The following is a 72,089-nucleotide window of genomic DNA, read 5'->3' as shown; positions in this document are numbered from 1 at the left end:
CAGGAAGCTTCCCCTTCATTCATATCCTGATTTTAGCCATTCTGACAGGTTTGAGGTAATATCTTATTGTAGTTTGGTTTTGTATTTCCCTAATCAATGATGTTCATATCAGGGTAATGCTGGCATCATAGAAAGATTGTGGAACTTTTCCCTTTTTTTATATTTTTTGAAACAGCTTCAGTAGAATAGGTATGATTTCTTCTTTAAATACTTGGTAGAATTCCCTTGGGAGGCCATCTGGCCATGGACTCTTGTTTTTGTGGAACTTTTTGATAGCTGTTTCAATTTCCTTGCTGGTTATTGCTCTGTTCAGATTGTCTATTTCTTCCTTTTTTAGTCTTGATAGCTTATAAATTTCCTGGAAGTCATCCATTTTTTTTTCCAGGCTGCTTAATTTTTTGGCATATAGTTGCTGGTAATAATTTCTAATAATTGTTTCTATTTACTTGGTATTTGTTGTTATCTTTCCCCCTTTAATTCATGATTTTATTAATTTGGGTCCTTTCTCTTTTCTTTTGGATAAGTCTGGCCAGAGGTTTATTGGTCTTAATTCTTTCAAAGAACCAGCTTCTAGTTTTTTTTTTATCTGTTCTGCTGTTTTTCTGGTTTCTATTTCATTTATCTCTGCTCTAGTCTTTATTATTTCTCTTCTCTTGCATGGTTTAGGTTTTATTTGCTGTTTTTGTTCCAGTTCCTTTAGGTGTAAGGTTAACTTGAGCATTTGCGATTTTTCTAATTTTTTGAGTGAGTCTTGGATGGCTATGTATTCCCTGCTTAGGGCCGACTTTGCAATATCCCATAGGTTTTGAACTGATGTGTTTTAATTCTCATTGGTATCCCTGAATTGCTTAAGTTCTTTCATTTCCTGGTTGACCCAATTATTTTTTAGTATGATGATCTTTGATGTCCATGTGTTTGAATTCCTTCTTCTTCTTTTTTTTTTTTTTTCCTTTGATTGAGCACCAGATTCAAAGCCTTATGGTCTGAAAATATTCAGGGAATAATCTCAGTCTTTTGGTATTGGTTAAGACCTAATTTGTGACTGAGTATTTGGTCTATTCTCGAGAAGAGTGTGCATTCAAAATAATGAGTATTCTGTTGTTTTAGGGTGGAATGTTCTGTATACTGCAAAGTCCATCTGGTCCAATTTCAAAGCTCTTCTTTTCGATCTTCTGTTTAGATTATCTGTCTATTGCTTAGAGGGGAGTTTTGAGGTCTCCTACTATTAAAGTATTATTATCAATATGATTTTTTATTTTTGTTAATAGTTGGCTTATGTAGTTGTTTGCCCCTATGTTGGGGGCATAGATATTTACAATTGTTAGATCTTCTTGTTAGATAGACCCTTTTAGCAAGATAGTGTCCCTCTGTATCTCTTACTATAGTCTTTAGTTGAAAATGTAATTTATCTAATATGAGAATTGCGACACCAGCTTACTTTTGAGGTCTGTTCACATGAAAAGTGGTTTTCCATCCCCTCTCTTTAAGTCAGGAAGTATCTTTAGGTTAAAAACAAGTCTCTTGTAGACAACATATGGATGGGTCAGGTCTTTTCATCCAAACTGCAACCCTGTGCCATTTCATGGGAGCAATTAGGGTATTCACATTGAGAGTGACTATTGACAGATAGGAATTTCATGCCATCATGTTGCCTGTGAAGTTCCTGTCTCTATAGATTGTCTCTGTAAATTTCTAGTCTATACTACTTGTGAGGTCTTTCTTCTTTTATAGAACCTCCCCCTTAATATTTCTCATAGGGCTGGCTTAGTGGTCACATATTCCTTCAGTTTCTGCCAGTCCTGGAAGCTCTGTATCTCTCATCCATTCTGAATGAGAGCCTTGCAGGATAAAGTATCCTTGGCTGTATGGTTTTCTCATTTTGTACCCTGAATATGTCTTGCCAACCCTTTCTGGGTTGTCAGGTCTCTGTAGACAGGTCTGGTGTTATTCTGATGTCCCTCCCTCCCTACATAAGAAATCTCATCCCCCTAGCTGCGCTCAGCATGGCTTCCCTGGTTCTAAGATTTGTGAGTTTTACTATTATTAATCAGGTTGTTGGTCTGTTCTCCTTGATCTCTGGAGAGTCCTCTCTGCCTCTCCCCTAGATTTTCCTTCCCCAGATTAGAGAAGTTCTCAGCTATGATTTGCTCAAATATATCTTCTAGTCCTCTCTCTCCACCCTCTCAGGAATCCCAATAATTCTGACATTATAACATTTCATGGAGTCATTAATCTCTCTCAATCTGATCTCGTGGGCTTTTAGGTATTTATTCCATGCCTCCTTGGCTTCCTTCCTTTATATTATCTTGTCTCATAGCCCACTTACTTGTTCTGCCTCATTTACCTGGTTGTCAGGGTATCCAGTTTAAGCTGCATCTCATCCATAGAATTTATTTATTTATTTATTTATTTATTTATTTATTTATTTGATAGAGAAAAATACAGCAATAGAAGGAACACAAGCAGGGGAAGTGAGAGAGGGAGAACCAGACCCCCCATGGAGCGAACCTGATGCAGGGCTTGATCCCAGGACCCTGTGAACATGACCTGAGCTGAAAGCAGACAGTTAATGACTGAGCCATGCTGGTGCCCAAACTTTTTAATTTCTGCCTGATTAGATCTGATTTCTGTCCTTAGAGATTCTATATTTTCACCAGTATTTTTCTTAAGTCTAAATATCGACTGCATAATTGCTACTCTGAAGTCTATTTCTGACATCTTATTGTTATCCATATCCATTAAGTCTGTGGCAGAGGCCATAGTCCGACTATTTTCTTTGTTCAGGGATCCACCTTTTAGTTTATCTATTGAATGATGGTTGAAGGAATGTATGGAGTCAAAAGTATTAACCATGACCCAAGCAAAATCCAATCTTTTCATGGGGACCCTTGTTGTCCTCTTTTTCTTTGAGTCTGTCTTCTGGGTGAGGGGCATGGCATGCTGTTACTCATACAGACCTGCTTGGGCAGAGTTGCTCTGCCCCCTGGGGGAGGGTGAGCTCAGTGGAAACTGTTTTTGTGAGCTTTTGTTCTCTGGCAGCTTTCAGAGTCACTTCTGTCTCTTCCAAGAATCAGAGCAGAAATGACTGCACCCAAACCTTGGTCCCAAAGCAGATAAATTGTAGTCTGCTCTTCACTGAGCTCTCCAGGACATGCAGTGTCCCTTTCTGTATGTGCTGCTGAAACTGCAACCTCCTGTGAGAGGTGTGTGCCCCACAGCAACTCTCCCAGAGATTCATCCCAGGGCCAGGTCTGTTCCTGCCATTTGTGCTTCTAAAACCATGAACAGCCCCCAGTTCACACATGCATCCACAGCTCCTGGATCCTTTCTGGGAGCTGCACTAAAGTCCTTTCTCTGCTGCTACCACTCTGCAAGTCTGTCCCCAGTCCCCAGCACAGGAGCTTTTGCACTGCTGTGTTATATCACCTTTCTGACACCAACTTATGGTGGTTCTCTCACCCTTCTGTTTATCTTCTGATATATGGCCACAAAGTCACAACTCCACCCTTCATACCTCGGTACTGCTGGAGATTTTTTTTTTTTTTTTTTTTTGCTTGTAGAAATCCAGTTATATATTCTTATACCTCTGGCTGATTTCATGGGTGTTCAGAATGGTTTGGTAGATATCCAGCTCAATTCAGGGGACCAGTTGGAATAGAGTCCCCTATTCCAATGCAATATTTCTTTTCCCTCCTCCTATTTCTCCTCTTTCATTGGTGAAATTGTTATTTTATTACACTCTTTTTTTTTTAAATGAGTCTAGCTATAGGTTTATCAATTTTGTTGATCTTTTCAAAGAACCTGCTCCTGGCTTCACTGATCTGTGTTTGATCTTCTTCAATATCAATTATTTGTGTTCTAATCTTTATTATTTCTTCTCTTCTACTGCTTTCAGATTTTGATGTTCTTTTTCTATCAGTTTTAGGTGCAATATTAACTTGTGTATTTGATATTTTTCTTGTTTCTTGAAGTTGTTCTGTATTGCTATGAACTTCACTCTTTATTTTTAAAGGTTTTGTTTATTTATTTGTCAGAGAGAGAAAGAGAGCATAAGCAGGGGTAGTGGCAGGCAGAGTGAGAAGCGGGATCTCCACTGAGCAAGGAGCATGGTGCGGGGCTTGATCCCAGGACCCTGGGATCATGACCTAAGCTGAAAGTAGATGCGTAACTGACTGAACCATCCATGGGTCCCTGAAGTTCTCTCTTATAACAACTTTTGATACATTACAAATATTTTAGACTATTGTGTTTTTATTTTCATAGTTTCATTTTTTTTCTTTGATGTCTTGTTTGGCCCATTCATTGTTATCATGTTATTTTACATCCATGTATTTGTGGTCTTTCCAAATTTTACCTTGTGTCTAATTTCTAGTTTCATAGTGTTGTGGTCAGAAAAGATACATGGCATGCCTTCAATCTTTTTTAATTTGTTGACTTACACTGTGGCCTAATATGTGATATATTCTGGATAATATCCCATGTGCACTTGAAAAGAAGGTGTATTCTACTCGTTTAAGATGGAATATTCTGGGGGTTCCTGTGTGGCTCAGTTGATTAAACATCTGCCTTCATCCCAGGTCATGATCCTCGGATCCTGGAACCAAGTCCCACATTGCGCTCAGTGGGGGCCTGCTTCTCCCTCTCCCTCTGCAGCTCACCCTGCTTGTGCTCTCTTGTTCTTTCACTCAGTCAAATAAATGAATAAAATCTTTTTTAAAAAAGATGAAGTGTTCTGAATATATCTGTCAATTTCATCTGGTTCAGTGTGTCATTTAAAGCCACTTTTTCCTTGTGATTTGCTGTTTGGATGATCTGGACATCAATGTAAGCAAGGTACTAAATTCCTATACTGTTATTGCATGATTCCTTAGTTTCTTTATGTTTTTTTAAAAACTGCTTTATGGTGGCGCCTGGGTGGCTCAGTGAGTTAAGCCTCTGCCTTCAGCTCAGGTCATGGTCTCAGGGTCCTGGGGTCAAGTCCCACATCAGGATCTCTGCTCAGCAGGAAGCCTGCTACCCCGTATCTCTCTGCCTGCCTCTCTGCCTACTTGTGATCTCTCTGTCTGTCTCTCTGTCAAATAAATAAATAAACTTAAAAAAAAAACTGCTTTATGTATTTGGGTACTCTCAGGTTGTATGCATAAATGTTTGCAATTGTAGTTTCTTATTGGATTTTCCCCTTTATTATTATGTAGTGTCCTTTGCTTATTTGTTACAGCCCTTGTTTTAAAACCTATTTTTTTCTGACTTGGGTAATTGCTGTTCCAGCTTCTTTTTTTAAAGATTTTATTTATTTATTAGATAGATCAAAAGTAGTCAGAGAGGCAGGCAGAGAGAGAGAGTAGGAAGCAGGCTCCCTGCTGAGCAGAGAGCCTGATGCGGTGCTCGATCCTAGGACCCTGGGATCATGACCTGAGTGAAAGGCAGAGGCTTTAACCCACTGCCACCCAGGTGCCCCTACTCCAGCTTCTTTTGACAGCCATTTTCATAATAAGTGTTTCTCCATCCCCTCATGTAGAATCTGCAGGTGACTTTAAGTCTGAAATGAGACTCTTATAGTCACCATATAGATAGATGTGGTTTCTTTTTTTCTTTTTTTTTTAAGATTTACTTATTGATTTGTGTGTGTGAGAGAGAGAGAGAGAGAGGATGGCAGAAGTGGAGGCAGAGAGAATCCCAAGCAGACTCTGGGCTGAGCACAGAGCCTAATGTGAGACTTAATCTCATGACCCTGTTAACATGACCTGAGCTGAATCCAAAAGTCAGATGCTTAATGAACTGCGCCACCCTTGTGGTCCAAGATGGGTCTTGTTTCTTTATCCACTCTATCTCCCTTGGAGCATCTAGTACATTTTCATTCAAAGTAATTATCAATAGATATTTATTGTCATTTTGTTACTTGTTTTGTGGTTGTTTCTGTAAATTTTTTTCTGATCCTGACTTCTTTCATTTCTTTCTTTTTTTTTTTTTTTTAGAGATGGGGTTAGTAACATACTTTGGTCCTTCTTTATTTTTTGCATAACTACTACTGCTTTCGTTTTTATTTCTGGTTGCCATTCAGTTCATATATAACATTTTCTGTATATAGCCATCTATATTAAGCTGAAGTTCACTTAATTTTGAAGTCATTCTTTACTCATCTCCCCTTCAGGTTTCAGATTTGGTACAATATTTTACATCCCTTTACTTTGTGACTCTCTTGACTGATTTGTAAAGAGATACTTACTTTTATTGTGTTTTTTTTTTTTATGCTCCCAATTTGGTTTTCCTTTCTTTTCAAAGTGTCCCTTTTAATATTTCTTTAGAGATGTTTTAGTTTTCATGTATTCCTTTATATTTTTTTTTTTCTTGTTTGAGAAACTCTTCACTACTCCTTCAATTCTGAAAGATAGCCTTGTTGGATAGAGTATTCTTAGGTGAGTATTTTTTCCCTTTTGGCACTTTAATAATATATCATGCCACTTTCTTCTAGCCTGCAAAATTTTTGTTGAAAAATCCAGTAATAGCCTTACGGGCTTTATTTTTGCATGTAACTGTCTCTTTATTTTGTCTCTTTCCATTTTTTTCGTCATTTTAATTACTCTGTATCTTGGTGCACCTCCTTGGGTTTAATTTTTTGTGTGATCCCTTTGTCTCCTGAAACTAGATTTTTGTTTTCCTACCCAGATTTCCTTCCCTTATTCTTTCTTTCAAAACATTTTTTGCCTGTCTTTCTTTTCCCATTCTGGGATCCCTATAATGTAAATATTATTACACTTTATGGGGTCATGGAAGACTCTAAATCTCATCTCATTATGAAACATTTGTCTCTCATCTGTTCAGCTTATTTATTTTCCATTACTATATCCTTCAGATTACTGTTATGTTCCTCTGCTTCCTGTTTATTCCATCTATTGTATTTTTACTTTCATTTGTTGAGGACTTCATTTCTTTTTATCTCTTTGTTCAGGGTCACACTATTGTCTTCCACTATTTTCTCAAGTCCAGTGAATATCTTTATGATCATTATTTTAAATTTTCTATCATGCATAGTATCTATTTCTGTTTCACATTCATTGTATGCTGTGATTTTGTTGTGTTCCTTCATTTGGAACAAATTCCTCTGTCTTCTCTTTTTGTCAACCTCTCTATGTCTGCTTTTGTGTGTTAGGGAAGTTAGGTATGTTTTCTGCTTGTGAAGCTTGTGGCTTTACGAACCTGAGATCCTGCATTGTCCTGCTGTGAAGTTTCTGCTGTGTACCAGAACGTGCTACTTCAGGAGAGTCTCCTTTTTGTGTTCTTTGTGTGTTTTGTGCATCCTTCTGTTGTATTTGAGTTGCTTTTCCTTTTAGTCCAGATGTCTGCACTTACTCTTTGCCTGTTGTGAGCTCCACTTGCTCTTAGTGGTGTTAGTTAAACCCAGGCAGAACAGCTCAGGGGTGGAGGTGGGGGTAGGGGAGGAGGTGGCATAGGAGGGCATAGGGGTGGGACTGAAGTGTTAGCAAAATTTTCACTGCATCATCAGTTCGAGGCTGGATTACTGGAAGCATGGTGGTACCCAGATTTTCAATGTGCATTATTGGAAGCAGCCAGCATCAGTCACATGAGTAAGTTGGCAACAAGGGCTGCACAGCTACTAGAAATGGTGTGTGCCTTCTGTGCATGCAGATGCTAAGCACTGAACATGACCCATGAGGGTGTGTAGCCTCTGTATGTTGTAGCTGGGTATGGAGTGTGGATGGGTGGGGCTCATCAATGTTAAAAAAAAAATATTTGCAACAAGCCTAAGACCTAGCACAGTAGGCTTGGAGTGGGAGAGTTAGGAAAACTCCTGGGGGAAGTGCACTGCTAGCAGGTTAGGTAGCAATTATCTGTGCAACACAGATTCTGGCAGGTGGCCCTGTATTTATGCTGGGGTATGTGAGAGGGAGTGGAATCATCCAGCTCCTTAGTTTCCAGTTTCTCAAAATGCTCTGAAACCAGTAAAACAGATCTTTCTCCTATTTTGAAGGCTGTATCTTCTATGTTGCCTCTCCTTAGGCTGCTGTCTCTTTATGGAGACCAAGAGAGCAGCCACCCTTCAGGCTGGCCCAGTGCCAAGTCTGGTGACTTTAAACTCCAGGGTCTATATCCTGCTGGTTATACAAACTCACAGAATTCAGCTCCTCTAGTCTTCAGGCACAGTCATTATGGGGATTCATTTTCCTTGTGTGGGCTTTGGTGCTTTCCTCTCATCATGACTGTAGCTCTCTTGCTCCAATGGGCATCTCTAGACCACCATTTCTACCCTTCCTAACCTCTCCCACACAGCTTCTGTATATTTAGTAAAGTTTGCTCTGCTAGTCTTCAGATCACTCTCTGGTTTATGATGCAGAAGTGAGTGGCATCTAGTTGTAAACATCAGATGGGGTGAGCTTAGTACACTCCTACTTTGCCTTTTTGAAGTTCCTCCTGTCCTTCTCTTGCTGACTTTAAAATTTTCTCTTTATCACTACTTTTTGTCATTTTAATTATTTTGTGTCTTGGTTTGGACCTCTTTGGACTAATTTTGTTGGGGGCTCTCTGTGCTTTCTGGACCTGGATGTCTGTTTCCTTACCCAGATTGTGGAATTTTTCAGCTACTATTTCTTTAAGTATTTTTCTGCCCTTTTTCTCTCACTTCTGGCATTCCTAGAGTGCTGTTAGTACACTTAGTGATATTGTTGATTTCCCTTAACCTATTCTCATCTGTTGTTATTTTTTTGCCTTTTTGCTGTTCAACTTGGTTGCTTTCCATTATTCTGTCTTCCACTTTGCTGATTTCTTCTTTTGCTTCCTGTAATTTGTTGGTAATTCTTTTAGTGTTTGTTGTTGTGGTTTAATTTATTTGTTCTTCAACTCTGATTGGTTATTTTTTACACTTTCTATCTTTTGGTTGAAGGTATTACTAAGATCCTTCACTTTTTTTGAGTTTGGTGAGTGTATTTATGGCCATTACTTTGAATTTTTTATCAGGCTTAGTAGTTATCTCCATTTCATTTAGCTTTTTTTTTCTGTGATTTTTTTCCTGTTATTTCCATTGTAACATATTCATGTCTCCTCATTTTGTCTAACTCTGTGTTTGTTTCTATGTATTAAGAAAGTCATCTATGTCTCCTGATCTTGAAAGTAGTGGCCTTATGAAGAAGAGGTCATGTGGCGCTCTATAATGCAATTTCTCTTGCTCACCATAAGCAGGTGATTTAAGAGTGTCTCCTCTGTGAGTTATATACACCCTACTGTTTTGGTTGTGCTGCATTTACCTTCAGTGAAGTTGACAGCCATGACCCATTTAGCCTCTTATGGGTGCTCTGAACAGGGTTTAGTACCTGTGCTGTTAAGTGATATATCTGGAGCTGCTACAAGTTTGCAGTTTGTTGATTTTAGCAGTCAAACAAGACAACTGCCCTTAGTTAATTTTCCAGGGCTATACTAGCCCTGAAATGGAGGGTGCTGTCTTTGTCTCCTGAAAGGCCCTTGTTGATAGGTTGGGCTGGTAATCAGACCAGATGCTTAATCCCTGCCAGTCTCTTAGAGCTACAGTCACCCAAAACTTCAGGATTCTCTCCCAGTGATGCTCTGTAAGAGGTTTTTATTGTGGGTGGAGCCACCAGTCAGACCAGATGGCTATCCCTCATCAGTTTGTTGGTGCTGTAGTAGCAATGACCTTCAGGGTGCTCTCCCTGCCTTGTCCCCTGAAAGGCTTCACTAGTGAATGGGGCCCATAGTCAGTCCTGATAGCTGCCTGACTCTCTATCTTCTAGGGCTATAGACACACTGAATTGTAGGGTTCTCTCCCCTTCCTTGTCCACCTAAGAGGTTTTCATTGGTGGTTGGTGCTGTCAATTAGACCAAAAACTGCCCTTTGTATGTCTTCTGGGGCTGCAATTGCATTGATAAGGAGGGCAATCTCTTTGCACTGTCAGCTGTAAGTTTCAGCTGCTGGGACTGTAGGCACACTAATGAGTGTGGTTATCTTCCTGTCTACTCAGTATAGAAGTCACTTTGGAGTGGCACCAGTCGTTGCTAGAACTGGTTCCATCATGCATCAAGACAGGAGCCACTTTGGAGGGACACCTGCTGAGTGGAGAAGGCCAGATGGAACATATCACCTAGACAATGTGGGGGAGAGATGTGTGGTGTTAACAAGATAGTTGGGGAGCATTATTGCTGGCTACCACAAGATTCCTGCTATCTAGCCCACGTGTTTTCTTTTTTGTGGGGCAGAAATGGCACCTAAAATTTATTTTGCTCCTGGAGAAGTCTCATAAAGAGCCCTGTCTCTGCAGTGCAGTTTTGAGACTTCACATACACCCCAGACACTTTTCAAACTCCTACTTTTATGCTATATCTTGGCCAGGTTATTTGTTATGTTGTCATTTTAAGGATGGCCTCTCAGCTTCCTATTGCCCTCTGGCTCTCCCAGAGCTAAACCCACTGAATTTTAAAGGATCTGCAGTAGAGCCATACTGATTGTAAAAACCCTCCAGTGTTAAACCCCACTGGCTCTCAAAGCCAAGTATTATGGTGATTTGTCTCCCTAGTGCCTAGTCCCCCATGCCTGACCTGCCTAGTGTGGAATGAATCCTTTCATTTCTCCAGCTTTTGGTGTCCCTCCTATTTGTGCATGATCTCTCCAGATTTTTATTTCCAACCATATATCTACCCCTCCTACCCTTTCCAAGGTTTCCTCTTCTCTGTGATTAACTATAAATTCTATTCTATCACTCTTTGGGTCATTTTCCAATTTAGTTGCCCTGAAATGGCTGTTATCTCAATGTGTCCAAGACAGAGCGTGAGCTTAGGATCCTCCTACTCCACCATCTCTCCAGAATTCTCAAAGTTTTATAATTTTAGATTGTATGCTTAGATCTATGATACATTTTGAATTATTTTTAATATTTTGTACAAGGTTGGATCAATTATTTGGCCATAGGATAACCAACTATTTCTGCATGGAGTTTTAAAGACTCTATCAAGTTTCCCTTGCAACTTTGTTAAAAAAAACAAATCATTGACATGGATGGAACTAGAAGGTACTATGCTGAGCAAAATAATTCAATCAAGAAAGACTAGTATCATATGATTTTATTCGTATGTGGAATATAAGAAACAGCACATAGGGCAACGAAGGGAGATGAATGGGAACTTATCAGAGAGGGAGAAAAAAAAAACATTGAGAGACTCTTAACTATAGGAAACAAACCGAGGGTTGCTGGAGGGGCCAGGGTGGGTGGATGGAATAATGGGTCATGGGCATTAAGGAAGGCACATGATGTGAGGAGCAATGGGTGTTATACATAACTGATAAATTATTGAACACTACATTGAAACTAAGTATGTACTATATGTTGGTTAATTGAATTTAATTTAAAAAATCAAATTATTCTATATGTATGAGTCTATTTCTGATCACTCTATTCTGTTCCAGTTCTTATCTTAATGTGACTATGCCACTGTTTGGTTATTATACCTTTACAATAGGTCTTTAAAATATGTACCAAAAGAATTCCAACTTTGTCATTTTTCAAAATATTTTAGATCTTTTAGGTCTTTTGTATTTCCATATGATGTTTAAAATCAGCTTGTCTGATGAATTCTTAAACTCTACATCTTAAACTAATGATGTACTATATGTTGGCTATTTGAACTTAAATAAATAAATATGTAAATAAAATCAGATTGTCAATTACACACACAACATACTTGCAGGGATTCTCTGACATTGAGTTGAATCAGTAGGTTACTTTGGTCATAAATTACATCCTAATATTATTGAGCCTTCTGATCAATGAACGATCTTCTTTTGTTCTGATTTTCTTTAATTTCTCTCAGCAGTGTTTTGTAGTTTTCAGTATACAGGTTTTAAACATCTTCTGTCAAATTTATTCCTAACTGTGTCATGCTCTTTATGTTATTTTAAAGGATGTTACTTATTTATTTGACAGAGAGATAGTGCCAGAGAGCTCAATTGGGGGAAATGACAAAGGGAGAGGGAGAAGCAAGCTTCCCATTCAGCAAGGAGCCTTATACAAGTCTTGATTCCAGGACCCTGGGATCATGGCTTCAGCCAAAGGCAGATGCTTAACCAACTAAGCCACCTAAGTGCCCCTATTTGACAAAGTATGGCATCTTTCTTGATAAAGCCCTCCACCTTGTAGGGATAGAGGTAACATACCTCAACATCATAGGCCATATATGGAAAACACATAGATAATAATATCATTAATGGGGAAAAACTGAGAGTTTTCCCCCTATGGCCAGGAAAACAACAGGGATGTCCATTCTCACCACTGTTGTTCAACATAGTAGTGGAAGTACCTGAAACTAGGAAGCTTCAGGAGCCAGACATAGAAAATCTATAAAAGATCCCATATTGGTAAGGAAGAAGTCATTCACTCTTCACAGATGACATGATGCTCTATGCAGAACACCAGAAAGACTCCACCACAAAATTGCCAAAACTGATACAGCAATTCAGCAAGTCACAAGTTTTAAAATCAATGCATAGAAATCTTGCATATTTATACACAAATGATGACATTGAAAGAGAAATCCAGGAGTCAATCTCATTTATAATTACAGGAAAAACCAAAGGATACCTAGGAATAAGCCTAACCAAAGAGGCAAAAGATCTATACTCTGAAAACTATAGAACTATAGAACACATATGAAAGAAATTGAGAAATGCACAAAGAAATGGAAAAATTGGTCCACTTTTTCCATCAGAACATTAGAACAACAAATATTGTTAAAATGTCTACATCACCTGGGGCGCCTGGGTGGCTCAGTGGTTTAAGCCTCTGCCTTCGGCTCAGGTCATGATCTCAGGGTTCTGGGATCGAGCCCCGCATCAGGCTCTCTGCTCAGTGAGGAGCCTGTTTCTCCCTCTCTCTCTGCCTGCCTCTCTGCCTACTTGTGACCTCTCTCTCTGTCAAATAAATAAATAAAATATTTTTAAAAAATGTCTACATCACCAAAGCAATCTGCACATTCAGTGCAATCCCTACCAAAATAACACAAGGATTTTTCACAGAGCTGGAACAAACAATTCTAAAATTGGGGTGTTCTTGAGCAAGTAGAGTTTCCAAGCTTTGGAGTAGGGAAACCAGTTATGGTCAGTGAGCATAAGAGGAGACTATCACCTTGTTTCACCATAAACCATTAATCATGGCATGATCCAGCAGCAGCTGTCTATGTGGTGACTCTCTGCCTTCCCCTGGGTGGGTGGGAGGGAAGCATAGGTACATGCATGACCTTGTGACCACATTCCATTTGGAGTCCTGCAAAGGACAGAAATGCCATGACCTTCTGACATCCCCCAGGGAAGATAAGTGTAGACAGGCACCACAGAAGTCTGCATAGTCTGGCAAACACAAAAGGGAAGACCGCTTATCCCTGAGATTTACTGAAGAAAGGGAACTGTGATCTTTCATCTCTGGGACTGGAGATTGGGGCATGGCCACTTTTATTTTCATCCTTTGAAGCAGTACAGAAAGACTTCAGGGAAAAAAAGCCATATAGAGTAACTAGAAGTACCTTACACTGAGTCTGGTCCCTAGACTGGGGTCGTGCAAACCTGCCCAGGCAAAGACACCTGATAATCAGCAAACCAAGCCCCTTCCCCAGAAGACTAGCCGGAACAACAGGTAAACACCAAATTTGAGAAAATAAGACTAAAAAACTCCAGCACTACAGGATAATTGTATATAGAACTTGAGGGTTTTTTTCCTCATGATTAATTTACCTTTCACCTTAAATTTTTCCTTATTTCTCCTTAAATTTCCTTTTGAATGAGTTTCTTATCTTGTCAACTCTTTGTGTTGTCTTTTTTTAACTTTCATTTTTTTCTTTTTTTAGAAGATTTTATTTATTTATTTAAGTGAGAGAGAGAGAATGAGATCACAAATTGGCAGAGAGGGAAGCAGAGAGAGAGGGGGAAGCAGGCTCCCTGTTGAGCACAGAGCCCAATGTGGGGTTCAATCCCAGAACCCTGAGCTCATGACCTGAGCAAAGGCAGAAGCTTAACGTACAGAGCCACCCAGGCATCCCTTAACTTTCATTTTTTACATTTACATTTTATAGATATATTCTTTATTTTTGGCTTCCTTTCACAGTTTTCAAATGTATTTTTGTATATATGTAAGTTTTGTTTTCTTTACAGTTTAGGATTTAGAATCTTCTAACAAACACCAAAATACACATGGGACCAAGTGGATCACCCTGTTTTGTCCACCTGGGAGATTATATTCTCTTCCTGCATTTTTAATATATTTTCTTTTAATTTTCTTTTTTGCTTTCTGAAATTCTCAGATTTGTCTAATGTGTATTTCACCTGGCTCATGGGTGATATTTTTAATTTTGCTCTCTCATTCATCCATTCTTCTCTGAGCAAGATGATAGAAGGAGGAATTCATGACAAAAGAAAGAACCAGAAATAATAGTCTCTGACACAGATCTAAACAATATGGATATAAGTAAAATATCAGGGATGGAATTCAGGATAACAATTATAAAGTTACTAGCTGGGATTGAAAACATAAAAATCACTAGAGAATCCCTTCATGCAGAAATGAAATCTAATCAGGCCAAAATTAAAAAAAAAATGTTTTCATTGAGATGTTGTCTAAATTGGATGCTCTAACAGGTAAGGTAAATGAGGCAAGAGAGTAAGTGATATAGAAGACAAGTTGATGGAAAGAAAGGAAGGTGAGGAAAAGAGAGAAAAACAACTAAGAGACCATGGAGAGTGGCTTCAAGAAATCAGTGATGCCATAAAATGAACCAATAAGTATTGGGGTTCTTGAGGGTGAAGAGAGACTGCCAGAAGGTATATTTGAGCAAATCATGCTGAGAACTTCCTTAATCTGGGGAAGGAAACAAGCATTCATGTCTAAGAGGCAGAGAGAACCCTTCCCAAAGTCAATAAAATCAGACCAACACCCTGACATATAACAGCAATGTTTCCAAATGTTAGAAAAAAAGAAAGAATCCTGAGAGCAACTAGAGACAGTGGCTTCCTTACCTACAGAGAGGGGAACATTAAATTAACATCAAACCTATCCATAGAAACCTGGCAGTTCAGAAGGAGCTGGCATGATATTTTCAGGGTACTAAATGAGAAAAACATGCAGCAAGAATACTTTATCCAGCAAGCTTGTCATTCAGAATGGAAAGAGAGATAAGGAGCTTCCAGGACAGATAGAGCCTGAAAGAATTTGTAACAAAATCAGTCCTGCAAGAAATATTAAAGGGGATCCAGTAAGTGAAGAGAGCCCAAGAGTAACATAGTACAGAAAGAAACAGAGACAGTCTACAGAAACAGAGACAGTACAGGTAATAAAATAACACTAAATTCTTATCATTCAATAATTACTCTGAATGAAAATGGGCTAAATTCAAAAGACACAAGGTATCAGACTGCATAACAAGGTAAGACCCATCCATATGCTGTCTATAAGAGACACATTTTAGACCTAATGGCACCTCCAGATTGAAAGTGAGAGGGTGGAGAATAATTTATCATGCTGATGGGCCTCAAAAGAAAGCTGGATAGCAATCCTCATATCAGACCAATTAGATTTTAAAACAATGACTGTAGTAATGGATGAAAAGGGACAATATATCATTATTAAAGAGTCTATCCAACAAAAAGACTTAACAATTAAAAATATTTATGCTCCTAACTTGGAAGCAGCCAATGATATAAACTAATTAATAGCCAATTTTTTTAAAGCTCATTGACAGTAATATAATAGTAGTAGGGGACTTCAACACTCCATTCACAGCAATGGACAGATCATCTAAACAGAAGATCAACAAGAAAACAAGGGCTCTGAAGGACATGCTGGACCAGATGGACTTCACAGATATAAACAGAGCATTCCATTCTAAAGCAACAGAATGCATATTTTTCTCGAGTGCACATGGAATTTCTCCAGAATAGAATACATACTGAGTCACTCTGATCTCAGCTGATGCCAAAAGATAGGGATTATTCCCTGCATATGTTCAGACCACAATGCTTTGAAATTTGAACTCAATCACAAGAGGAAATTTGGAAGGAACCCAAACACTTAGAGGCTAGAGAGCTCCTACTACTGAATGAATGGGCCAACCAGGAAATTAAAGAATTTAAATAATTCATGGAAAAAATGAAAATGAAAACACAACTCTTCAAAAACCTTGGGATACAGTAAAGGCAGTCCCAAGAGGAAAGTACATAACAATAGAAGCCTTTCTCAAAACATTAGAAAAGTCTCAAATACACAAATTGATCTTACACCTAAAGGAGCTGGAGAAATAACAACAAATAAAGCCTAAACCAAGCAGGAAAAGAGAAAGAAGAAAGATTGGAGTAGAAAACAATGAAACAGAAACCAGAAGAACAGTAGAACAGATCGATGAAACTGGAAGCCGATTCCTTGAAATAATTAATTAGATCAATAAATCCCTAGCCAGAATTATCAAAAAGAAAAAAGAAAGGACCCAAATTAATAAAATCATGAATAAAAGGGGAGAGATCATGACCAACACCAAGGAAATACAATTTTAAGAACATATTATGAGTCACTATATGCCAACAAATTAGACAATCTGGAAGAAATGCATGCATTCCTGGAAACTTATAAACTACCAAAACTGAACCAGGAAGAAATAAAAAAACCTGAATAGGCCCATACTCAGCAAGGAAATCAAAGCAGTAATCAAGAGTGCAAGGGCTACATGGCTTCCCAACAAATAAGAGTCCAAGGGCCAGATGGTTTCTCAGGGCAATTCTGCCAAACATTTAAGGAAGAACTAATACCTATTCTGAAACTATTTCAAAAAATAGAAAGGGAAGGAAAACATACAGACTTGTTCTATGAGACCAGCATTATATTGATTCCAATCCCAGACAAATACCCTATCAAAAAGGAAATTTACAGACCAATAACCCTCATGAAGATAGATGCCAAAATTCTCACTAAGATACTAGCCTGGTGATGAATATTATGGACGGCACATACTGCATGGAACACTGGGTGTGTGGTACATAAACATTGAATTCTGGAACACTGAAAAGAAATTTAAAAATAAATAAAAATTTTTAAAAAAGATACTAGCCAATAGGATCCAACAGTACATTAAAAGGATTATTCATCACATCCAAGCGGGATTTAATCCTGGGCTGAAAGGCTGGTTCTACATTTGCAAATCAATAAATGTGATACATCCGTTTAGTAAAAGGAAGGACAAGAACCATATGATCTTCTCGACTGATGCAGAAAACAAAAAACAAAAAAACAAAAACAAAAACAAAAACAAATTTGACAATATACAGCATCTTTTCTTGATTGGAACTCTCCACAGTGTAGGGATGGTGGTAACACCTCAGTATCATAAAAGCCATCTATGAAAAGTCCACACTGAATACCATTCTCAATGGGGAAAAACTGAGAACTTTTTCATTAATGTCAGGGACAGGGATGCCCACTCTCACCACCGTTTCTCAGCATAGTACTAGAAATCCTAGCTTCAGCAATCAGACAACAAAAAGAAATGAAGGACATTCATGTTGGCAGGGAGGAGGTCTTCACAGATGACCTGATGCTTTATGTGGAAAACCCAAAGGCCTCCACCCCAAAATTGCTAGACTTCATACAGTAATTCAGCAACATGGCTAGATGTCAAATTGGAGGTCAGTTCCATTCCTATACATTGACAATGGGTCAGAAGGGGGAGGAATTAAGGAATTGATCTCATTTAGAATTATAACAGAAACCATATGATACCCAGGAATAAACCTGAGTAAAGAGGTACAGGATCTTTACTCTGAAAACTACAGAACACTTATGAAATATTGAGGTGGACACAGAGAAATTGATGAATATTCCATGCTCATGGATTGGAAGAATAAATATTGTTTGAATGTCTACACTGCCAAGAGCAATCTGCACATTCAATGCAGTCCCTATTAAAATACCACTGACATTTTTCACAGTGCTGTAGTAAATAATCCTGGGATTTGTGTGGAGCCATAGGAGATCCTTAATAGCCAAAGGGATTTTGAGGAGGAAGGGCAAGGCTGGTGCCATCGTTGTGCTCACTTTGGGCTGTATTGTAGCACTGTGGTCATCAGAACAGTGTGGGACTGATACAAAGGCATACAATGTACATTTGGGTTGCTTCCATAATTTAGGTAGTGTAAATAATATTGCAATAAACATAGTATTACATATATTTTTGAATTAGTATTTTCATTTCTTTCAAAAAATACCCATTAGTGGAATTACTGTATCACATTGTATTTCTATTTTTAATTTTTTGAGGAACTACCACAATGTTTTGTACAGTAGCTACACCAATTTATATTCCTACCAACAGTGCACAAGTATTCCCTTTTCTCCACATCCTGGCCAACACTTCTTATTTCTTTTATTCTGAGAATAGCCATTCTGACAAGTGTGTGGTGATATCTTTTTGTGGCTTTGATTTGTGGTTGTTGAAATATCTTTAAAGTCCTGGTACAAACCCACTTGGTCATAATGTATGATTATTTTAATGTGTTGGTGACATCAGCTTGGTAATATTTTGTTTGAAAATGTACATCTATGTTCATAAGGGATATCTCATTTTTATGTGCTTGCTTTCCTTGTTTGGTTTTGTTATTAGTGTAATTCTGGCTTCATAGAATAAGTTTGGAAATGTTTATTGCTTCTTTATTTTTGGAAGAGTTTGAGAAGAATTAGTATTAATTCATCTTTAAATGTGTGGCAGACTTCACCAGTGAAGCCATATTGTCCTGGACTTTCATTTGTTGGGAATGTTTTAATTATTGATTCTATCTCTTTACTAGTACTAGTTGATTTCTTTGTACAGTGTAAGGATCCAGTTTCACTCTTTTGCACATGGATATCCAATCTTCCCAAAACCATTGTTGGAGAGACTTTCCTATCCCCATTTTTATTCTTGACACTTTTGTAGGAGATCAGTTGACCATATCCTTGGATATATTTCTGTGTTCACTATTGTGTTCCATCAGTCTGTATATTTGTCTTTGTCAGTTATTATTCAGTTCTATTTAAAGTGGTTTTGTAATATATTTTGAAATCAAAATGTGTTGTGCCTCCAGCTTTGTTCTTTTGTTCAAAATTGTACTTGTGGTAGGATTTGAATTTTACAGCTTAATGTTTTTAAGTGTACACTTCAGTGGCATTAAGTATGTTTACAGTGTAATGCAACCATTGTCACTGTTTCCAAAAGTTGTTCAGCTTGTCCCAAAAAAAAGCTTGTAACCATTAAGCAAGAGCTCTCCAATCCAGCCTCATCTCCTTGTAACTGCTAAGCTATTTTCTGTCTCTGTGAATTTCCCCATTATAGATATTTCACCTTTATTTACAAAGTAAAATGTTGTTCATCTGTGAAAAGTGTTGTTAGAAACTTGAGAGAACTGGCTACTGAGATAACAGTTAAATCAAGGAATAGAAAATTGCCTACAATAGCTAGAATAGTGATAAAAATTAGTTCAGTGACTCAGATATTATTCAAAATATTTTTCAGGGAACTGTAAAAATCTAGAGTTGAAATATTCTAATCTAAATGCTTAAGTTACTTCTCAACTTTTTTCCAGCTGTTTCCATTAAGTAATTAAACATCTAGTGCTGTCAGATACTCTTTTTAATGATAACCTGGACATCTGGACTATCAGGTAAAATCTCCCAAATTTATAGTCTTCAGGCTGCTGCTGGCCATCATGTCAAGTTACAAATTTTGTTATAAACATTTTTATATTATAGCTGAAATATCCCACCATATGTTAAGTGGTACACATCTTTTATGAAACAGAGATAGAAGAGTTGTGACTTTTTTCTACCAATGCTAAGGAACCAGGATAGAAAGTGAATACCCAAAGATGAGGAATGGTAAGGTAGAAAGAGTAGGTCAAGGAGCCACTGGATTCCAGGGCAGAAAATTATTTCTTTGTTGTCTTTTTAATAGAACTTTGCATTTGATATACAATAAATATGTATTTGATGAAAGGGGTAAAATATAGTCATATTAAACCATTCGATTTAACAGTACATTTGTTAATGTCATTAAAGTGTGTTTCATTTCTTAAACATTTGGAAGAGGCAATTTTTAGCTTTCCTGAAGTCTCCAAAGCTAACAAAATTGATGATAACTCATACAGTTCTATTTTTGAGCAAGCTTTAAGGCTTTTCTCTTTTAAATGACAGAATAATCAAACATAAAATTTAAAACATTAACTGCAAATATCTCTTTTGTGATACTAGAAATTAGGGTATTCTAGTTTTTGAAACAGTGGGTATTTACTTTAACTAATTTATATAAAATTATATCAATCTCTTCTGAAAACATATTCCTTGGAAAACATCTATGCTCTTATTTCAGAAAAGAAGCGTAGACCTACAACATGGAACATTTTGCTCCTTTATTTTGTCTAAAGCAACAAATATGTTCTTATTCAGTATGGGTTTGAGCATAATTCAATTCTTACAGCTTTTGCTTTATTTCTTCTATTGTCCTTCCTTATGATCTGAGTTCTGATGGTTCCATCTTGTGGTAAAAATTAGAATAGGTTCTGTGAAGCATTTTTACTTTGTCTGTAAAAAGTCTGAAATTAAACTTAATGTAAAAAAATCAATATTAAAAAATTCTTATTTCAAAAGTGTTTGAATATGTTTTCCTTGCCCTAAAAAAAGAATGACAGACAAGTAAAAAATTCTCAGGGGCAAATATTTCAATATAGTTTGATACTAAAGGAGAGATTTGCATAAGTGTAAGTAATGTCACAAAGGTGTCTGATTTTTTTCACCTTTTAGGAATGTCAGATAGAAAATGGTCTTTTTTGGTTCAGGGGTTGGGTTAGAAATCTAAATCATGGTACATGGGAAAATAAACCAAATGTCATTTCTTTTGGAGGCAGAATAACAAGTCCTCAAAATTGAGGTCAGAGACAGGAGACTGAAACACGCATTAGGAGTCAAAACTGATCACTAAACAGAGATCAGATAGCCAAAGATGGTGTTCAAAAAGAACAATAGATAGAGACGGGGGGGGGGGAGAAAGTGACTTAGAAATTTTCTAAAGATAATAGGAAGCTGGTTGAATGGGAATGTAAAGGTAGAGCAGAAAATTTAGACTTCCAATTGACATGGCATTCTAAGTTTATTCTTTGAAGTACCACTTTATACCAAATATATAATAATGTTAGGTGAAATATAAATAGTGAAAATTGTTGATATATTCAGGCCAAAAAGAGAAAGCATTCTGTTAATCCTAAATTAAAAAAAAAAGAAGAAGAAAAAAGAATAAAGCTAGAACAAAAACAAAAACAAAAACATGAACTGCTGCTCTCTGAGCCCAAAATGAAGCAATGGATTTAGGAATGCATCTCCCAAAGATTCCTGTTAGTTTAAAGTATTTCAAAAACTAAGGGCTGGGTTTACTATTAAAACCAAGATCGGGGATCACATCCTTTCACTCATGGGGAAAAAAAATGTAAATCTGATAACTATCTCTGCTTAAAGCAGCTTATGTGAAGCAACATACTTCAGGAGGCTCAAGAACACAGACGACAAAATCATGAGTAGAAACCAAGTCAAGTTCCTGTAGGTTGAGTGACAGAATCTGAAATGTAACCAATATGCCATGAAAGAGCAATTCTAAACCATCAATATATTTTACATAATAGAAACTATCAGTATCCCACACCAACTTGATTTCCAAATGCCAAAAAAAAAAAAAAACCCTACAAAGCAAAAAGCTATTTTCTTCCTTGCAGCTTTTTTCTAGCATTTAAAACCTTGTCACTCACATAACAAACCAGAAGTAGTATGGCATCAGTGTCCCCCAGAGTAGCCTCAACCACTGTCTCATAAAAAAATACTTCAGCTCCCTCATTCATTCAAGAGGATAAATCTGAGGTGGCTATTTTACAAGAAATTCTATAATTACCCAGAAGAATAAAACTCCATTTGCTCACAGTGGCAATTTTCTTAATAACAAAATTTTGGGGCTACCTTCCATTTTCTACCCCACTTCTTTATTATTTTTAATAATTTTTACAAATTAGTAAAATCCAACTTGGATCAACTCCAAATACCCTAGCTAAACTGACATCATTCTTGTAAGTTCTAATTCTGGGGTAGTCTGAATTAAAACTTACTGATTTGGGACTGAAGATACAAGGGAACTGGCAGAAGTAAAATCAAAACCACTAGAAAGAAAGAGGCTGAGAGAAAATGAGGGAGAGAAAATGTCTCAAATTTTAAAAGCAAATAATAATAATAAACACCCAGTAGTGCAATTGCTGGGTCATAGGGTACTTCTATTTTCAACATTTTGAGGAACCTCCATGCTGTTTTCCAGAGTGGTTGCACCAGCTTGCATTCCCACCAACAGTGGAGGAGGGGATCTCTGCATCCTCGCCAGCATCTGTCATTTCCTGACTTGTTAATTTTAGCCATTCTGACTGGTGTGAGGTGATATCTCATTGTGGTTTTGATTTGTATTTCCCTGATGCCAAGTGATGTGGAGCACTTTTTCATGTGTCTGTTGGCCATCTGGATGTCTTCTTTGCAGAAATGGCTGTTCATGTCCTCTGCCCATTTCTTGATTGGATTGTTTGTTCTTTGGGTGTTGAGTTTGCTAAGTTCCTTATAGATTTTGGATACTAGCCCTTTAACTGATATGTCGTTTGCAAATATCTTCTCCCATTCTGTCGGTTGTCTTTTGGTTTTGTTAACTGTTTCCTTTGCTGTGCAAAAGCTTTTGATCTTGAGGAAATCCCAATAGTTGATTTTTGCCCTTGCTTCCCTTGCCTTTGCTTATGTTCCTAGGAAGATGTTGCTGCAGCTGAGGTTGAAGAGGTTTACCCTAAAGTTACAAACGTAGTGATCCGAAGGGTCACATGTACCTGAATGTTTATAGCAGCAATGTCTACAATAGCCAAACTATGGAAAGAACCTAGATGTCCATCAACAGATGAATGGATAAAGAAGATGTGGTATATATACACGATGGAATACTATGCAGCCATCAAAAGAAATGAAATCTTGCCATTTGCGATGATGTGGATGGAACTAGAGGGTATCATGCTTAGGGAAATAAGTCAATCGGAGAAAGACAACTATCATATGATCTCTCTGATATGAGGACATGGAGATGCAACATGGGGGGTTAGGGGGAATAGGAGAAGAATAAATGAAACAAGATGGGATTGGGAGGGAGATAAACCATCAAAAGAAATGAAATCTTGCCATTTGCAATGACGTGGATGGAACCATAAATGACTCTTAATCTCACAAAACAAACTGGGGGATGCTGGGGGGAGGTGGGGTTGGGAGGGGGGAGGGGGTTATGGACATTGGGGAGGGTATGTGCTTTGGTGAGTGCTGTGAAGTGTGTAAACCTGGCGATTCACAGACCTGTACCCCTGGGGATAAAAATACATTATATGTTTATAAAAAAAAAAAAAAAAAGAAAGGATGAATACCCAACTTTTGTAGCAACATGTATGGGACTGGAAGTGATTATGCTGAGTGAAATAAGTCAAGCAGAGAGAGTCAAGTATCATATGGTTTCACTTATTTGTGGAGCATAACGAATGACATGGAGGACATTGGGAGATGGAGAGGAGAAGGAAGTTGATGGAAATTGGAAGGGGAGGAGAACCATAAGGGACTATGGACTCTGAAAAACAACCTGAGGGTTTTGAAGGGGTGGGGGTGGGAGGTTGGGGGAACCAGGTGGTGGGTAATAGGGAGGGCACATATTGCATGGAGCACTGGGTGTTGTGCAAAAACAATGAATACTGTTACACTGAAAAAAATAAATTAAAAAAAATGAATACTGTTACACTGAAAAAAATAAATAAAAATAAAAACAAAACAAAACAAAAAATAATAATAATAAACAACTTTTTACCAGATCTTGAGGAAAGAATGGAAAAAAATAGAAGATAGCATTGAGGATCTCACCCATAATGCAGAGAAAAAGTTATAAAAGTTAATGAAAAGGTATTTTCATAGAAGATGATGTACTAAATGGTGCCAATATACAATTAATAGTTGTTCCAGAAGAATAAAATAAGGGAGTGATGAAAAAATGGTATTTGAAGAAGTTATTTTCTGAAAATTGAAGAGACATGGATTCTCAGAATTAAAGTAGACTCTGTGTACAAAGCAAAGATAAATCTACACCTACATGTATTAGATACACAATAGTTGAGGAAACAATCTTAAAAGCTAACACAGAAGACAAAGTAAAACTTATGGCAAAAGAACAGTAGTACTAAGAGTGCATGAAAATTAAAGAAAACATCTAAAAAAGATAATTTTATAGAACTGATGATAGAGACTAAAATATGAGAAGATAAAACTAGTAGAATGAAAATTTGAAATTGACACCTCTATGAACACAGTGGAATATTTTTAAATATCTCTACTAAAAACCAATAAGTGAAGCAGACCAAAAATTAATTAGGATGTAAAAGGTTTGAGTGTGTAAAATTAACAAGTTAGATTCAATGAAAGGATCAGGTTGGAAAAGCCTCAGACTCCAGAATATTTCAAGAAGTTTTCAGCAAAACCAAGGTGAAGACTTTGATTTAAAATTTTTTGTTAGATGAATCCTGCATTAATTAAGTATGAATTGCCATTAGTACTTCACATTTGCCCATCACTGACTTGAAGTAGACACAAGGAAGTATGTCCTAAACATTCTCAAAAATGGCATAAATATTACACATATCTTCCAAAAAGATTGTATGTGCTCTACTTGTTAGGTGAAGATATTTTCATACACAGAAAAACTGAGCAAATTTATCACCAGGGAACAACAACAACAACACCAAAAAAAAACTTTAAGGGAACTAAATAGTACATGGCCATCTTATTTGTGTGGAAGTAAATGTGACTCAAAGAGAGAAGATACATGTATTTCTAAGCAACAGCTAATAGCCCACCCATATAATTAGGAGCCCGAAAGGAAAAGGACTTGGAAGGGGCACCTGGATGGCTCAGTCAGTTAAGCTTCTGTCCTTGGCTCAGGTCATGATCTCAGGTCCTGGGATTAGGATCCACGCCTTCTTCTCCCTCAACCTTCCCCCTACTTGTGCTCTCTCTCAAATAAATAAATAAATAAATTTTTGAAGAAAAGGACTGAAAGATGAAAGACAAGAAAGTCTGTGGTAGAGGTGTGTAGGTGGATGTGTGGGAGCAGGCACTAAGTAGAAAGATTCTTGCACCATATGTTAATGCCAAGCAGAAAGCATCACATGGAAGAGGCACTGAACAAATAGGTAGACAAAATGACTTGGTAGAAAATTGACTCTATTTGGCCTCTTCTAACCTGTAAGGATCAGCAACTTATCCTCCAACGAGAAATGCTTATTCCTTTGTCTCCCCACAAGACCTCAGCCAGCCACACTCTTTGGGGTCTAAAAGAATACTTGATATGAGATGTGGGAGTGGTTCCATGACCACAAGATCCACTGGTTATATCAAATACTACACAATCTAGAATCATCCACTACTGAAGAATGTTGAATGATTTTTTTTTCCCATCTGTTATACCAGGTAACTTTATGGAATTTTTTTTCTTTAATATTTTATTTTATTTTTTTGAGAGAGAGGGAGAGAGCAGGGAGGGAGGGGCAAAGTGGGAGAGAGAAGCAGGTTCCCCACAGAGCAGGGAGTCAGATCTGGGGCTTGATTCCAGGACCCTGAGATCATGACCTGAGCCAAAGGCAGATATATAACTGACTGAGCCACCCAGTTACCCCCATTTTTTTTTCAATTTTAATTCCAGTAGAGTTAACATACAATGTTATATTAATTTCAGGTGTATACTATAGTGATTCAACTATTCCATACATCAAACAGTACTCATCAAACAAAGTGCACTCCTTAATCCCCATCATTTATTTCACCCATCCTCCCCACCCACCTCCCCTCTGGTAGTCATCAGTTTGTTTTCTACAGTCAAGAGTCTGTTTCTTGTTTTCCATCTGCTTTTTTTCCCTTTGTTCATTTGTTTTGTCTCTCAATTCCACATATGAGTGAAATCATGATATTCATTTTTCTGACTTATTTCACTTAACATAATACTGTCTATCTCCATCCATGTCATTGCAAATAACAAGATTCCATTATTTTTAATGGCTGAGTGTTATATATATATATGTATATCTATACGTATATATATTATATATAATATACTATGTGTATAGTACACTATAATAGTATACTAGTGGAATATTAATAGTATACTATTGATATTCATATATATATGAATATAAATGTTCATCTTCTTTACTTCTTTACCTATTCATCAGTCCATGGACACTTGTGCTATTTCCATAATTTGGTTATTTGTAGATAAAGCTGCTATAAACATTGAGGTGCATTTATCTCTTTGAAAGAGTATTTTCATATACTTTGTGCAAATACCCAGTAGTGTCATTGCTGAATCATAGGGTATTTGTATGTTTAACTCCTTGATTCTTCAAAAAGTTGTATGTTTAATTTTTTGATTCCTCCATACAGTTTTCCACAGTGGCTGCACCAGCTTGCATTCACAAAAGTACAAGGAGGTTCCTTTTTCTGCACATCCTTGACAATATTTGTTTCTTGTGTTTTTTATTTTAGCAATCTTGACAGGTGTGAAGTGATATTTCATTGTAGTTTTCGTTTGCATTTCTCTTATTCTGAGTGATGTTGAGCATCTTTTCATGTGTCTGTTGGTCACCTGTATGTCTTCCTTGGAGAAATGTCTGTTCATGTCTTTTGCTCATTTTTTAATTACATTATTTGATTTTGAGGTGTTAAACTGTGTAAGTTCTTTATATATTTTGGATACTAACCCTTTATCAGATATTCCATTTGCAAATATCTTCTCCCATTCAGTAGGTTGTCTTTTAGTGTTTCTGATTGCTTCCTTTGATGTACAGAAGCTTTTTTTATTTTGTTGTAGTCCCAATAGATTATTCTTGCTTTTATTTACCTTGCCTCAGGAGACAGATCTAGAAAAATGTTGCTATGGCAGATGTCAGACACATTATTGTTTGTTCTCTTCTAGGATTTTTATCGTTTCAGGTCTCAAATTTAGGCCTATAATCCATTTTGAATTTATTTTTATGTATAGTGTAAGAAAGTAGTGAGGTTTTACTGTTTGCATGTAGCTGGCCAGTTTTCCCAACACCATTTTTTGAAGAGACTTTTTCTCATTGTATATTCTTTCCTGCTTTATTGAAGATTACTTGACCATATTAATTATGGGTTTGTTGCTGAGTTTTGGAAGTGACTAATTTAATGTACAGGTGAAGTGAATATGTGAAAGCAACACTACACAAGAATAGGATTCCATACTTTAGGGCAAAGTATATGCATTACTTTGGATACCACTGTGTTGTACAATGACCCCATTAAGAATGAAACATGGTTATGGGAACTAAGGGGTAGCAATACAAGTAGACCCATTTACAACCATTCCAGGTGACCTACTAGAGGACTTTGTGTTTCTCTTTCCACAAATCTGGGATCTTCAGAATTAGATGCCTATATCCATAACGGATTTTGCCTGGGATTACAGAAATTGTCCCACTGAACTAGAAGTAACAAGTGCAACCTTATGTCCAGGTACCAGCATGCAAAGAGTCAATACTGTTACAAGGGTTATTGACCCTGATCAGCAGAAAATTGGGCTCCTTTCATACAGTGGTAGCAGAGGAAAAAAATGTGTGTAACTTAGGTGATATATTTGATCACCTTTTGGTACTTCATGATTATCCCATCACCTAAAGTAACTCCACATTGTAAAATGGAATTAAGGGTGTAGTGGCCCTAGGAGTGAAATTTTGGATCACATGGCTAAGCAAGACCTATCAAGACCTCCTGAGTTTACGTCTCAGATGGGAAATGAGCACCATTTCTGGCATGATACCAAATATAGTGATGAGATCAGTAGTTTGCCGCACTAATTTCCCTCTTCTATGCTTTTTCACAGAAATTAAGGTGTATAGGAACCAAAAAGAAGATGATTCATGAATGTAGGTGTAGAAACATAAATGTGCAGAACAGAAGTAGAACATAATGCCATGTGCCACTCAAATCTTTCAGAAGAACCAGAAGATCATAGCTTCCACTGCTGATCTCATTGATGAGGGAGCAGGAGGCTGACTGAGGACAAAGCAAAAGCTGGCACCTTGCACACCCCTCCACCTGTCCCCCTCAGTAATATGTGTGACATTCCTCACGCACCCCTGACTGCCCTAAAAGAAAAAAAATAATTAGCTTGCAGAGATCACAATCCTGCAAGACAGGAGTCTCCCTTGGTTTACCAATGTCCTAGAGATTTACAACAAAGAAGCTATCTTAACAATAGCACAATTTCCAGAGGCAAATAACTCAGTTCCTCAAGCCCTAAATAAAGTTAAATTTCTTCTAAACCCAAATCTCACTAACAAAAATGCTTGATAGTAGAACTATGACATCCCACCAGGAATCTCCCAACTATCTTGATGTTAATGACTTGCCAAAAGACAACATTGATCAAGCCACAAGACCTCTGGTACCTTGCAGGCCCTCTTTAGCATATGAAAGCTCCATTGAAACCTCCCTTCCTCACCTTCCCCCAACCGCAGGGTACATAACCTGCCATCCCTCACAACCCAGGGCAGCAGCTCTTTCTTCCCATGGGTCCTGTCCCCTTGCTTTAATAAACCACCATTTTGCACCAAAGATGTCTCAAGAATTCTTTCTTGGTCATCGGCTCCGGACCTCACCCCACCGAACCTCACCTATGTTCTAGAACTTCATCACCATGAATTCTAAGATCATACTTACCAGAACTTCTCCCAGTCAATGAAGAAGTACAATGGGGGTATAAGTGTTGACCCATTGCTTCCCTGAGAGACTCCATATAGGTCTGCTAAAATTTTATCAGAACTTCAATGTGATCTGAGTATTTTTTTAAAGATTTTATTATTTATTTGACAGACAGAGATCACAAGTAGACAGAGAGGCAGGCAGAGAGAGAGGAAGGGAAGCAGGCTCCCTGTTGAGCAGAGAGCCCAATGCAGGGCTCCATTCCAGGACCCTGAGATCATGACCTGAGCCGAAGGCAGAGGCTTTAACCCACTGAGCCACCCAGGCGCCCCTGATCTGAGTATTTTTGCTCAAGCTTTTCTCCTCTCTTTTCTTTCACAGGTGTCAAACTTTAATCACAACCTGAAATCCCTCTCTGCTTACTCATATTCTTTCCCCATTATTCATAGAGGTTTCACAAATAAATTTCTTGCACATCTAATACTATCTTGATATTGAAAGACCCGCAGATCCCCTTACCCAAGAATTCAACACTGCCACAGGATGCAAACAGCAAGAGGTTCTTTATTGCAGTGCGGGCGCCTGCGGGTGGTCAGCAGCTCCTGCTAGCTGAGCACCCCAGGCTGGAGTGGTGCAGGGTTTTTATAGACAGGTACAAACAAGTTTTGGATGAGACGGAGCTGATTGGCTGACAATTTGAACATTTGAAAAAGGCATACTTGGTGTTTACGGATTGGCTTTGGGAGACCCGCGCGCGCAAAGAAAAAGGCGGGAAAGGGAAACAAAGAGGGGAAGTTAGGCCTTGTGATTCAGCAGAAAAGTATCCTGTCTACGTGACTATGCAGCCCCCTGCCTACATGACTAACGTGACTATGCGGCCCCCTGCCTATGTGGTCAGGTATTAGGCCGTATCTTACAAGAAAGCTGTTTGCAGGGAGTGCCCTATCTTGCTAAGAAACAGCTATTATGAAGTTACCAACTAACATTGTATTGAGGGAGCCAAGCAGTTACAGAAAAGCAAAAGAGCAGTTACATTGAATTCAACCCTGGGGGAAGCAGTTACATTGAATTCAACCCTGGGGGAAGGGTCTTTGCAGGCAGGGGTACTCTTTACACAACAAAGGAGCAGTTAATTAGTTGGCGATGGGGGGTCTTTCATTTCCCCCCTCTTTCTTGATCATGGATAGAATCTTATATCCATTCGTCCTGTTCTTGCATGTCCTGCCCTTGCATTGAGCTAGTCCGGGACCCTGTTTGTTTAAGGAGTTGGTATTGCTGTGTCAGTACCATGGTCTGAATTACCGACAAGCGGTCTTTCATGAACTGGACGAGTTTACTTAGGATGCAAGGGCCAAATGATAAAATCAATAATAGAATAATAAGGGGTCCCATGAGGGTGGACAATAAAGTTGTGAACCAAGGTGATCGATTGAACCAGCCTTCAAACCAGCCTTGCTGGGATTCAAAATCCCTTCTCCTTTGGGCTAATCTCTCTCGAAGTTTATTCATTGTCTCCCTAACCACCCCAGTTTGGTCAGCATAAAAACAGCATTCCTCCTTTAAGGCTGCGCACAGTCCTCCTTCTTTTAGGAACAGTAGATCTAACCCCCTTCTATTTTGTAGCACGACCTCTTGTTGTACCAGCTGCAAGGCTTGCAGATGGGCCTGTATAGAGGGGGAGGGGGAATGAGCAGAGATATCTGGTGCAAAGAATGTGACAGCAGGGGGCGGAGCGCCATAGAGAATTTCAAAGGGAGTTAGGTCATGCGGGCCTGGGGTGTTCCTGGCCTGATAGAGTGCTAGAGGTAGGAGCAATATCCAGTCTTTAGAGCCAGTTTCAAGCAGTAATTTAATTAAAGTCTCCTTAATGGTTCTATTCATTCTTTCTACCTGTCCTGAACTCTGGGGTCTATAAGCACAATGTAGTCTCCAATCAATCCCCAGAAGCTTGGCCACCGACTGACTTACCTGGGAGACAAAGGCAGGCCCGTTGTCAGACCCCAGTACCTCGGGCATTCCATACCTTGGGAAAATTTCTTCCAATAATTTCTTGGCCACTATGTTGGCAGTTTCCTTTTTGGTAGGAAAGGCTTCTACCCATCCTGAAAAGGTATCTAAAAAAATTAAAAGATATTTATATCCATACATGCCAGGTTTAATCTCGGTAAAGTCAACCTCCCAATGTGTGCCAGGTCGATGACCACGTACCCGGACCCCTGGTCTAATAACAGTCTTTCCAGGATTAACTTGAGCACAGGCTTTGCAATTAGCGGCCGCTTGATGAAGAAGGAAGTTTCTTTTGGGGATAAAGTCTTTTAGATCTGCCCTATCCATTAGGGTCTTCATTTTACTTGCACTTAAATGAGTCAACTGGTGAAGATGATTTATTAATTCTTTTGCCATTTTTATGGGCATTATGGCTTTTCCCTGGTATTCCCATCGGTTCAGGGCTGAGTTGTAATCGGCCCCTAACTTCTGTATGAAGTCCAAGTTGGCCTCCTCATAATTCCAAATGGGTGTCCCATCTATCCCTTCCGTCCCGGTGAGTATGGTGACAGTTAATAGCTGGGGCCCCAAAGCTGCCTGTTTGGCCGTTGCGTCAGCCAGGCAATTTCCTCTCGCCTCGGGGGTATCCCCTTTTTGGTGGCAGTGTATTATGCTCAGCTTCTTGGGGAGAAATAAGGCCTTTAATAGGGCCAATATTTCAGTCTTATTTTTAATCTCTTTGCCGTCTGAGGTTAGCAGTCCCCTCCGCCGATAGATCTCTCCGTGAACATGGGCAGTGGCAAAAGCATATCTGCTGTCTGTATAGACATTAAGATTTTTATCTTCTGCCAGTTGGAGGGCCTGGGTTAGGGCAATTAATTCTGCCCGCTGCGCCGAGGTGCCTTCTGGCAGCACGCTTGCCCATATAATTTGAGAGTCGGTCGTGATGGCCGCTCCTGCCCATCGTTTTCCATCCTGCAGGTAGCTACTGCCATCAGTATACCAGGTCAGATCTGCATCCTTCATGAGCTGATCAGTTAGGTCGGGCCGTGTCCCATGCATTTCAGCAAGGATTTGGTGACAGTCATGCAATGGTGCCTTTCCAAGAGTAGGCAATAAGGTTGCGGGGTTAAGAGTCACTACAGGTCCGAACTGGATCCTGTCTGTGTCCAGGAGGAGGGACTGATAATGAGTCAGGCGGGCGTTAGACAGCCAGCGGTCCGGTGGTTGGCGGATTAAAGATTCCACTGTATGTGGAGCCAGGATGGTTAGGGGCTGTCCTAAAGTCAGTTTAGTTGCGTCTTTGATGAGGACCGCGATTGCTGCTATCATTTTTAGACATGGTGGCCAGCCCGCCGCCACGGGGTCCAACTTTTTGGAGAGGTAGGCAATAGGGCGCCTCCAAGGCCCGAGTCTTTGAGTTAGGACCCCCTTAGCAAATCCTTGTTTCTCATCAATAAAGAGGTCGAAGGGTTTTGTTATGTCTGGCAGGCCTAGTGCTGGAGATTTAAGGAGTGCTCGTTTGATATGGTCAAACGCCTGCTGCTGTTGTTCAGTCCAGACAAAGGGAGTACCTTGTTTAGTTAAGGGGTACAGAGGAGCCACTATTTCTGCAAACCCCGGGATCCATAGTCTACAAAAACCCGCCATTCCTAGAAATTCCTGCAGTTGCCTGTGGTTTTGAGGTGCGGGAATGCCAGATATAGTCTCTTTCCTTGCAGCCGTCAGCCATCGTTGGCCATTATATAACTCGTAGCCCAAGTAGGTGACTTTAGTCTGGCAAATTTGGGCTTTCTTTGCGGATGCCCTATATCCCAATTGGCCTAGGGCCTGTAGGAGATCCCCAGTACCTGTTTGGCAGTCCTCTTTATTGGTAGCTGCTAATAGGATGTCATCGACATATTGGAGCAGGATCAGAGAGGGATGTCTTACCCAGAAGTCGGCTAGGTCCTGGTGAAGAGCTTCGTCGAACAGCGTTGGGCTATTCTTAAACCCCTGTGGTAGCCGTGTCCAGGTTAACTGACCTGATATTCCCAAATCCGGATCCCTCCATTCAAAGGCGAAGAGGGGCTGACTCTGAGGACTCAGTCTCAAACAGAAGAAAGCATCTTTGAGATCTAGGACTGTATACCAGGAGTGGGTTGGAGGCAGGGTGCTAAGTAAGTTGTAAGGGTTGGGCACCGTAGGGTGGATGTCCTCTACCCTCTTATTGATCTCTCTGAGGTCCTGAACCGGTCGGTAATCATTGGTACCAGGTTTCTTGACAGGTAACAGAGGAGTGTTCCAGGGAGACCGGCATGGGGTCAAAATGCCCTGGTCTAGTAACCGCCGTATGTGTGGTTTGATGCCCTGGTAGGCCTCATTGGACATGGGGTACTGCTTAACATTGACAGGAACGGTGGTTGCCTTTAAATGTATGTGAATAGGGGGCTGCTGAATAGCTAATCCCATTCCTCCTGTTTCCGCCCAGGCATTCGGGTAAGACGTAAGCCAGGATTCTATGTCTCTCTGAGGTTGAGGGTGCTCCTCATGTAGTCTATATTCTTCCTCTAACTGTAGGGTGAGGATGTGTAGAGGAGTCCCATTGGGGCCGGTCACAGTGGCCCCTTGTGGCTCAAAATGGATTTGGGCCTTGAGCTTGGTTAATAAATCTCTCCCCAGGAGTGGGTAGGGGCAGTTAGGCACATGAAGGAATGAATGAGAAACTTTACCTGAAGCCAGATGTACTTTTCTTTCCGTAGTCCATCTATATTGCTTTCCTCCTGTTGCTCCTTGAACCCATGCCATTCGGTCACTTAATGGTCCAGGGCTCTTGGTTAGAACAGAGTGTTGAGCCCCTGTATCTACTAGGAAGGTGACTGGTTGCCCCCCAACGGTTAGGGTTACCCAGGGTTCAGGGGGGGACTCCTGACCCTGATGCCCCTAGTCTTCGTCTAAAGCCATAAGTCTTGTAACTTGCTTAGCATTTCCTCTAAGGCGTTGGGGATTCTTCGGGCAGTTCTTGGCCCAATGTCCTCTTTCTTTGCAATAGGCACATTGGTCTCGGTCTATCTGAGGCCTCCTTAAGTCTCCCTCCCTGTCTGGCTTCCCTACCTCTAAGCCCTGGCTGCCTTGCACTACGGCGGCCAAGATTTTACTAAGTTCCTTGTTTCGTTTACGTTCTCGCTTCTCTTCCCTTTCTTCAGCTTCCTTCTTTAGTTTTTCCTCTCTGTTCATTACTATCTGGGTCAAAAGGCGTATACCTGCGATAAGCTTCCTTAAGCCTTTCTAGAAAAGCGGTTGGAGATTCCTCTGCTCCCTGAGTTACCTGTCTTACCTGAGCCAAATTAGTGGGGCAGCGCCCCGCATTATGGAGACCTGCTATGAGTAACTGGCGGTAAAGGTGTAGGTGGGCCCTACCTCCAGACGTATTGAAATCCCAGTTGGGGCGGGTCAAAGGGAAGGTAGCATCTATCACATTAGGGAGTTGTGTGGGCCTTCCGTCGTCTCCTAAGATGTTCTTTCTGGCTTCCAGGAAAACCTTTTGTCTCTCCTCGGTGGTGAGGAGAGCCTGCAAGAGCTGTTGGCAGTCATCCCAAGTAGACTGATGCGTGACTAGAATGGATTCAATTAAGGCAGTTAGGGCTGTGGGGTCCTGCGAAAAGGAAGGGTTATGGGACTTCCAATTGTATAAGTCGGAGGCTGAGAAGGGCCAATATTGGAGGTTCCCTGGCTCTCTTCCTTGGCGCAAGGGAAAGAGCTTGGAAGTCCCCTCCTGTGTTAGTTCCCGGCGACCTCTAAGTCTTCCCGCGATTGGGGATGGCAAGGGGTCGTCTCCTTCAGGGGGATGATCTGGCTCCCCTGTAGAATTTAGTGCCTGTACAGGAGGAGGTGGATGATAAGGGGGAAGTTCTTCGGTTAGGAGATCTATTAAGGGGGAGTCTTCAGGAGGAAGGACCTTCTGTGGTTTTGGACGCCTCGGAGAGGAGGGATCATTATTAGAGGAAGAAGAAGGTTTGGGAGGGTCTGTAGGGATTATAGGATAAAGATTAGAAGAGGAAGAAGGTTTGGGAGGGTCGGTAGGGACTGGGATAGGGTGTGGAGCAGGGGGAGAGGAGGGTGCTGCGGGAGGAGTAGTGTCTAGAAGGGGTTTAGGCTTTGGGTGGGTGAAGGGAGAGACCCAAGGAGGAGGATCATCAACCAGGCTTTCCCAGACTACGATATAAGGTACTTGGTCCGGATGGCCTTGGGGTCCCTGGTCGAAGACTCGCTCCTTGACCTGTAAAATAACATTAATATTAAAGGTTCCGTCTTTGGGCCACCCAACATTGAGGGTGGGCCATTCTGAAGTACAAAGGGTCTGCCATTTTCTTCTTTTGATTTCCACTGACAGATTGTTGGCTCGAATTTGGACATCTCTCCAGTGTCCTAAGGTGAGACTTAAGGGGGTAGTAATTGTTTGCCCCATTTTAGAGTCAAAGAAAACACCAAGGACAATAAGCAAGACACACAAAACAATTAACAAGAGGGACGCTGCGCGATTCCGGTACAAAACCGAAAGTACAAATTCAACCGACCCAAGGGAGCCTCGAGGTCTCACTGTGGTGGACAAAACCCGCCCAGGGGAACCAAGAGGCTCCCCTGTGGCGGACAAACAAATGTATCCCTCGGATACTTGTGGGGCCCCGAAAAAGCGGGCCCCTTTAATCCCTGGGGCGTCCCCCAGGGTGGCAGGGGAGAAGTCCGAGTTCGTCAACTCCTTCTCAAGCTGCCCAAAATACAAAGCAACAACGCGCTGTTGTACAATCCTATACAGGCGTATAGGCAGGACGGAGGACAAACGAGAACACGAGACGGGAGACAAGAACACAGTTATTAAATTTTAAATGCTGGCCAGCTTACCTCCCGGTGGGAGTCGGTTGGATCCCTGGGCAGGAGTCCCCTGATCTCGGTGGAACCTCCAAATTAAAGACCCGCGGATCCCCTTACCCAAGAATTCAACACTGCCACAGGATGCAAACAGCAAGAGGTTCTTTATTGCAGCGCGGGCGCCTGCGGGTGGTCAGCAGCTCCTGCTAGCTGAGCACCCCAGGCTGGAGTGGTGCAGGGTTTTTATAGACAGGTACAAACAAGTTTTGGATGAGACGGAGCTGATTGGCTGACAATTTGAACATTTGAAAAAGGCATACTTGGTGTTTACGGATTGGCTTTGGGAGACCCGCGCGCGCAAAGAAAAAGGCGGGAAAGGGAAACAAAGAGGGGAAGTTAGGCCTTGTGATTCAGCAGAAAAGTATCCTGTCTACGTGACTATGCAGCCCCCTGCCTACGTGACTAACGTGACTATGCGGCCCCCTGCCTATGTGGTCAGGTATTAGGCCATATCTTACAAGAAAGCTGTTTGCAGGGAGTGCCCTATCTTGCTAAGAAACAGCTATTATGAAGTTACCAACTAACATTGTATTGAGGGAGCCAAGCGGTTACAGAAAAGCAAAAGAGCAGTTAGTTAGTTACATCCTAAAAGCCAGGCAGTTACAGAAAGGCAAAAGAGCAGTTACATTGAATTCAACCCTGGGGGAAGCAGTTACATTGAATTCAACCCTGGGGGAAGGGTCTTTGCAGGCAGGGGTACTCTTTACACAACAAAGGAGCAGTTAATTAGTTGGCGACGGGGGGTCTTTCAATATCTGTTCCACAGAAAGTGGGAAAAGACATACAGACCATGACAATTACTCTTCTATCTATGGGGAGTAATTGTTTACCAGACTAACCCTGATACTAAGAAATTTAAAAAAGACTAGTACTTAAAAAGTTAATAGTAAGAAATTAAAGAACTATCAAGAACATGATCCATATTCACACAGATTCATATCTCAAAGCATTTTTTTTCGATTCATAATGACTAAGAGGTTGAGGAGCTGAACAGTGATTTCAGATATCTAAAGAACTGGTGAAGTAAAAGTTATAGTTTGGGATCAAGCAAGGTGGAAAACAACATCCAAAGTTTGATTTGGGTCCTCTGTGTGAATAGACACAAGACTAAGAACAAAATCAGAAAGGAGCAAAACTTTATAAAGACTAAAAGTCATATTTCATTCAGTACAGTTACTTATTGGATTAAGATGGGAGATATCCACTTTAACATCTATCAGGATCAAAAAACTAATTTTCTTTATAAGAATATATAATAATCAAAAGCTTCAAGTTATCTTTATAAATTTCCATATACAATGCACAGGATTCAAATAAAGTTCTAATATATAATGGGTTTTTAAATGGCCAAAATGCAAGAGTAAAATATTCAAAAGGAACCAACCTGCATGGCTTACAGATATAAGAATTATCAGAAAGAAACTTAAAAAATAACTATAAAATATTGTATTAGAAAGTGGTCAAAGTATAGAATTGCAGCAGACAAACAGAATCAATAAAAAAGAAACAAATGCAAATTATAGAATTGAAGAAATAATATTAAGAATTTACTGAATTGTTAACAGTAGTGAATAAAAATTATAATTATTTAAATGGAGATTAAGTCACAGAAAATATCCAGACTGAGGCATGGGAGGAAAAAATGGTGGAAAATGCAAACAGAGAGGCTAAGAGATCTATCATGAGAAGTTACATATTTTATTGATGCCCCAAAGAGAAAGGTGGAAGTAGGACAGAAGCAATATTTTAAGAGATAATTTAAAAGAGAACAGTGAATGATTTCCCTAAACTAAGGAGAAATGCCATGTTATAGATTCAAAGAGTACTAAAAATTCAAGCAGAATTCATACAAATAAAATAATATCTAGGCATGTCCATAGCAAAAAGCTGAAAATAAAATTCAAAGAGAAAAAATTATATTGCCAGAGAGAAAAACACATTGCCTTTGAAGGAAATCAAAAGAGGCCAAAAGATAATAACATAAAATTTCAAAACACTAAAAAGACATAATTTTCAAACAAAAATTCAATAGTCATTGAATTATTCCTTTTAAGTGGAGAAAAACTGAAGATATTTAAGGTAAAGAAAAACAGAATTCATCACCAGTCAACACAAAACTCTAATTAATGTCAATAATTAATTTATTTGGGCAGAAGGAAAATGATCCCAGATGTAAAGGGAAAAAAAAAGGAAGAGAAAGGAAAGAACAACAACAAAAGTATGGGGTTATCAGTGAGTAAATTAAAATGAGTACTGTCCTCACAAGTAATTATAATGATGTCTTTTGAAGTTTAAAATACTGGAAAAATTAAAAAAATAAAATACTGGAAGAATTAAAAAACAGAATGGAGTGGAACAAAAAACTGGAGGGAATAATGGTAACTTTCCAAAGATCTTGGATTATATGTATATTGAAAATATATTAATTTATAAAATATTTTAATAATTTGAGAACTCACATTGTCATCTCTAGGATAAAACAAATTAAAACAGATGTTTTGAATCAAGACAGCAATATAGGAAATTCCTGAATTCACTTATTTGTCACTCCAAACCTATAGCTACATATGAAACAATTTCCTCTGGAAAAAAAAAAATTAGCTGAGTAACTCTTACACAATAGAACAAACAAGAGAAACCCCACATTGAAGTGAGTAGGAAAATCTGAGACACAACCTCACTATAAACACCATTCCCAGAGCAGTGACCCACAATCAGGAGGAAACTCAAAACCCCAGTCTCCCCGAGGAGGAAAAAAAAAAAAAATTGAATGCCACATTACACACCACAACTTTTAAGACTTTCACCATAGAGATGAGTCCCTAAAACATCTATCTTTGAATCCAGTGGGATTGCAACCATATGCCCCCCCTCAAGACTACAGAAAACTTAGAAAGAGTTCTTAAAGGGTGTGTGGAGCCTCACCTGTCCCACCATTCAGTGCAGGGGCACATGACAGAAAAGTGCCCAGACCTTAAGTGGAAGAAGCTTATTTGCTTATCTTAAAGTATAGGCCTGAGGGATGGGCATCTTATTTAATACACATATAGTGGTCTACTAAAATACTATAAGGCGGAGGCCAGCTGGTGACATCTTTGTGTTCCATTTTGCCTCACTCCAGATCACCAATAACTCTCAGAAAGGAGCTTGTACCCTCATCTTACTCTCCAATTTATTCAGTTGTTACTCAGGGGACGTATCTAGATTGCCTAGCTCTGATGGACAGTGGGGTTTAGATAAGAGAATCGCAGAAGACTGTAACAAATGGAGAAAGAGTGCTTAACTGGGTAGGACCCCTTGAGCATAGCAAAGAGACAAGAGGCAAGAGACTGAGGCATCCAGTCTTTCTATGAAAAAGGCCTAATGCTCATCTTCATGGCTGTGGCTATAAAGGCAGACCTTTTAATTAAGCACACATCTCAGGGTTGACTGAGATCCTCTCTAGAGACTTTGGAGGGTAGATATTATCTTTATGGTCTCCCCATGCAACACTACAGGATATAGTATATTCTGAAGAGGAGTGTATACACACATCTAGTGCCCTAGTTTTTATGTCTGGTCCCACAGTTACTGTGGCTTCTGCCCAGGGTTTTCCCCTTGATTGCCTAGATGTGGTGATGGGTGGAGCTTGTGTCCCTGGCCCTATGGCTGTGTTACAATTGGAGAGACAGTACTTGGCCAGTTACTACCCCCAGGGCAAAGGACAGACAGCAGACAAAAATATACGCACAATTTTTCTATAAAGGAGGCTTATTTGTTTGTCCTAGAACTTCATTGTTAGTGGCAGGGTTACAGTTTGACAAACACCTAGGGTCCTGCTTAGATGCTGTCAGGGAATGGATTATAGTGAATGTAAGCTTTGTGTGCTTCCTCTCTCTTGCTTGTTGAAATGAAAATGTGTTCTTTCAGAAAGGAATTTGTACCCTTTTATGGCACTCTGATTTTTGTGATTGCTGCCCAAAGATATCTCTAAGTTGCCTGGCTCTGGCAGCCAGCAGAGCTTATGTTTGCAGGTCCCACTTAAATGTATATATTTGCATACTTTAAAAGCTGCTACCTGGAAGTTCCAGTCCAAGAGGCAATTTAGAAAATATTGAACTCATAACATTTTCCATGAACATATCAAATTACATTTTTGGAGTTATTCCTCTTGAAGAAGAACTGAAAGCCAACTGAACAACTTGTGTACAACAAAATTAGAATGACAAAATGCAACAAGAGAGACAGAGACAAGGGAACAAAAGGAAATACCAGTCCTGACACTGCAAACTGCCATGGGGAGGGATAGTACTGAGGGATCAAAAAGAGATTCCTCTGCCCTTGGACACACACACATGCACACACACAAACTATGGTTTAAAAGAACAACTAGCTCATAAGAGAGCCATTCTAGAAATCCATAAAAGGGTGAAAGAGTTGCTGGAACTCTCTGGGTGAGAGAGGTTGACTGACATAATCTATGCTCCCCATCCACCTTGAAAGTGCAAACCAGTACACAGTCTAGGCAACCTAACTGGCCTGCCACCTGAGTGAACCCTGGGACTATAGCCCACACCAGCCCCAACCATTCCACCAAGGTAGCCACAGAGTGGTAGATACCAGAACACCTCTGGTTAGTACTCATTAAACCTCTAGTCTTTACATCAAGATGACATAGGTGTCATACACCATGGAACACTCCAGTCCCACACCACTTTGGCTTTAGACAGCTGACTAGAGCACCCACCACACAGAGCACATCAGAAACATCCAGCTGATGTCTGTTTCAGATTCAGGTGCCCTGCAGTGCTCTCTGAATAGAGTATTCCCAGGAGTCCTTGGCCTATGTCTGCAGTGGTTTCAGTCACCCCAATAAGACATTGCCTATATGAAGCACAGTGGAACACTCTTGCCTGGATTGGCCTTAGCTCTAGTCATCCAGCCAGTTCTCCCTGTTCTGAGCTCCCTGGTACACCCCAGCTTGCACCCACTTCAGCTCCAGCCATCTCATCAGGAAGCCATCAGTATGAAGAGCCCTGAGAAAATGGATTGCAACCATTTCAGCTTGGGTTGTCTTGCCAGAGCACCTTTTGTGTGGATATGTCAGGGACCATAATAGCCTTATCTGTACTGCCCGTGTGCCCTCCCCCAGCATGGAGAACCCCAGGACCTCCCAAACTACACCAACCTTAGCTCCAGCTGCCCCTCCAAGGCACCATCTAAGCAGAGTCCTGGAACACCGATTTACACCCACATTAGCTTTCTTACCCTGCCAAGGAAACTTCAGTGTGTAGAACCTGGGTACCACTAAGTTGCACACACATTAATTTCAACTATATTGTCAGGGTACCCTCTGCATGGGGAGTCCAGAAACATCCTGGCCTACACATTGCTTCAGCTCCAGCCACCCGCCCCATAACACCCCATGCACAGAGGACACCAGGACACCCTGGCTTACACCCACTTCAGCTTTAGCAATTCTACTAGAGTTCCCAAATGCATAAAAGACTGGAACAGCCCAGCCTTCACCCACTTGAACTTTTGCAGGGAGAAAACACACCCACTAAAAGAAGACCCAAGAACCTCTGAAACCACATCCTGTCTCACCTTCAGCCACTCTTCCAAGACACTCTCTGGATTCAGATGTCTAAGACACCTCAAATAATACCTATTTCAGTTTCAACTATCTGTCAATGTGTCCTCTGAATGTAGAGCCTCAGGATACCTCAGCCTATACCCAACATTAAGTGAACATTCACATTACAGAGGTCTAGAAGAAAAAGAAAGAATGGAGCAGAAAACTCATTTGAGAAAGAAAGAATGAAAGAAAGAAGAAAACCTCTTTAGCCTCGGAAAGCAAATAGACATCCAGGTCCAAGAAGCAGAGTTCCAAATAGGATGGACCTAAGGAGATCCACACCATGACACATATAAATGAAATGTCGAAAGATTAAGAACAAATAGAGATATTTAAAAGCAGTAAGACAAAAGCAAAAAGTTATGTATAAGGGAAATTCTATAAGACTGTGACCTGATTTTTCAGCAGAAACTTTGCAAGGTAAAGAAGAGTGGCATGAGGAATTCAAAGCAAAGAAAGAGAAAGAAAGAAAGAGAGAGAGAGAGAGAGAAAGAAAGAAAGAAAGAAAGAAAAAGAAAAAAAGGAAAAAAAAGAGAGAAGGGAAGAAAACCCTACAAACAAGAATTATCTACCAGTTAAGATTATTACTGAGATCTGAAGGAGAGATAAAGAGCTTCTGAGACAAATAAATGTTAGAGTTTATCACCACAAAATTGACTGTACAAAAAAGTTAAAGGGACCATAGTGTTGTAAGTTCATTTCTGGGTTTTCTATTCTGTTCCATCGATCTATGTGTCTATTTTTGTGCCAGTACCATACAGTCTTGATTACTATAGCTTTGTGATATAACTTGAAGTTTGAAAATGTGATGCCTCCAGCTTTGCTTTCTTGTTCTAAGATGGCTTTGGCTATTCAGGTTATTTTGTGGTTCCATATAAATTTTAGGATTGTTAGTCCTACCTCTGTGAAAAATGCTGTTGGGGAGGTGCCTGGGTGACTCAGTCTTTCAGTGGCTGCCTTTAGCTCAGGTCATGATCCCAGGGTCCTGGAATCAAGCCCTGCATTGGGCTCCCTGCTCAGCGGGAAGCCTGCATCTCCCTCTCCCACTCCCCCTGCCTGGGTTCCTCTCTTGCTGTATCTCTCTCTGTCAAATATATAAATAAATGAATCTTTAAAAAAAGAAAAATGCTGTTTTATTTAGATAGGGATTGCATTAAATGTGTAGATTTCTTTGGTTAATATAGACAATTTAACAATATTTGTTCTTCAAATTCATGAATATACAACATTTTCCATTTCTTTGTGTTGTATTGAATTTCTTTCATCAATGTTTCATAGCTTTTAGAACTTTCATAGTTAAAGATCTTTACCTCTTGCTTAGTTTATTACTAGGTACCTTACTGGTTTGTTTGGTTTTTTTTTTAAGACTTTATTTATTTGACAGAGATCACAAGTAGGCAGAGAAGCAGGCAGAGAGAGAGAGGAAGGGAAGCAGGCTCCCTGCTAAGTGGAGAGCCTGATGCGGGGTTCGATCCCAGGACTCTGAGATCATGACCTGAGCTGAAGGCAGAGGCTTTAACCCACTGAGCCACCCAGGCACCCCACCTTACTGGTTTTGATGCAATTATAAATGGGATTGATTCTTTGATTTCTCTTTGTATTGCTTCATTATTGGTGTATAGAAATGCAAGATTTCTACATGTTGATTTTGTATCCTGTGACTTTACTGAATTCATCAAGTCTGCCTAGCAATGTTTTGATGGCATATTTCAGGTTTTCTACATAGTTTATCATGTCATCTGCAAAGAGTGAAAGTTTGACTTCTACCTTGGTGTTTTAGATGCCATTATTTTTCTTTTTGTTATCTGTTTGCTGTGGCTAGGACTTGCAGTACTATGTCAAATAACAGTGATGAGCATGGGTATCCCTGCCTTGTTCCTGATCATAGAGATTTTTGCTCTCAGTTTTTCCCCATCAAGGATGACATTAGCTGTGGGTTTTTCACATATGGCTTTCATGATGTTGAGGTGTGTTCCCTCTATCCATTTTTTTTTTGTTGAGGGTTATATCATGAATACATATTGTACTTTGTCAAATGCTCTTTTTCTGTGTCTGTTGAAAGGATCATATGGTTCTTATACCTTCTGTGATTAATGTGTTGTATCACATTGCCTGATTTGAAAATACTGAATCACTCTTGCAGCCCAGAAATAAATCCCACTTCATTGTGGTGAATGAAATTTTAATGTACTATTGGATTTGACTTTCTAGTATTTTGCAGAGAATTTTTGCATCCATGTTCATCAGAGATATTGGCCTGTAGCTTTCTTTTAGTGGAGTCTTTGTCTGGTTTGGTATGAGGGTAATGCTGACATCATAGAATGAGCTTGGAAATTTTCTTTCCATTTCTATTTTTCAGAATAGTTTAAGAATATGTATTAACTTTTCTTTAAATTTTTGGTAGAATTCACCTGTGAATCCATCTTTGCCTGGACTTTTGTTTTTTTGGTAGATTTTTCATTACTGATTAAATTTCCTTGGTGTTACCAGACTCTTCAAATTTCCTGTTTCTTCCTCTTTCAGTTGGGGAATTTACATGATTCTAATAATTTATCCATTTATTTCAGGCTGTCCAGTTTGTTGGTATTTAATTTTTCATAATATTCTCTCATAATTGTTAACATTTCTGTGGTGTTATTTGCTATTTCCCCTCTCTTATTTGTGATGTTATATATTCTGGTCATTTATTTATTTATTTATTTATTTATTTTTATAATTCTGGCTAGGGGGTTATCAATGTTTTAATTTTTTCAAAGAACCAGCTCCTGGTATAATCAATCTTTTCTGTTGTTCTTGTATTTTCTATATCATTTATTTCTACTCTAATCTTTATTATTTATTTCCTTATACTGTGGTTGGGTTTTGTCTTTCCCCTTTGTCTAGTTTCTTGGGGTATAAGGTTAGGTTGTTTATTGGAGATTTTTCTTGCTTCTTGAGGTAAGCTTGTGTTGCTAAATTCTTTCCTCTTAGGACCACCTTCACTGCATCCCAGATGTTTTGGACCAATGTGTTTCATTTTCATTTGTTTGCATGTAATTATTTCTTCTTTGGTTTCCTGGTATATTCATTCATAGTTTCTTACCATGTTGTTTACCATCCATATATTAGTGGTCTTTCCATTTTTTTTTTAATTGTGGTTGACATCAAGTTTCATAGTGTTCTGGTTGGAAAATATGCATGGTATCTCAATATTTTTGTATTTATTGAGGTCTCTTTTGTGACCTAGTATGTGATCTCTCTTGGAAATTCTCCATGTGCTCCTGAAAATAATGTATATCCTGCTTGTTTAGGATGGAATGTTCTAAATATATCTTAAGGCAATCTGGTCCAGTGTGTCATTCAAAGCAATTGTTTCCCTGTTGCTTTTCTGCTTAGATCATCTGTCCATTGGAATAAATGGGGGGTTAAAGTAAAATTAATTGTTTTATACATTTGGGTGCTCCCACGTTGGGCCATAAATATTTACAATTGTTAAATCTTCTTGTTGGGTAGTAACATTTATTATATTCTTCATCTCTTGTTACACAGGCTTTGCCTTAAAATCTAGTTTTTTTGTTTTGTTTTGTTTTTTTGAAAGAGGGAGAGAGGAAGGAGGGGAAAAGCAAGTAAGAAGATCTTAAGCAGGCTCCAGATTCAGTGCAGAGACCAAAATGGGGCTAAATCTCACAAGCCTGAGATAATGACCTGAGCCAAAATCAAGAGTTGGATGCTTAACCAACTGTTCCACCCAGGTGTCCCAAGATTTTCTGATATAAGTATCACTAATCTTTTTCTCTACAACAATTTTCATGATATATGTTCCCCCATTCCCTCATGTTCAACCTGCAGTCTTTAGGTCTATAAGGAGTCTCTTCTAGACAGCATATAGGTGGGTCTTTATTTTTTCAATCCATTCTGATACCCTATGCCTTTAATTGCTTAGTTCATTTATATTCAGAATAATTTTTGATAGTCTCATATTTAGTGTCATTTTATTATTTGTTTTGTTGTTGTTGTTGTTGTTGTTTCTGGAGATTTTCCCAAAATCTTTCTATCTTCGTCACTTTTGGTTATTCCTTTCCACTGAAAAGAGGCTTCATTCAGATTTGTAGCAAGTCTGGCTTAGCAGTCACAAACTCCTTTCACTTTTCTTTGGGAAACTCATCTCTCCTTCTATTCTGAATGACAGACTTACTGGATAGAGTATTCTTTGCTGCAGACTTTGCCCATTCAATACATTGAATATATCATGGCACCCATGTGGCTTGCCACATTTCTGTTGAGAGATCTGCAGCTAGCCCTATGGGTCTTGCCGTCTAAGTTAGGGAAGTCTTTTGTCTCAATGATTTAAGATTTTCTCCCTTGTTGTTATATTTTGCTAATTTGATTATAATATGAATTGGTATTGGCCTGATTTTGTTCATTTTGATGGGAGTTCTCTGTGCCTCCTGGATCTAGATGTCTCTTTCCTTCCCCATATCAAGGTTGTTTTTAGTTATGATTTCCTCAAATAAATTTTCTGCCCCCTTTTCTCTCTTATCTTCTTCTGGGACTCTATAATATGAATGTTGCTACATTTCATGGAGTCATTGAGTTCCCTAAATCTATTCTGGTATTCCACAATTCTTTGTTTTTTTGTTCAGCTTTATCATTTTCCATTATTTTGTCATTGTTATCACTTATTTGTCCCTCTGTTTCTTTCTTCCTGTGTTTATTGCATCAAGCCTGTTTCTAATTTCAGTTATTGCATTTTTCATTTCTGACTTATTCTTTTTTAACAGTTTTATCTTTGTGGAAAGGGTCTCTCTGAAGTTTTCCATTCTTTTCTCAAGCCTAGTGAGAGTCCTTATGATTGTTATTTTAATTAGCAATAATCGCGCCTCGGGTAAACCTCATTGGCTACAATACTGCCACTGCGCAAAGCTATGATTGTTATTTTAAATTCTCCTTCAGGCATATTACTTATATCTGTTTTGCTTAGATCTCTGGCCATGACCTTACCTTGTTCTTCCATTTGGGATGAATTCCTCCATTTTGGCAATTTGTCTAAGTCTCTGTTCAGTATGTCAGAAAAACCTGTTATGTTTCTTGCTCGTGAGACTAATGGATTTATGAAGAAAAGGTCATATAGTGTCCTGGTCCTGTCACTTCAAGGAGTGTCTCTGGTGTGTGCTGGTGTCTGCTGTTGTGTTTCGGCTGCTCTGTCCCTCAGGTTATTTGTCTGCAGAGGTTCTCCTTGTCTGTATTTGGAAGTGTTTATTCCTTGCCCGGAATATGATGAGTTTTACCTACGTATGTTCTGGTCTTCCTGTTAAATAAGAGCTGATACTGCTTCTAGTAGAACCAAAGCCCTGCAGAACTCTCTGTTTTTGAGATGTGGTATGTGTAAGTGTTTCTGCTTGTCTTCTGGGGATGGGTGTACTACACTAGGACTGATGCAAATTCACCTGAAATGGTCAGTAACATCACAGCACGGGGTGTGGGACCTGGTGTAACCAGTATAGGCAGACAATTTTGGTGTTATGCTGATTACTGCTAATGGTTCCATGTTTATGTTGAGGAACAGGGTAGAAAATTATGCCAGCCAGCTCCTTTGTTTCTGGAGTGGCACATCTGTCCACATTGCTTCTCATGAAGTAGTCAGAGAAGAGCAAAATAGTGTCTGTCCTGTATGTTCCAGACTTTTTTCAGATCACTTTTTCCACACTGCCTCCAGGATGATTCCCTGCCTTATGTCCAGGAGCACCAGATTGCCCTCTGGGCTCTATCCCATCCAAGTCCTCTGACTTCTAAAAATCCAGGCTGTAGGGACATGATGTAGGCAGGGACTTGCACTGGTCTTCTAGTAGAGAGATGTGTTGCGCTGGGACTGGGGTGAGCTTATCTAAGGACAGTCTCACCAGAGTGCAAGGGTGTGGGACTTGGTGTGAGTAAATTAGACAATCAAATTCAGGAATGAGACACTTTCCACAGGTAGCTCTATTTTTGTTGAAAGGTAAGGCAGGGAAATCATGCCGGCTGGCTTCTGTGTCCCTGGAATGGAGTCTCTATGAATGCTATGTCTCAGGGATGGGCTGCAAGAAGAACTAGTAATTTCCTCCTTGTGTTCTCCAGGCATTCTTCAGATCACAATGTTTCCATGATGTCTGCCCCTGGGTTGTCTGCCTGCCTTTTCTGCAGGAGTAGGGCAGCACCCTTAGGGCTCTATCTCAGCCAAGCCTTTCTGCCTTTAAAACTCAACTCTTTAAGATGCATTGGATGCAAGAACTCATGAAAATCAGTCCCTCTCTTTTCCCAGTGAATGGATTTGGAGAATTTTTCTCTTTGTGCATTCCACTGGGTGCTACTTTCTCTCTCACCTTTCTCTGCTACCATAGCTTCCTCCTCTCCACAGCACCTACAATCTACTTCTCCACCAAACCAAGTCTTTGTACATCCTGCTTTCATGGATGTGGCTTCTCTCTTTTTAGCTGTGGGGTTTGTTCGGTCAGTCTTTGGGCGGATTTGGGAGTATTTAGAATTATTATATAGTTATCTAGTTGTGTTTGAGTGACAAGACAAGCCTAGAGTCTTCCTATTCTGTGCCATCTTAGCTTCTTCTAAATGGATTCTTTAAGCAGAAAAAAAATGACCATAATCAGAATTAAATAACTTATGAATAAAAAGATATCAGAGATAAAAGCAGATGTACATGTATATAAAGATATACATTAGATGTAGAGAAAGGAGTTTAAAAAAGGAAGAATTTTTTTAAAAGAATGTGTATAAACCTAAATGAACATCACCTTAATATAGACTACCATGTACTTGGAATGTTGTACATGAACCCCAAATTGATAACAGATATGCAAGAAATAAAGAAAAAAGCCAAACATAATTCTATAGAAATTAATCAATCACAAAGAGAGCAAGAGAAGAAAGGAATACAAGAAATAGAAAAACATTCAGAAAACAATTAACAAAATGGTGACAAGTACATATCTATGCATAATTAATTTAATAGTAAATGGCCCAAATGCTCCAACGAAGACAAAATGTTGTGGAATGGATTAAAAGAAAAGAAAGAAAAAGGAAAAGAAGGAGAGGAAAAAAAAATTCAATATGCTACCCAGAGAGACTCCTGAAAATAAGGACGCATACATACTGAATGTGATGGGATGGAAAAAAAAAATATCTAGCATGCAAATGTAAGCTAAAAAAATAACCAGTGTATCCATACTTAGATCAGCTAATACAGACTTCAAAACAAAGACTGTAACCAGAGACAAAGAAAGGTATTACATGTGTTAGAAGGATTAAACTAAAATATATATATAAAATTATATTTAGCTATGCACACATTAAAGCATCTGCATACATAAAACAAAAAGTAACAGATGCAAGGAGAGAAATTGAAGGTAATACAATAATAGGAGATTGTAACACCTCACTTATATCGATGGATAGGTCATCCAGGCAGAGAATCAATAAGGATTTGAATCTCCCTGATGGGTAATGATGATGAACATTTTTTCATGCGTCTGTTAGCCATTTGTATGTCTTCTTTGGAGAAGTGTCTGTTCATGTCTTTTGCCCATTTTTTGACATGATTATCTGTTTTTTGAGGGTTGAGTTTGAGGAGTTCTTTATAGAGCTTGGATATCAGTCCTTTGTCTGTAGTGTCATTTGCAAATATCTCCTCCCACTCAGTGGGTTGCCTCTTTGTTTTTCTGTTTCCTTTGTTGTGCAGAAGTTTTTGATTTTGATGAAGTCCCAAAAGTTCATTTTCACTTTTGTTTCCTTTGCCTTTGGAGACATGTCTTAAAAGAAGTTTCTATGACCAATGTTGACGAGGTTACAAAACCACATTGAGACATCACCTTACACCAGTTAGAATGGCCAAAATGAACAGGACAAGAAACAACAAATGTTGGAGAGGATGTGGAGAAAGGGGTACTATTTTACACCGATGGTAGAAATGCAAGTTGGTGCAGCCACTTTGGAAAACAGTTTGGAGAGTCCTCAGAAAATGAAAAATAGAGCTACCCTATGATCCTGCAATTGCCCTATTGGGTATTTACTCCAAAGATACAGATATAGTGAAAAGAAGGTCCATTTATACCCCAATGTTCATAGCAGCAATGGCCACAATAGCCAAACTGTGGAAAGAGCCAAGATGCCCTTCAACAGATGAATGTATAAAGAAGATATGGTCCATATATACAAGGGAATATTATGCAGCTGTCAGAAAGGATGAATACCCAACTTTTGTATCAACATGGATGGGACTGGAGGAGATTACGCTGAGTGAAATAAGTCAAGCAGAGAAATTCAATTATCATATGGTTTCACTCACTTATGGAACATAAGGAATAGCATGGAGGACATTAGGAGAAGGAAAGGAAAGTGAATTGGGGGAAATAGGAGGGGGAATGAATCATGAGAGACTGTGGACTCTGAGAAACAAACAGGGTTTGGGAAAGGAGGTGATGAGGGTATGCGTGACCCTGGTGGTGGATATTAATGAGGGCACATATTATATGGAGCACTGGGTGTGGTGCATATACAATCTTGGAACACTGAAAAAATAAAATAAAGACAAAATACAAAATCAAAACAAAACACAAAAAGAAGTCATGATGAAAAGAAATGAAAAACAACAACAACAACAACAACAAAAGAAAATAAATAAGAAATCATTGCCATGGAATGACATTAGACAAGAAGGACATGAGTAAATATATAGGACACTCCATCAAAACATAAAAGCAGAATACACATTCTTTTCAAGTTCATATGGAACTTTTCCAGAATAGATCAGAGTTTAGACCACAAAACAAGACTCGATAACTTAAGTAATGAATTCTACCATGCATTTTTTTTCAAATCATAACAATGTAAAACTAGAAATTAATCAGAAAGGAAACAAATGATTTTTTAAAAATCCACAAATATGTGGAGGCAAAACAACATGATTCTAAAAAACCAATGGGACAATGAAGTATTCAAAGAAGAAACTATAAAAAAAAAACACAAAGAAAAACGAAAACAAAAATATAAAGTCTGAAATTTGGGGTACTCAGTGAAAGGGGTTGTAAGAAGGAAATATTCAGTGATAGAGACCTACTTCAAGAAACAAGAAAAAAAATTAAAAAGTAATCTAATCTTATAGCTAAAGCTACTAGAAAAATAAGAATATTCAAAGCCTAAGGTGAGTAGAAGGAAGGAAATAATAAATATCACAGCAGAAACAGAAATGAAACAAAGAAAAAAAAGTCAATGAAACTAAGAACAGGTTCTTCAAAAAGATAAAATTGATAAACCCTTAGCCAGATTCATCAGTAAATAGGAAAGAGATTTTAAAAATCAGAAATGAAAATTAAGTAACAACTGCCATCACAGTGATACAGAGGACTAATGATAAAATTTACATGCCAACAAACTGGGTAACCTGAAATAAATGAAAAAATTCCTAGAAACATAAAATCTTCCAAAACCGAATCAGGAAGAAACCAAAAATCAGAACACATTGATTACTGGTAATAAAATTAACTCAGTACTCAAAAAAAAAAAAAAAACTATTAAAAAGTAAAAGACAAGGACCAGATGGCTTAGTATGTGAATCCTACCAAACACTTAAAGGAGAAGTAATATTTCTTTTCTGAAATCATTTAAAAAAAATACAAGAGGACTGAAAGCATCCAAATACATTCTATGAGGCAAGCATTACACTGACACCAAAATGAGACAAAGACACAAAAAAAACAACAAAAAAATAAAACTAGAGGCTCATATTCATGATAAACATAGATGCATAAATCCTGAACAAAATATTAGCAAAATGTATTCAACAATGCATGAAAAAAATCATCCATCACAATCAGGTGGAATTAATTTTGGTATTGCAAGAATGGCTTAATATTCACAAATCAATAAATGTGATATACCACATTAGCAAAAAGAAAGATAAAAATCATAAGATCGTCTTAATAGAGACAGAAAAAACATTTCACAAAATCCAACACCCATTTGTGATAAAAATTCCCAACAAAGTACATTTAGAAGAAACATATCTCAAAATAAGAAAAGCCACATATAAAAACCCCACAGCTAATGTCATACTAAATACTGAAAAACTGAGGGCTTTTCATCTCAGATCAGGAACAAGACAAGGATGTTCATTCTCACAGCTTTCTGCAATGTTGTACTGGAAGTCCTAGCCCAAGGAAAAATGCAAGAAACAAACCTAACCAAAGATGTAAAAGATCTGTGCTCTGAAAACCATAGAACATTTATGAAAGAAACTGAGGAAGAAACAAAGAAACAGAAAAACATTCCATGCTCATGGATAAGGAAAAAAAAATATTGTTAAAATGTTCACAATACCCAAAGCGATCTACACATTAATGCAATCCCTAACAAAAGAGCACCAGGATTTTTCTCAGAGCTAAAACAAACAATCATAATATTTGTATGGAACAGCAAAAGACCCTGAATAGCCAAAGCAATCTTGAAAAAGAAAAGCAGAGCTGGAGACATCACAATTTCAGATTTCAAGCTGTATGACAAAGCTATAATCTACAAGACAGAATAGTACTGGCACAAAAACAAACACATAGATTAATGGGACAGAATAGCGGACCCAAAAATGGATCCTCAATTCTATGTTCAACCAATCTTTAATAAAGCAAGAAATAAAATCCAATGGAAAAAAAAAGCAGTCTCTTCAATAAATGGTGTTGGGGAAAATTGGACAGCCACATGCAGAAAAATAAAACTGGACCATTTTCTTCAGCATGCACAAAAATAAATTCAAAATTAGGGTGCTTGGGTGACTCAGTTGGGTAAGCGTCTACTTCAAGTCATGCTCCCAGAGTCCAGGAATCAGGCCTCATATGGGGCTCCTTGCTCAGTGGGAAGTCTGTGTCACCCTCTGCCCCTCCCGTGACTCATGCTCACTCTCTCTCTCTCTCTCAAATAAAAGGATAAAATAATAAATAGATGATAGATAGATAGATAGATAAAAATTGATGAAAGATCTAAATGGGAGACAGGAATCTGTCAAAATCTGGGAGAACACAGACAGCAACCTCTTTGTCCTTGGCTTCAGCAAATTCTTGCCAGAAACATCCCCAAAGTCAAGGGAAACAAAAGCAAAAATGAGTGATTTGGACTTCATCAAGATAAGATTTTGCAAAGCAAAGGAAAGAGTCAATGAAACTGAAAGGCAACCCAACTGAAAGGAAGAAGATAATCACAGATGACATATCTAATACTGGACTAGTATCTAAAATTTATAAAGATCCTATCAAACTCAACACCCCAAAAATAATGACAAAAAATCCAGTTAAGAAATAGGTATAAGACATGAACAACATTTCTCCAAAGAAGACACAAATGGCTAAGAGATATATGAAAAGCTGTTCTACATCATTTGGCATCAGAGAAATACAAATCAAAACCACAATGAGTTATCACCTCACACTGGTAAGAATGGCTAAAACGAACAACTCAGGAAACAGTAAAAGTTGGTGAGGATGCAGAGAAAGGATAAAACACTTACACTGTTGGTGAGAATGCAAACTGGTACAACCAATCTGGGAATCAGTATTGATGACCTAAAAATTAAAAATACAACTACCCTATGACCCAGCAATTGCACTACTAGGTATTTATCCAAAGGATATAAACACAGTGATTTGAAGGGGAACATGCACCTCAGCATTTACAGCAGCAATGTCCACAAAAGTCAAAATACAGTAAAAGCTCAGATGTCCATTGATGAAAGGATAAAGATGTGGTATATATTACTCAGTCATAAAAAATAATGAAATCTTGTCATTTGCAAAATGCGTGGAACTAGAGTGTATTATGCTAAGCAAAATAAGTCAGTCAGAGAAAGACAAATGCCATATGATTCCACTCGTATATGGAATTTTAAGAAACAAAACATGAAATTAGGGGAAGGGAAGGAAGAATAAAACAAGATATAAACAGAGATGGAGGCAAACTATAAGACTCTTAACTATAGGAAACAAACTGAGGTTTGGTGGAGGGATATGGGTGGGGAGATGGGGTAACTGGGTAATAGACATTAAGGAGGGCACTTGATGTAATGAGCATTCAGTGTTATATGCAACTGATGAGTCACTAAATTCTACCCCTAAAACTAATACTACTCTATATGTTAACTAAATTGAATTTTAATAAAAATGAAAAAAGTATCCATATTTGTAAAGAAAAAGTTAAGCTGTTACTATTTGCTGATGACATTATACTATACATAGATGATTCTAAACTGTCAACTAAAAAAAAACCACTAGAAGTAATAAATGAATTTTGTTAAGTTGTAGGACACAAAATGAATACCCAGAAATCAGTAGTGTCTGTTTACAGTAATAACAAAGTAGCAGAGAGACTAATTATAAAAAACAATTTAATTTAGACTTGAACCAAAAAGAACAAAATACCTATGAATAAACTAGACCAATGAAATTTAAGACATATACTACAAAACCATAAAAATCATTGATGAAATAAACTGAACAGGACACACACACACAAAAGGAAAGCTATTTCATAATCATTGATTGGGAGAATATTTTTTAAATGTCCATATTACCCAATGAAATTCACAGATTCCACCCAATCCCTATCAGAATACCAACATTTTTCACAATATTAGAACAAATAATACTAATATCTATTATCTATATAAGCCCACAAGAGATCCCAAATGGCCAAATCAATTTTGAGATTAAAAAATAAATAAATAAATAAAGCTAAGGGAAATTAAAATGGTGGAGAAGTAGGGGGACCATGAACTTGCCTTGTCCTTCTAATACAACTAGATCAACATTCAACTATTTTGAACAACTAAGCAGAAGATCAGAGGATTAAGGAAACAATCTGCACAGCTGGAGCAAGTGAACTTGTAATATGTGAAGGTGGGAGCCTTGAATTGGAGGAGAGGAAAGCCATGCTGCCTGGAAGGGGAGGAAACCCATTTTGTGGAGTCAAGTCAGGAAAGAGGGAGAAAGTGGGAAAGAGCCCAGCAGGTTGTGACTACACAGTAAGTTTACACAGTAAACCATGTCAAGAGATCCCCTGGGTCATGCAGGTAGAGATCTCTCCACTTCCCTGAAGGGAATATAGAAAAGCATATTTTGCCTTTCCAAGAACAAAAGGCCACCTGAGAAGCCATTGAGTGAAGCTCAGCAGCACGGTCAGAGGTGTGCTCAAAGGGCAGAAAACCTCTTAACATTTTGCTGTAAGCCACAATAGTCTTAAAATTCTGTGTGCATGCTTAGCAGCTGCTTTTCTGCAGCTGAACTGAGTAGACCACAGAGACTAGAGCAGATTGTGGATAACCTGGCCACCAGTTTTTACTGTCAGCCAAAATAGATTCTAGCCTCTGAAGTGGCTTTTCTGAGACAAAATGGAGTAGAAGACTGAGTAGCGTGCAAATAGCTAATAACATGGTTCCGGCTTTTGTTGAGTGTTTCAATAAACTCTAGGCCGTGCATGCACACTGTGCAATGGCTTTTCTAGGACTCAAAGGTGAGAAGTATGTCCTGAGCCTCTCTCCAAAAGGGGACAGGAATGGGAATGCCCCTTACCAGGCCCTTTAAAACTTAGAGTTTTGAATCCCAGCCACCAACGAGAGATAAAATACGGGAGATTTGTGGCTCTGGGCATGCCAATGGTGGAGGCACAGACAGGTTAGGGCAGTGAAATGATGATAGCCCAGCACCCAGGAGATTTTTTTTTCCATTTCTAATGAGGCTTCCTGGGCAGTGGCTGCCAGGAGTTCTACTCAAGGATAAGGTGAGCTGGTGCCAAATTCTACCTCCTTCACGACCCTTCCCATGGCCCACCCATCAGCACAATAAGACTCCAGAGAGAAACACAGCACCTGTAGTAGAGGCTGGAATCCATAACACTGAAACCCAACCCTGGCCTGGCAGGAGCATATTTACAAGGGTAACTCAGCTTATGAGCCAGCACAGTAGGCCTTCCTCTTACAAGACCAACACAAGCCCTTGCATCTGCCAAGTCTACGGATTTAAATAAAGTTCCAAAACATCAGCTTCTGGTGGGAATAGGACCAGGCTTTTCTCTTTTTATTTTTCCTCTCTTTTTATTTTTTAATTTTTTTATACTTTTTTTTGTATTTCTTATTTTTTTATTCTTTATCCTTTACTTTATCCTTTTATTTTTATTTATACTTTACTTTATCCTATTATTTTTCTTCCATTTTTTTCTATCAGGCATATACTTTTTTGTTCATTTGTTCGTTCATTTATTTCCTTCTTTTAATTTTCAGATAAAGCTTCTTTTTTAATTTTTAGGTTTTTTTTTCTCTTCTTTCCTTACCATTCTATCCCTCCCTGTTTCTTATTTTGTAGAATCAGCCCTAGAGCTTATTGTTTCTATGTTTGTATCTATTTTTCTTCCATTTTCTCTTTTCATGTCTTGGATCAAGTTTGTTTTGGTTTTGGTTTCAGTTTTATGTTTATTTTTTATCTGTTAATTTTCTATTTTCATTTATAGACTTAATTTCACAAACAAATCAAAGCATATCTACTTAAATGTCCAAACACTCCCCAATACAAGCAAGGAGATACTCTGCAGAGGAAGGACCAGTGGGAAAGAACAGCAAAAACACATAGTAGACTCTACACAGCATACACCAGAAACACTTCCTGAAGTTGCTGTTGTTGCCACTGTTGTTATTAGAGGTGCTTTTGTTGTTTCCCCCCCTTCTTTTCTGAACACAATGACTAGAAGGAGAAATTCACAAAAAAAAGAAAGAAAGAAAGAAAGAAAGAAAGAAAGAAAAGAAACAGAGGTAGTACTCTCTGCTATGAATTTAATCAATATGGATATAAGTAAAATGTCAGAACTAGAATTCAAAACAACTATTATAAAATACTAATTGCAGTTGAAAAAAGCATAAATAAAACTATCAAATCCCTTACTGTAAAATTAAAGAACTAAAATCTAATCAAACTGAAATTAAAAAAATATATATTACTAGAGGGTATTACACTGGGTGAAATAAGTCAATCAGGGAGACAATTATCATATTATTTCACTCATATGTGAAATTTAAGAAACAAGACAGAGGATTATAGGGGAAGAAATTGAAAAAAAAAAGACAAAATCAGAGAGGGAGAAAACCCATAAGAGATTCTAAATTATAGGAAACAAACTGAGGGTTCCTGGAGAGGATGTGGTTGGGGGCTGGGGTAACTAGGTGATGGACATTAAGGAGGGCATGTGATAAAATGAACACTGAGTGTTATATGGAACTGGTGAATTGCTGAACTCTCTCTCTGAAGCTAAATGTACAATGTATGTTAACCAATTGAAATTAAATAAAATAAGTTAATAAAAATGCTATTACTGAGATGCAGTAAAAAATGGATAATGTAACTGCTAAGATAAATAAGGCAGAATACAGAGTCAGTAATATAGAAGACAAAGGATGGAAAGTAAAGAAGATGAGAAACAGAAAAAAAAATAACTACTGGATAATGGGGGAAGACTTCAAGAAATCAGCAATACCATAAAGCACAATAATATTTGAATAACAGGGGACCAAGAAGATAAAGAAGGAGAGAGGGGGGTATAGGTTTATTTTAACAAATTATACATGAGAACTTCCCACATCTGAGGAGGGAAACAGGCACTGAAGTCCAGGAGGCACAGAGAAACCTCCCACCAAATTAATTAGAGTAGGTCAAGAGCATGACATATAATGCTGAAGCTTGCATATGTCAAAGATAAAGATAAAATCTTGAAAGTGGATGGAGACAAGAGGCCCTTAACCTACAATAGTAGAAACATTAGACCGGCAGCAGGGACCTGGACCTGGGAGGTCAGAAAGGGGCCTTGGGAAGTCAGAAAGGACTGGCATATGTTCAATGTGCTAAATGGGAAAAATATGCAACCAAGAATACTTTATCCATTGAGACTGTCATTCAGAATAGAAGGAGGGATAAAGAGTTTCCAGGCAAAAACAAACAAAGTAGTTTGTGAATGCTAAATCAGCACTGCCAGAAATATTAAAGAGGATCCTTTGAATAAAGAGAACCCCAAATGTAACAAAATCCAGAAAGGAACAGAGTCAATCTATAGAAACAGCTACTTTATAGGCAACAGAATGACATTAAATTAATATATTTCAATAATTACTCTGAATGTAAAAGGACTAAATGCTCCAATAAAAAAACAACAGTGTATCATATTGGGTATAATAAAAAGACCCATCTATATGATGTCTTCAAGACACACTTTTTAGACCTAAAGACACCCACAGATTGAAAGTGAGGCAGTAAGAAAAAATTAATCATGCTAATGGACATCAAATGAAAGATGGAATAACCATACTGATATCAGACAAACTAGATTTTAAACCAAAGACTGTAGTAAGTGATGAAGGACATTATATCATAATAAAATGGTCTATGCAACAAGATCTAAAATTATAAATAATCATGCTCTAAATTGGGAGGACTCAATTATATAAACCAATTAATAACAAAATTAAAGAAACACATTGATAATAACACAATAATAGGAGGACACTTCAACACCCCACTCACAGCAATGAACAGGTAATCTAAGCAGACAATCAACAAGGAAACAAGGGCATTGAATGTCACATAGCCAGGGAGATTTACCAGATATACTAAGAGCATTTCTTCCTAAAGCAGTAGAATACACATTCTTCCCAAGTGTACACGGAACATTCTCGAGGATACATCGCATACTAGGTGATAAATCAGGTGTTCACAGGTACAAAATGACTGAGATTACATCATGCATATTTTAACTCCACAATATGTTAAAATTTGAACTCAATCAAAAGAGAAATTTTGGAAGGAACACAAATACATCCAGGAAAATGCATCCTACTAAATAATGAATGGGCCAACCAGAAAATTAAAGAATATATATATTTTTAAAATGCATGGAAATAAATGAAAATGAAAACATTACAATTCAGAACCTTTGGGAATCAGCAAAGGCAGTCTTAATAGACAATTATATAGCAATACATGCCTTTTTCAAGAAATAAGAAAAGTCTCAAAGACACAACCTACTCCTACAATGAAAGGAGCTGGGGAAAGACCTGCAAATAAAGCCTAAACCCAATAGGAGAAAAGAAGTTTACAGCAGGAATCAATGGCATAGAAATCAACAGAACGGTAGAACACATCAATGAAAATAGGAGCTTTTTTCTTTGAAAAAGTTAATAAGATAAAAAAAAAATTCCAGCCATACTTATCAAAAAGAAAAGAAAAAGGACCCAAATAAATAAAATCATGAAAGAAAGAGATCACAAACAACACCAAAGAAATATAAGCAATTATAAGACAATGTTATTAGCAATTATATGCCAAAAATTAGTCTGAAACAAATATGCATTCCTAGAAACATATAAACTGCCAAAACTGAAATAGGAAGAAATAGAAAATCTGAACAGATGCATAACCAGCAAAGAAATTGAAACACTAATAAAAGAATCTTCCAACAAACAGTCTAGTGCTAGATGACCTTCCAGAAGAATTCTACCAACACTTAAAGAAGAATTAATACCTATTTTTCTGAAACTTCTTTAAAAAACAGAAATGGAAGGTAAACTCTGAAACCCATTCTATGAAGTCAGCATTAGCTTGATCCAAAAACCAGAAAAAGACCCCACTAAAAAGGAGAATTAGAGACTAATATTCCATGAACATGGATGTGAGATTCTCACCAAGATACTATCTAATAGGATCCAACAGTGTATCAAAAGTATTATTCACCACTACCAAGTAGGATTTATTTGTGGGTTGCAAGGGTGGCTCATCCACAAATCAATCAATGTGATAAACCACATTAATAAGAGAAAGGAAAAAAAACCATATGATCCTTACAATAGATGCAGAAAAAGCATTTGACAAAATACATCATCCTTTCTTGATAAAAACCTTCTGTAGTGTAGGGATAAAAGAAACATATATCAATATCATAAAAACCATTTAAATAAAATGAATATACTCAACAGGGGAAAAATTAAAAACTTTTCTCCAAAGGTCAGGAAAATGACAGGGATTTCTACTTGCATCACTGTTGTTCAACATAGCAGTGGAAATCCTAGCGTCATCAATCAGACAACAAAAAGAAATAAGAGGCTTCCAGATTGGCAAAGAAGAAGTGAAAGTCTCACTCTTTGCAGGTGATATGGTTCTCTATGTAGAAAACCCAAAAGATTACACCAAAAAATTACTACAACTGATAAAGAATTCAGAAAAGTTGCAGGATATAAAATCAATGCACAGTAGTCAGTAGCATCTGTATACACAAACAATGAGGCAGAAGAAAGAGAAATCAAAGAATTGACCCAACTTACAAATGCACCAAAAACCCATCAGATACCTAGGAATAGACATTACCAAAGATGTAAAAAACTTGTATTCTGAAAACTATGGAACAGCTGTGAAATAAATCAAAGACACAAAGAAAAGGAAAAACATTCCATGTTCATGGGTTAGAAGAAAATATACTGTTAAAATGACTATGCTAACATGGGGGGGTTAAGGGGGTAGAGGAAGAATAAATGAAACAAGATGGGATTGGGAGGGAGACAAACTATAAATGACTCTTAATGTCACAAAACAAACTGAGGGTTGCTGGGGGGAGGGGGGTTGGAAGGGGAGGGTGGGGTTATGGACATTGGGGAGGGTATGTGCTATGGTGAGTGCTGTGAAGTGTGTAAACCTGGCGATTCACAGACCTGTCCCCCTGGGGATGAAAATACATTACATGTTTATAAAAAAATAAAAAATAAAAAAATGACTATGCTACCCAAAGCAATCTACACATACAATGCAATCCCTATCAAAACTCCATCAACATTTTTCACAGAGCTGGAACTAACATCTGAAAAATTGTGTGGAACAAGAAAAGACCTCAAATAAAGGAATATTGAAAAAGAAAACCAAAGCTGGCAGCACCACATTTCCAGACTTCAAGTTCTATTACAAAGCTGTAATTATCAAGACAGTATGGTACTGGCACAAAAAGACACACACAGGTCCATGGAACAGAATAGAGAAACCAGAAATGTACTCTCAGTTCTATGGTCAACTAATCTGTGGCAAATCAGGAAAGAATACCCAGTGGATATTCTCTTCAATAAATGGTGTTGGGAAAATTAGACAGCTGCATGCAGAATAATGAAAATAGAGCATTTTCTTACATCATGCACAAAAAGTAAATTCAGTGTTTCTGAGAAACCTAAATCAGAGATAGGAATCCATCAAAATCCTAAAGGAGAACACAGGCAGCAGTCACTTTGACCTCAGCACCAGCAACATCTTGCTCGATACATCTTCAAAGGCAAGGGAAACAAAAGCAAAAATGAACTATTGGGACTTCATCAAGATTAAAACCTTTTTAATAGGGGAACCTGGGTGGCTTAGTGCGTTAAAGCCTCTGCCTTTGGCTCAGGTCATGATTCCAGGGTTCTGGGATCGAGCGCCTCATCAGGCTCTCTGCTCAGCAGGGAGACTGCTTCCTCCTCTCTCTCTGCCTGCCTCTCTGCCTACTTGTGATTTCTGTCTGTCAAGTAAATAAATAAATAAATCTTTTAAAAAAAACACTTTCTCATAGTAAAGGAAACAGTCAACAAAGCTAAAAGGCAAATTATGGAATAGGAGAAGATATTTGTAAAAGTGTTATCAAAAAAATGGCTGGTGGTGTGTATTAAGGAGGGCACATATTGCGTGGAGCACTGAGTGTGTATATAAACAATGAATCTTGGAACACTGAAAAAAATTAAAAAAAAATAAAATAAAAAAGGAAAGGAAAAGGGCTAATGTCCAAAATTTATAAAGATCTTACCAAACTCAACACCCAAAACAAAGTAAAACAAAACAAAAATCCAGCCAAGAAATGGGCAGAAGACATGAATGATATTTCTTCAAAGAAAGCATGTACATGGCCAACAGAGAGATGAACAAATTCTTAACATCACTTGGCATGAGGGAAATACAGATGAAAACCACAATGAGATACCACTTCACACAAGTCAGAATGTTTAAAATTAACAACTGAGGAACCTTTGGAAGACAATATGAAGGTTCTTCTAGAAGTTAAATCTAGAGATACCCTACAACCCAGCTATTGCACTACTAGGTATTTATCTAAACAATACAAACATGTAATTCAAAGGGGCACATGCACCTCAGTGTTTACAACAGCAATGTCCATAATAGCCAAAATGTGGAAAGAGCCCAGATGTGTATATACATAAATAGATGAATGGAAAAAGATTATATATATATATATATATATTTATATATATATATATATATCCATCAAAATCCATCAAAAAATGAAATCTTACCATTTGCAAGGACATGCATGGAACAAATAGAGGGTATTATGCTAAGTGAAGTAACTCAGCCAGAGAAAATCAATTATTGTATGATTTCACTCGTATGTGGAATTTAAGAAATAAAACAGATGAACTTAGGTGGAGGGAAGGAAAAATGAAAAATAAAATATAAACAGAGAGGAAGGCAAGCCATAAGAAACTCTTAAATATAAGAAACAAACTGAGGGTTGATGGAGGGAAGTTGTGCTGGGGGATGGGGAATTGGGTGATGGCCATAAAGGATAGCACTTAATGGAGTTAGCACTGGGTGTTATATGCAACTGACGAATCACTGAATTCTACCTTTGAAACTAATATTACATTATATATTCATTAAATTCAATTTAATTACAAAATAAAAAAAAATAAAGCTAGAGGTATCACAATCCAGGATTTCACAAATTACTAGAAACCTATAGTCATCAAATCAGTATAGTACTGGCACAAAAATAGAACAAAATAAAGGGCCCAGAAATAAACAAATGCATATATGATCAATTAATAAATGGCAAAGGAGGCAAGAGTATTCAATGAGGAAAAGAAAATGTGTTCAATAAATGGTGTTGTGGTAACTTGACAGCTACATGTAAAACAATAAACCTGAGCCACTTTCTAACACTATACATAAAAATAAATCCAAAATGGATTAAACAACTAAATATGAAACCTGAAATCATAAAAACCCTCGAAGAAAGCACACCCAGTAATTTATTTGACACCTGCCACAGCAATATGTTTTTAGATATATCTCCTCAGGCAAGTAAACAAAAACAAAATTTAACTATTTGAACTACAGCAGGATAAAAAGTTTTGTACAGTGAAGGGAACCATCAACAGCCTATATTAGTAAATGATACCTTTGATAAAGGATTAATATCTAAACTATATAAAGAAATGATAAAACTCAATGTCCACTTAAATATTAAGCAGAAGACCTGAATAGACTTTTTCTTTTCCCTCAAGAAAGACATACAGACGACCAAAGAATAAGATAAAACCTCAGGAAAAGATGTTAATAAAATGAGGATAAGTGATACATCTAAAAAAGACTTCAAAATAATGGTTATAAATACACTTACTGAGCTAGGAAGGAGAATGGCTGAATAAACTGAGAACTTCAACAAAGAGAACAGATAAGTACCAAATGGTAGTAACAAAGCTGAGGAATACAACTGAACTGAACTGAAAAATACTTTAGAGTATTTCAACAGCAGAATAAATAAAGAGAAGAAGGGATCAGTGAATTAGAACGAAGACCAAAGAAACTCACACAGAGATCTTAGAACATGAAAAAACATAAAATAAAATTAAGATGTTAAAAAAAAAAGAAAAGAAAGAAACTCACACAAAGAAGCAAACAGGAAAAAAAAATGTAAAAAGTGAGGTAGTCTGAATGGGGTGTAAGTGACATCAAGCAAGGTAATATTTGCATTATAGGAGTCTCAGAAAATAAAGAAAGGGAAAGAGGCAGAAAACATACTTGAAGAAATAATGTTCAAAACTTCTCCAAAGAAGACATACAAATGGCTATCAGACACATGAAAAAAATGTTCATCATCACTAGCCATCAGGGAGATTCGAATTAAAACCACATTGAGATATCACCTTACACCAGTTAGAATGGCCAAAATTAGCAAGACAGGAAACAACGTGTTTTGGAGAGGATGTGGAGAAAGGGGAAACCTCTTACACTGTTGGTGGGAATGCAAGTTGGTGCAGCCACTTTAGAGAACAGTGTGGAGATTCCTCAAGAAATTAAAACTAGAGCTTCCCTAGGACCCTGCAATTGCACTGCTGGGTATTTACCCCAAAGATACAGATGTAGTGAAAAGAAGGACCATCTGTACCCCAATGTTTATAGCAGCAATGGCCACGGTCGCCAAACTGTGGAAAGAACCAAGATGCCCTTCAACGGACGAATGGATAAGGAAGATGTGGTACGTATACACGATGGAGTATTATGCCTCCATCAGAAAGGATGAATACCCAACTTTTGTAGCAACATGGATGGGGCTGGAGAAGATTATGCTGAGTGAAATAAGTCAAGCAGAGAGAGTCAAGTATCATACAGTTTCACTTATTTGTGGAGCATAACAAAGAACATGGAGGACATAGGGAGATGGAGAGGAGAAGGGAGTTGAGGGAAAGTGGAAGGGGAGATGAACCATGAGAGACTATGGACTCTGAAAAACAACCTGAGGGTTTTGAAGGGGCGTGGGATGGGAGGTTGGGGAATCAGGTGGTGGGTAATAGGGAGGGCATGTATTGTATGGAGCACTGGGTGTGGTGCAAAAACAAAGTATACTGTTATGCTGAAAATAAATAAATAAACAAATAAACAAACAAATAAATAAATAAATAAATAAACTGATTCATAATAAAAATTATTAGCAACAAACTTCTCAGGAGATGGTAGTAGGAGAATCCTAAGCTCACCTCATCAAATGGATACCAATATATTACAGTCACATCACTGCAATTACCCATAAAATGATCCAAATACTAGTAGAACAGACTTCCACAGTTAATTATGGAAAGAAAGCCACAGAAAGGAAAGGAGGTATACAAATTCCCTGTGAGTCTAACCACAAAAGGTAGAGACACCACAAGCATTCAGACGGATGATGAAGAGACTTCACACTAGGCACCCCAGATACAGGGGACCTGGGCTTGGAAGATGAGTTTCCATAATATTTGGTGTTGCAAACCAGTGAGGCTTAGCTTTGTGAGCATAATCATTGGGACTTAACTTCAGGTAGTATAAAAATCAGCAGGTTTAACTCTGGGAGAGCTGAAGGGTGAGAAAAATCTGAGTCCCTTTCTTTAAAAAGTAGCATAACAAATAATGTGACTGAGATATAACATTGAAACGGCAGTTTGAGACGTGTCCTGGGTATTTATGGAGATTTATTTACTAATCTCAGAATGTGTGTAGAGGGACAGGGATCTTTAGAAGACATCTCCAATATAAAAAAGCTGGAGAGCACCATTTCTCTCCCCACTTTTACACAGGCTAGATAGCCAGACACTTGTGGTAACCAGCATGAACAACTGCCACCTACCTTGCTAACGCTTAACTTCTCCTGCAGATACACCCATCCAACCTCTTCACTTAACTGAAGAGTCTCTAAAATCATTCCTACCATGTTGCATCCTGAAAGTAGCCCTGGTAGAGATTACTGACAGTCCAAACTGACTTCTGCAGTGAGGAGAAGAAATGACACCCACATACATGGGTTGCAGGTGGCTTGTAGCAGATATCTGATCCAACTGTTGACTCTGCCCAAAAATAAAATCCTCTTAGTGGGAAGCAAAAAGAGAAGGCCCTGAAGTTTGGGGTCACTGCAACCATTGCAGATGGAATAAGAACAGGCATCTGATCTGACTGATGGCCCTATTCACCAATAAAAGTATTTCAGGGGACAAGGCAAAGAGGCAGGTTAGTGCTACTGCAGCCATAACAGACAGACTGGGGCAGCATGATATTTTAGTGAAGGTTCTATCCACCAATGAATGCCTCCCCAGCAACAAGGGAGACTGTATTACAGATTGGTGCAACCACAGCAACGCTGAACAGGCTGTGGGCAGGCATTGGATTTGACTTAGAATACCACTCATTTGCAAACTTATAGTGGTCTGAGACTGGTCCCTTAACAGTACACGGACAAAATCCTGCTCCCAACATTCAATGTGAGACATTGCAGCAGACTGGACTAAAGCCAAAAGAGGCTTGGGCATAAAAGTAGTCTTCATGCACCCCACATAGGAGACACCCTATGGATCGGGAGACATGCCTGAATTTTCCAATGCATTAAAAACGTGGAGAGTTAGACAAAATGAGAAGACAGAAGAATAGTCCCAAATGAAAGAACAGGACAAAATCATAGCAAAAGAGCTAAATGAAACAGAGATAAGCAATATGCCTGATAAAGAATTCAAAATAATGCTCAAAAGATGCTTACTGGATTAGAGAAGAGTGGAGGAGCTCAGTGAGACCTTCAACAAGGAGATAGGATATATAAAAAAGAACCAGGGGTGAAAAACAAAAGAACTGATATAAAATAAAAATGCACTAGGGGCACCTGGGTGGCTCAGTGGGTTAAAACCTCTGCCTTTCGCTCAGGTCATGATCCTAGGGTCCTGGGATCGAGCCCCGCATTGAGCTCTCTGCTTGGCAGGGACCCTGCTTCCTCCTCTCTCTCTCTCTATGTCTGCCTCTCTCCCTACTTGTGATCTCTATCTGTCAAATAAATAAATAAAATCTTAAAAAAATGCACTAGAGGTAATCTATAGTAGACTAGAGGAGGCAAAGGAATGGATCAGCAACCTGGAAGAGAGAGTAATGTAAAACAACAAAGCAGAGCAGCAAAATAATAATTAATAATAATAATAAAATAAAAATAATTTAAGGGCACTCAGTGACATCATCAGGCATAATAATATTCACATTATGGGACTTCCTAAAGAATAAGAGAGAGAAAACTGGGAAGAGGGCACACTTGGATGGCTCAGTTGGTTAAGTGCCTGCCTTTGGCTCATTTCATGATCTCAGGGTCCTGAGGTTGAGCCCCACATTGGGCTCCTCACTCAAGAGGGAGTCTGCTCCTCCACTTCTGCTGCCCGCCCAACTCATGTTCTCTTTATCTCTCAAATATATAAATAAGTCTTTTTAAAAAGTGAGAAAAGGGGCAGAATCTTTATTTGAAGAACCAATAGCTGAAAATTTGCCTAATCTGGGAAAGGAAGCAGACATCCAGATCCAGGAGGCACAGACAGCCCCCAACAAAATCCACCCAAGGAAGTCCACACCAAAACACATAATAATTAAAATGCGGAAAAAAGTGATAAAGAGAGGGACACTTGAGTGGCTCAGTTGGATAAGCATCTGTCTCTGGCTCAGGTCATAATCCCAGTGTGCTAGGATCGTATCTTCCATTGGGTTACTTGCTCAATGGGGAGTCTGTTTCTCCCTCAACCCCTCCCCCTCCTCCCTGCTTGTGCTCGCTCTCTCTTGCTCTCTATCTCTCTCTGATAAATAAATATAAATAAATCTTTATAAATAGATAAATAAATGCAGCAAGAGGGGAAAAAACAGTTATATACAAGCTATGTATGGCCATCAACTGATTTATCAAAAGAAACTTTGTAAGACAGAAGAAAGTGGAATGATAAATTAAAGATGCTAATAAGAAGAAAGCTGCAATGAAGAATACTCTACACAGCACATTTATCATTCAGAATATAAAGAGAGATAACTACTCACACACAAAAACGTTAAAAGAGTTCATCAGCACAGACCCAGCCTTACAAGGAGCATAAAGGTAATTCTTTGAGTAAAAAGAAAAAGGCCATAATTAGGAATAAGAAAATTATGAAAGGAAATATATGGAATATATTTCATACATACACACATGTAATAACAAAAGTAGTAGATTAATCACTTATAAATCCAGTATGGTAGTTAAAGCAAAAAAGCATAAAATCAACTATATAATAAAAAGATGTAAAGCAGGATATAATATATATATCCCACAAAAAATGAGGGTGGAAAATATAGTGCTCATAGGGTGGGTTCAAATTTAACTGGCCATCAATTTAATATAATATATGCTATATGCATAACATGTTATATATGAATCTAATGATAACCACAAATTAAATACCTGTAATAGATAGGCAAAAAACTTAAGAAAAAGGCATCCAAGCATATCGCTAAAGAAAAGCATCATACCACAGAGAACAGAGCACATGAAAAAGAAAACAGAGAAGAAATGCAAAAGTAACCATAAAACACATAACCGAATGGTAATAAGTATATATATATGAGTATTTACTTTGAACATAAATGGACTAAGTGCTCCAATAAAAAAAAAATAGTGTGACTTAATGGATAAAAAGATCAAGGACTACATATATGTTGCCTAAAAGAGACTCACATCAAACCTAAAGTCACAAGCAGATTGAAAATGAAGGAAAGGATGGGTGCCTGGGTGGCTCAGTCAGTTAAACACCTGACTTTTGGTTTTGGCTCAGGTCATGGTCTCATGAGTCATGGGATCAAGCCCCATGTCAAGCTCTCTGCTCAGCAGTGAGTCTGCTTAAAGATCCTCTCCCTCTGTCCCTCCTCCCACTCACACTGTCTCCCTAAAATAAATAAATAAATCTTTTTTAAAAAAAGAAAATGAAAGGATGAAAAAACATTTACCATGCAAATGGAAAGAAGAAAAACCTAGAGTAGCAATACTTGTATCAGATAAAATAAACTTTAAAACAAAGACTGTAATGAGAGACAAAGACACTACAAAATGAAAAATGAAACACTCCAACAAGAGGATATAACAATTGTAAATATTTACAACATGGGATCATAAAAATACATAAAACAACAATTAACAGACATGAAGGAAGAAAATGCCAATAATACAATAAAAATAGGGGACATTAACAATCCACTTAGATCAATGCATAGATCATCGAGATAACAAGTCAACAGAAAACAGTGGCTTTGAATGAGATACTGGACAAGAACGACTTAAAATATATATTTAGAAAATTCCATTCAATGACAGTGGAATACACATTCTTTTCAAGTGCACGTAGAATATTACCCAGAAGAGATCATAAGTCATTCCACAAAGCGAGTTTAAATAAATTTTAAAAGGTTGAAATTATATCATACAACTTTTCTGACCACAGTGATAATGAAGCTAGAAATGAATCACAAGAAAATATTTGGAAACAACACAAATATATGGAAGCTAAATAACATGCTACAACAATGTATCAAAGATTAAATAAATAAATACACAGAGAAAAATGAAAATAGAAACACAATAATACAAATCTTTGGGATGTGACCAAAAGTTGTTCTGAGAGGAAAGATCATAGCAATAAAGTCTTATCTCAAGAAGCAAAATCTGAAAGAAACAACTTAAGCTTACACCCAAATAAGATGGAAAAATAAGAATAAAGGCCAAATCCAATAGAAAGAAAAAATATATACATATATTAGAGCATAAGTAAATGAAATAGAGACCATAAGACAATAGAACAGATCAATGAAACCAGGAGCTGATTTTTTGAAAAGACAAACAATTTTGATAAACCTTTATTCAGACTCAACAACAAAAGAGAGAGAAAAAAACTCAAATAAAATCAGAACTATATGCTATGAAATAACAGAAGCTACAGAAATACAAAAGATTATAAAAGAATATTATAAAAAAAATCTGCCAACATATTGGACAATAGGTAAGCAATGGATAAATTTCTAAAAACATATAATCTCCCAAAACTGAATCAAGAAGAAACAGAAAATGTGAACAGACCGAATACCAGCCATTCAATGAAATTGAATCAGTAACCAAAATCATTCAACAAACAAAAGTCCAGTATCAGATGAATTTGCAAGTGAGATCTACCGACATTTAAAGATTTAATACTTATTCTTTTCAAACTATTAAAAAACGAGGAAAGGATGGAAAGTTTTCATTCTATCTACAAGTTCAGCATTTCCATTGTACCAACACCAAAGGCAATATAAAACAACCAACCAAACAAACAAAAATACAAACTGCAAGCTGATGTTGCCAATGAACAAAGATACAAAAAGCCTCAAAACAATATTAGCAAAGCAAACTTAACAATAGGTTTAAAAAATCATTCACCAGGATTAAGAGGAATTTATTGAGGAATGCAAGTCTGGTTCAATATTTACATATCAATCCATGTGATATGTCACATTAACAAAGATTAAAACGATACGATCATCACAATAGTTATAGAGAATGCATTTGATGAAATACATTAGTTCATGATAAAAACTCAACAATGTAATTCTACAGGGATCATACTTCAACATAAAAATGCCATACATAAAAACACTACAGCCAACATTACATGGTGTGAAAAAGTGAGTTTTTCTTCTATGATCTATAACTAAACAAGGTTGTCCCCTCTCACCACTTTTATTCAACATAGTACTAATAGTCCTAGCCACAGCAATCAGAAAAGAAAAACAAAAATAAAAAGCACCCAAATTGGTAAAGAATAAGTAAATGTCTAAGTATTTGCAAATAATGTGATAGTAAATACAAAAACCCTAGGGACTCTAACAAACTACTAGAGGTGGTAAATGAATTTAGTAAAGTAACAGGATACAAATTTAATGAAACAGTACTATGTTGCATTTTAATACACTAATAATAAAATAGCAGAAGAAGAAATTAAGAAAACAATTGCATTTGCAATTTTATCAAAAAGAATAAAATATCTAGGAAAGAACATAACTAAGGTGAAAGACCTATACTCTGGTAACTATAAAACACTAATGAAAGAGTTGAAGATGATACAAACAAATAGAAAGATATTCCATAATCATAGATCAACTGTAATACCATTACATTTACCATACTACCCAAAGCAAACTACAGATTCAATGCAATCCCCATCAAAATATTGGCATTTTTTAGAGAACTAAAACAAAGAATAATAAAATTTTGGTGGTATCACAACACACCCTACATAGTCAATGCAAACTTGAAAACATAGAACAATGCTAGAGCTATAACAATCCCAAATTTCAAGATACAATACGAAGGTGTAATAATCAAAACACCATGGTGTTGGCAGAAAAATAGTTACATAGATAAATGGAACTGAGGTCAGAAATAAACACAAGCTTTTATTGTAAATTTATGACATAGAAGGCAAAAACATACAATAGGGAAAAGACGGTCTCTTCAACAAATGATGTTGGGAAAATTGGACAGCTACATGCAAACAAACAAACACACAAAGGAAAAAACAAATGAAGAAACAAACAAACAAACCTGGACCACTTTCTAACACCATAAACAAAAACTCAAATTGGTTTAAAGAAGTAAGTGTGAGACCTAACAACATAAAATTCCCGGCAGAAAACATAGGCAATAATTTTTTTGACGTAGAAGAATTTAGAAATGTAGAAGCATTACTCTAGATATATCTCCTCCAGAAAGGAAAACAAAGGTGAGAATAAATTATTGGAACTACACCAAAATTAAAAGATTTTGCACAGTGGAGGAAACCATCAACAAAAGAAAATGGCATCCTACCTACCCCACCTCCCCCCAGCAACCCCCAGTTTGTTTTGTGAGATTAAGAGTCACTTATGATTTGTCTCCCTCCCAATACCATCTTGTTTCATTTATTCTTCTCCTATCCCCCTAAACCCCCATGTTACATCTCCACGTCTTCATATCGGGAAGATCATATGATAGTTGTCTTTCTCCGATTGACTTATTTCACTAAGCATGATACCCTCTAGTTCCATCCACGTTGTTGCAAATGGCAAGATTTTATTTCTTTTGATGGCTGCATAGTATTCCATTGTGTATATATACCACTTCTTCTTTATCCATTCATCTGTTGATGGACATCTAGGTTCTTTCCATAGTTTGGCTATTGTAGACATTGCTGCTATAAACATTCGGGTGCACGTGCCCCTTCGGATCACTACGTTTGTATCTTTAGGGTAAATATCCAGTAGTGCAATTGCTGGGTCATAGCGTAGTTCTATTTTCAACATTTTGAGGAACCTCCATGCTGTTTTCCACAGTGGTTGCACCAGCTTGCATTCCCACCAACAGTGTAGGAGGGTTCCCCTTTCTCCGCATCCTCACCAGTATCTGTCATTTTCTGACTTGTTAATTTTAGCCATTCTGACTGGTGTGAGATGATATCTCATTTTGGTTTTGATTTGTATTTCCCTGATGCCTGTGGTTTTGATTTGTATTTCCCTGATGCCAATTGATGTGGAGCACTTTTTCATGTGTCTGTTGGCCATCTGGATGTCTTCTTTGCAGAAATGTCTGTTCATGTCCTCTGCCCATTTCGTGATTGGATTGTTTGTTCGTTGGGTGTTGAGTTTGCTAAGTTCCTTATAGATTTTGGACACTAGCCCTTTATCTGATATGTCGTTTGCAAATATCTTCTCCCATTCTGTCAGTTGTCTATTGGTTTTGTTAACTGTTTCCTTTGCTCTGCAAAAGCTTTTGATCTTGATGAAATCCCAACAGTTCATTTTTGCCATTGCATCCCTTGCCTTTCCTGATGTTCCTAGGAAGATGTTGCTGCGGCTGAGGTCAAAGAGGTTGCTGCCTGCGTTCTCCTCAAGGATTTTGATGGATTCCTTTCTCACATTGAGGTCCTTCATCCATTTTGAGTGTATTTTCGTGTGTGGTGTAAGGAAGTGGTCCAATTTCATTTTTCTGCATGGGGCTGTCCAATTTTCCCAACACCATTTGTTGAAGAGGCTGTCTTTTTTCCATTGGACATTCTTTCCTGCTTTGTCAAAGATTAGTTGACCATAGAGTTGAGG

At 38.1% G+C, this 72,089-nt stretch overlaps 1 protein-coding gene and 1 pseudogene across 1 annotated transcript; both read right to left on the bottom strand.

Moving 5' to 3' along the window:
* Nucleotides 1-30,020: 30,020 nt before the first annotated feature.
* LOC123934679 lies at nucleotides 30,021-46,352 on the bottom strand. Its single transcript, XM_045994786.1, is given in 5 exon segments — nucleotides 30,021-30,494; nucleotides 30,798-30,943; nucleotides 31,658-34,029; nucleotides 34,031-35,602; nucleotides 46,321-46,352. Coding segments are annotated over 5 exon segments (4,596 nt in total).
* On the bottom strand, nucleotides 46,121-46,244 carry LOC123935610 (annotated as a pseudogene).
* Nucleotides 46,353-72,089: the final 25,737 nt, after the last annotated feature.

Source organism: Meles meles, chromosome X, assembly GCF_922984935.1.
Source record: "Meles meles chromosome X, mMelMel3.1 paternal haplotype, whole genome shotgun sequence".
Taxonomy (NCBI): Eukaryota; Metazoa; Chordata; class Mammalia; order Carnivora; family Mustelidae; genus Meles; species Meles meles.
This window is presented reverse-complemented; position numbering and strand designations above follow the sequence as displayed.